Source organism: Mizuhopecten yessoensis, unplaced genomic scaffold (assembly GCF_002113885.1).
Source record: "Mizuhopecten yessoensis strain PY_sf001 unplaced genomic scaffold, ASM211388v2 scaffold715881, whole genome shotgun sequence".
In the NCBI taxonomy this organism is placed as follows: Eukaryota; Metazoa; Mollusca; class Bivalvia; order Pectinida; family Pectinidae; genus Mizuhopecten; species Mizuhopecten yessoensis.
Genome location: NW_018479838.1, coordinates 1 through 64,803, shown reverse-complemented (window position 1 = coordinate 64,803; position 64,803 = coordinate 1). Strand labels below are relative to the sequence as shown.

At 35.8% G+C, this 64,803-nt stretch overlaps 3 protein-coding genes across 3 annotated transcripts; 2 read left to right on the top strand and 1 right to left on the bottom strand.

The window, feature by feature from the left end:
* The first annotated feature begins 29,401 nt into the window (after positions 1-29,401).
* On the top strand, positions 29,402-30,443 carry LOC110441341 (acid-sensing ion channel 1-like). Its single transcript, XM_021484455.1, has 3 exons — positions 29,402-29,490; positions 29,768-29,849; positions 30,273-30,443. The coding sequence occupies exons 1-3, from the start codon at positions 29,402-29,404 to the stop codon at positions 30,441-30,443; spliced, it is 342 nt and encodes a 113-aa protein (XP_021340130.1).
* Positions 30,444-32,935: 2,492 nt separating this feature from the next.
* On the bottom strand, positions 32,936-38,670 carry LOC110441340. The gene is made up of 2 exons (XM_021484454.1): positions 38,268-38,670; positions 32,936-34,110 (listed from the first exon to the last, which is right to left on the bottom strand). Exon 2 carries the CDS (start codon positions 33,999-34,001, stop codon positions 33,408-33,410), a length of 594 nt encoding a protein of 197 aa, XP_021340129.1. The 5' UTR covers positions 34,002-34,110; positions 38,268-38,670; the 3' UTR covers positions 32,936-33,407.
* Positions 38,671-53,815: 15,145 nt separating this feature from the next.
* On the top strand, positions 53,816-63,199 carry LOC110441339 (RNA 3'-terminal phosphate cyclase-like; the record flags this gene model as incomplete). Its single annotated transcript, XM_021484453.1, has 8 exons — positions 53,816-53,994; positions 58,158-58,258; positions 59,029-59,172; positions 59,578-59,701; positions 60,395-60,453; positions 61,636-61,777; positions 62,650-62,774; positions 63,141-63,199. Coding segments are annotated over exons 1-8 (895 nt in total), but the record flags the coding sequence as incomplete, so codon positions are not given.
* Between the last annotated feature and the right edge of the window lie 1,604 nt (positions 63,200-64,803).

The following is a 64,803-nucleotide window of genomic DNA, read 5'->3' as shown; positions in this document are numbered from 1 at the left end:
TATACAGTGTCACAGTACGGCTGTAGCTCTGATCTATTGGTACTAAGGGTGGAAGTTAGACGTTTGGATTATACATGAAGCTTGGTTGAGCAACAAGTGGCAGCGTAAAATGTTATTTATAAAGATTCGTGTGTAGCTTCTGTATCTAATACAACCGAGGTAGATCCGTATTCTTATCATCAATGGGTATTAGGAAAGTTTGTGATATAGAAGAGTGATGAGCTATTATAATTGACAAATGTATAGGGAGAGTTTCTTTGGTTATCACACAAGTCTATTGGTGTTTTTGTAAGCAGTGAATGTAATAGTGTTTATAGACAAGGATTAAGTTATACGATGATTTGTCTACAAACACCACTACAGACTTTGTATCAGTATGGATAGGTGAAAATACGTAGAAGGAGAGGAAGAACGACACAATAGAAGAACAGGTCCTATGTATAGCAGAAACTATAGCAAGTTAAAATACAATATAACGGAACTAAAATCCAGGATGTGTTTTGGATGTTTACGTATTTGTTACTTAATATGGTCATTAGTTTAATATTGACAATGCTTGGTTTTCAACAGGAAGCTATTTTGGTTTCTTTACTATTTATTTTTCTATTTATGTTTCAGTGCTAGTAGAACATTGCTCTAAGGAGAGTATTACCATTGTATGACGGCTCACTTGGTATTCGCTTAGAAACAACAATATACAAACATACGCATATAGTTTCTTATCCTATCAATAGTGGTGTAATAGGATAGTTATCTAATTCTAATCAGTTCTTTTATGTGGCAAAGAAGGTTCTCTCTCTCTCTCTCTCTCTCTCTCTCTCTCTCTCTCTCTCTCTCTCTCCTACATGTTTACACGAATTGAAACATTGACCTTTGTTAATACAGCATTATGTTATTAATAGTCCACATCCACAAGGAGCGTCGTTTTTTGCTTTATTAATCATTAGGGAAATTAAAATTTGCTCTATAGAGCATAATTATAAAGATAACATCCCGAAATCATCTGCATAGTATTAAGTTGTAATAAATTTCATTTCATCGACGACGTAGGCTTTTCGAACATTACGTTTTCAGTAAAATCAGTTACCCGTCGCGGTCGACTAGCGAAAGCAGACTCAATTATCAATTAGTAACGCCAACTTTCACGTGAGTACTTTTACATTCTATTCCAGTGCTGACGTCGCTGGCACCAAGACGCACCACCAGAAGTCATTATTGGTAAGTAGTTCCCTTAACTCTACTAAAACGAACACTTTAATCGCCGAATAACTGTCACTTGATCATGGAAATATCTTTAAAAAAAACCCAGAGCTTGATGCGGTGGTTTTAAAACAGTTTTTCTCTGTAAATTAAAATCCGTGGTAGATTCATTAATATTGTCATTGTTACTACTTAACTAATCTCGCTAGACCTTCGATACATTACACCACCTTTTTATGTTTTCCCGTGTGCTCAAGAGGGTCCATATAAAAGATTTTGTTATGATTACTACTTATTCGATATGGTGTACCACATTCCTTTGTGAACCTTATAATATTTTATTTTAAAGACTAGTTTTAACTGTTAAGTAGGTTCCTTAATGAATTGTGATAAACTTAAACTTAACTTATCAATTTTGCATTTTACTATATGATATAACGAGAAGGGTATTTCATTATGCAAAAAAAATGTGTGTGTGTGTGTGTGTGTGTGTGTGTGTGTGTTTTATATAAATATGGATTATAGCCTGAAACATTTATAGCTTTGTTTATACTATAATTGGACTGCTCATTTGTATATCCCGAATGTGTGCATGTGTAATGTACGGTTATAGGACTTACTTTTGTATTTTTATTTTACACTAATAACAAAAATTCGGCTACCTGAAACCTATTTGTGTACTTGATTTGAAAATCAATTTTAAGACCATATTCGCACAGATAGATTTTTTTTCAAATTGTCATTATAAAATTATTTGACTGTCTTAAGATTTATATTCAAATCATGTTGGTGTGTACTCTACATAACAGTCATCCTCGAAATTCCAGAGGTTACGTTCGCTTACGTTCTCTGCACCCCTGGAATATGTCACGACAAAATCGCAGGCACGCATGCGCAGTTAGTGAATTGATTGGTTCCAGGTAAAAAAAACACCACCACCTGACCGATTGCTAGGCAGATACTAGCCTTTTAGAGGAGAGGCACCGGGTAGTTCTGTTGATAAACGTCAAGCTATTCCAACACCAGATGGCGTATACAAAGCTTTCGACGTCATCATGACATATTCCAAGGTAGCAGGGACTTTAAGTGAGTGTAACCCCTAAGGTAGCAAAGGTATATAACAGTTATCATTGTACAAAGTCTTCTTTATAAATTATTTAATATAAAAATGATCAATTTGATCGTTTTTAACACATATAGATAATAAATACCCGCGTTACCATTCCCATACGAAATGTCAGTGTTTACTTATTTCTTGTTACCGCTGATTTTACAAACCATGTGGTTGGGATAAATATGACAGTCGAGAAGTTTGAATGAAAAGATGTTTTGAAGACAAACCAGCTGTGAACTCAATTATTCAGTTGAATGAATTTATTAAGTCTTCTTCAAAAATTACTTTGTCGTCTTTGTGATGAAAACAATACATCAAATGCAGGTTTTATCTATCTAAATTGCAGATGCTATCTCAGAAAGACTCAACCGAATTGCTACAGGTATTGTCAGGTATCTAAGGAGCTAAATAACTCTTTTAAGGAAACAAATGACATCTTAATATCAATACAGTTCAGCTTATCGTTAATGTTAAAGGACAGTTTGGTTATAGCGAACATCTTAATAACAAAAAAGATCTGCTCTTAAATAATAGCTATGTTTCATTTTTCACCACAAAATGATTACAAGACCTTTTATATGTTTTTGTTTTTATTTAAACATATTTTATTGCACACTGACAAATGGATCAGAAACAAGTTCTTGTAACTTGGTGTAGCGTCTTCATGTTACAGGATACATTAACATCACGTGGTATACAAATCATATATATACAGAAACGAAATAGTTGAGGACAGAACAAGATATACATTGTTGGTCATTATCATAGTAATGTTACTCCAGACATCCTACTGGGAACACATTTATGGTCTTATTGTAGGGTTACTTTTCTTTTGTGATTTCTGTACCTTAACATTTGTGCAACGATAATCTGACATAACAAAGTGGTTTACTATTACATCGATGGGGCGTATGAATAAACTGTTTAGAAACAAGAAAAAATGCCCTTTGAATATTATGGCGGAAATCGACGGTAAGGAGATGGCAAGTGACACTTCTGGCATTTTAACACGGTTTGTATGTTGATCAATAGGGTATACCTACACTGACAAGGATGCACTCTTTTTAGTGGCCTCCTTCCTACGATACGATACTTCTCGCTCCGATAAATACATAGCAATTCATGAAAACTGACTATTTCGTTTTTAAGTTCTTGCCAATTCAATATTTATATACAAATGATACTGTACCCTGTATACTTTATCATTTCTGATGAACATGGTGGGCATTAATACTTGATTACCTGCCGATATAAACTTTTTTTTTTGTGGCAGCCTTTTTACATTTAATTTCGTTATCACTATTAACCAAGTGAACAATATATGCCTGGGTTAACTAGTCTCTGAAGTCTCAGTGGGAAAGTCGAGAGAGAAACAAGTCCTAAAACCACACGTTTATCACTGCAGTGGTAAGTAGTGATAATATCAACACGTATATAGCTAAGTTAACTGAACTTATCAAACAATACAGATATACACTTTCATCACATAACTTCAAAGGATATGAACAAATCAATTTTTAAAACTCAAATGGCGTTGCTCACCACGCTCAGTTTGGCAAAAGTGATGGACTCATCCGAAAGTCAACTAACATGCGATTTTCTACCTAGAGTATTCATTTTCATCAGACTTTACCATCTTTATGGAAAGCAAACTAATTTTTCAATTATTTTTCTCGTAACGACCCAGCGATGAATGTGTTATCAACGATAATTACTCTTTTGCTACAAACTAATTAATTCATGAGAAATTTGCATACTCTACTCTGCTAGACTGAATTAACTATTCCAATGTTAAGTGATGTATATATTCCATGAATACAGATAGGACTGTTGAGTCTATCTTATGACTGTTTGGTTTTCGCAATTATGTGACAGCAAACGGGATCATGTTCAAAACGAGATAAGTCTATGGGACAGTCTAACGTTTTCTTACTTCATGTGACAGTCAGTTGTTACACGTACCTCATGTGACAATCAGTGGTTACACGTACATCATGTGACAGTCAGTTGTTACACGTACCGTATGTGACAGTCAGTGGTTACAGGTACATCTTGTGACAGTCAGTGAATATCATGTGACAGTCAGTGGGTAACGAACGTCATGTAACATTCAGTGGTTACAGGTACAGCATGTGACAGTCAGTGGTTACACGTACATCCTGTGACAGTCAGTGGTTACAGATACATCATGTGACAGTCAGTGGGTAACGAACGTCCTGTGACATTCAGTGGTTACAGGTACAGCATGTGACAGTCAGTGGTTACACGAACATCATGTGACAGTCAGTGGTTACAGATACATCATGGGACAGTCAGTGGGTAACGAACGTCATGTGACAGTCAGTGGTTACAGGGACCTTATGTGATATTCATTAGGTACTTGTATATCATGTGACAGTCAGTGGGTAACGAACGTCCTGTGACATTCAGTGGTTACAGGTACAGCATGGGACAGTCAGTGGTTACACGTACATCATGTGACAGTCAGTGGTTACAGATACATCATGTGACAGTCAGTGGGTAACGAACGTCATGTGACAGTCAGTGGTTACAGGTACCTTATGTGATATTCATTAGGTACTTGTATATCATGTGACAGTCAGTGGGTAACGAACGTCATGTAACATTCAGTGGTTACAGGTACAGCATGTGACAGTCAGTGGTTACACAACATCATGTGACAGTCAGTGGGTACAGGTACATCATATGACAGTCAGTGGGTACACGTACCTCATGTGACAGTCAGTGAGTAACGTACATCATGTGACAGTCAGTGGTTACATGTACATCATATGACAGTCAGTGGGTAACGAACGTCATGTGACAGTCAGTGGTTACAGGTACCTTATGTGATATTCATTAGGTACTTGTATAGCATGTGACAGTCAGTGGGTATCGAACGTCATGTGACATTCAGTGGTTACAGGTAAAGCATGTGACAGTCAGTGAATAACGTACATCATGTGACAGTCAGTGGGTACAGGTACCTTATGTGATATTCATTAGGTACTTGTATAGCATGTGACAGTCAGTGGGTATCGAACGTCATGTGACATTCAGTGGTTACCGGTACAGCATGTTACAGTCAGTGAGTACACGTACCTTATGTGACAGTTAGTGGTTACATGTACATCATATGACAGTCAGTGGGTAACGAACGCCATGTGACAGTCAGTGGTTACAGGTACCTTATGTGATATTCATTAGGTATTTGTATATCATGTGACAGTCAGTGGGTAACGAACGTCATGTGACATTCAGTGGTTACAGGTATATTATGTGACAGTCAGTGGGTACAAGTACATCATGTGAGAGTCAGTTGTTACAGGTACATCATGTGACAGTCAGTGGTTACAGGTATATTATGTGACAGTCAGTGGGTACAAGTACATCATGTGAGAGTCAGTTGTTACAGGTACATCATGTGACAGTCAGTGGTTACAGGTATATTAAGTGACAGTCAGTGGGTACACGTACATCATGTGAGAGTCAGTTGTTACACGTACCTTATGTGACAGTCAGTGGTTACAGGTACATCTTGTGACAGTCAGTGAGTAACGCATATTATGTGACAGTCAGTGGGTACACGTACATCATGAGACAGTCAGTGATTACACGTACGTCATGTGACAGTCAGTGATTACACGTACGTCATGTGACAGTCAGTGATTACACGTTCGTCATGTGACAGTCAGTGATTACAAGAACGTCATGGGACAGTCAGTGATTACACGTATGTCATGTGACAGTCAGTGATTACAAGAACGTCATGGGACAGTCAGTGATTACACGTTCGTCATGTGACAGTCAGTGATGACACGTACGTCATGTGACAGTAAGTGGTTACAGGTATATTATGTGATAGTCAGTGGGTACACGTACAGCATGTGACAGTCAGTGAATAACGTACATCCTGTGACAGTCAGTGGGTACAAGCACATAATGTGACAGTCAGTGGTTACACGTATATTATGTGACAGTCAATGGGTACACGTACAGGTATATTATGTGACAGTCAGTGGGTTCACGTACATCATGTGAGAGGCAGTTGTTACACGTACCTTATGTTACAGTCAGTGGTTACAGGTATATTGGTACTTGTATATCATGTGACAGTCCGTGGTTACACGTACATCATTTGACAGGCAGTGAATAACGTACATCATGTGACCGTCAGTGGGTAAACGTACATCATGTGACAGTCTGTGGTTACAGGTACATCATGTTACAGTCAGTGGTTACAGGTACATCATGTGACAGTCAGTGGTTACAGATATATTATGTGACAGTCAGTGGGTACACGTACATCATGAGACAGTCAGTGATTACAAGTACGTCATGTGACAGTCAGTGATTACACGTACGTCATGTGACAGTCAGTGGTTACAGGTACATCATGTGACAGTCAGTGGTTACAGATATATTATGTGACAGTCAGTGGGTACACGTACATCATGAGACAGTCACAGATACATCATGTGACAGTCAGTGGGTAACGTACATCATGTGACAGTCAGTGGGTATACGTACCTTATGTGACAGTCAGTGGTTACAGGAACGTCATGTGACAGTCAGTGAGTAACGTACATCATGTGACAGTCAGTGGGTATACGTACCTTATGTGACAGTCAGTGGTTACAGGTACGTCATGTGACAGTCAGTGAGTAACGTACATCTTGTGACAGTCAGTTGGAAACGTACATCATGTGACAGTCAATGGGCACACGTACATCTTGTGACAGTCAGTTGGTAACGTACATCATGTGACAGTCAGTGGGTGCACGTACATCATGTGACAGTCAGTCAGTGGTTACAGGTACATCATGTTATAGTCAGTGGGTACACGTAAATCTTGTGAAAGTCAGTGAGTAACGTACATCATGTGACAGTCAGTCAGTGGTTACAGGTACATCATGTTATAGTCAGTGGGTACACGTAAATCTTGTGACAGTCAGTGAGTAACGTACATCATGTGACAGTCAGTGGTTACAGGTACATCTTGTGACAGTCAGTGGGTACACGTACCTCATGTGACAGTCAGTGGGTAACGAACGTCACGTGACAGTCAGTGGTTACACGTACATCATGTGACAGTCAGTGGGTACACGTACATCTTGTGATAGTCAGGTGGTAGCGAACGTCATGTGTCGGTCAGTGGTTACACATACATCATGTGACAGTCAGTGGTTACAGGTATATTATGTGACAGTCAGTGGGTACACGTACATCTTGTGATAGTCAGGTGGTAACGAACGTGATGTGTCGGTCAGTGGTTACACATACATCATGTGACAGTCAGTGGTTACAGATACATCATGTGACAGTCAGTGGGTACACGTACATCTTGTGATAGTCAGGTGGTAACGAACGTCATGTGTCGGTCAGTGGTTACACATACATCATGTGACAGTCAGTGGTTACAGGTACATCATGTGACAGTCAGTTGTTACAGGTACATCATGTTACAGTCAGTGGGTACACGCACATCGCATGTTACAGTCAGTGAGTACACGTACCTTATGTGACAGTGAGTGGTTACACGTACATCATGTGGCAGTCAGTGAGTAACGTATATCATGTGACAGTCAGTTGTTACAGGTACATCATGTTACAGTCAGTGGGTACACGCACATCTTGTGATAGACAGGTGGTAACGAAAGTCACGTGACAGTCAGTGGGTACACGCACATCATGTGACAGTCAGTGGTTACAGGTATATTATGTGACAGTCAATGGGTACACGTACATCATGTGAGAGTCAGTTGTTACAGGTACATCATGTGACAGTCAGTGGTTACAGGTATATTATGTGACAGTCAGTGGGTACACGTACATCATGTGACAGTCAGTGAGTAACGTACATCATGTGACAGTCAGTCAGTGGTTACATATACATCATGTTATAGTCAGTGGGTACACGTAAATCTTGTGACAGTCAGTGAGTAACGTACATCATGTGACAGTCAGTGGTTACACGTACATCTTGTGATAGTCTGGTGGTCACGAACGTCATGTGACTGTCAGTGGGTACACGTACCTCATGTGACAGTCAGTGAGTAACGTACATCATGTGACAGTCAGTCAGTGGTTACATATACATCATGTTATAGTCAGTGGGTACACGTAAATCTTGTGACAGTCAGTAAGTAACGTACATCATGTGACAGTCAGTGGGTACACGTACATCTTGTGATAGCCAGGTGGTAACGAACGTCATGTGTCGGTCCACGGTTACACATACATCATGTGACGCACATCATGTGACAGTCAGTGGTTACAGGTATATTATGTGACAGTCAGTGGGTACACGTACATCATGTGACATTCAGTGGTTACACGTACATCATGTGACAGTCAGTGAGTAACGTAAATCATGTGACAGTCAGTCAGTGGTTACATATACATCATGTTATAGTCAGTGGGTACACGTAAATCTTGTGACAGTCAGTAAGTAACGTACATCATGTGACAGTCAGTGGGTACACGTACATCTTGTGATAGTCAGGTGGTAACGAACGTCATGTGTCGGTCCACGGTTACACATACATCATGTGACAGTCAGTGGTTACAGGTACATCATGTGACAGTCAGTGGTTACAGGTGCATCATGTGACAGTCAGTGGGTACACGTACCTCATGTGAGAGTCATTGGGTAACGAACGTCATGTGACAGTGTTACACGTACATCATGTGACAGTCAGTGGGTACACGTACCTCATGTGACAGTCATTGGGTAACGAACGTCATGTGCCAGTCTGTTAGTAACGTACGTCATGTGACAGTCAGTGGTTACAGGTACATCATGTGACAGTATACGTGTAACCACTGATTGTCACATGACGTACCTGTAACCACTATGATGTAATTAAACCCATACATAAGTTATGTTTAAGTTCTTTATTAACTTTGAGTCTTGCGACTCATCAGTGTAACACATATATATAATATATATGTGTTACACTGATGAGACGCAAGACTCAAAGTTAATAAAGAACTTAAACATAACTTATGTATGGGTTTAATTACATCATGTAACAGCTCATGGTTGTATATATGTACGTATATCATGTAACAGCATGGAATTGTACATAACTCATGTATGGGTGTACTGACATCATGTAAAACCTTTGATTGTACATAATTTATGTATGGGTTTAATTACATCATGTAACAGCCCATGATTGTATACAACTTTCCTATGGGTTTATTGACATCATGTAACAGCTCATGGTTGTATATATGTACGTATATCATGTAACATCATGGAATTGTACATAACTCATGTATGGGTGTACTGACATCATGTAACAGCTCATGGTTGTATATATGTACGTATATCATGAAACAGCATGGAATTGTACATAACTCATGTATGGGTGTACTGACATCATGTAACAGCCCATGATTGTATACAACTTTCCTATGGGTTTATTGACATCATGTAACAGCTCATGGTTGTATATATGTACGTATATCATGTAACAGCATGGAATTGTACATAACTCATGTATGGGTGTACTGACATCATGTAACATCCTAGGAGTAACGTACATCAGGTGACAGTCAGTCAGTGGTTACAGATATATTATAGGACAGTCAGTGGGTAGACGTACCTCATGTGACAGGCGTTGGGTAACGAACGTAACGTGACAGTCAGTGGTTCCAGGTACATCATGTGACAGTAAATGGGCACACGTACATCATGTCACAGTCAGTGAGTAATGTACATCATGTGACAGGCAGTGGGTAACGAACGTCGTGTGACAGTCAGTGGTTAGAGGTACATCATGTGACAGGCAGTGGGTAACGAACGTCGTGTGACAGTCAGTGAGGGACATACATCCTGTGACAGTCAGTGGTGACACGCACATCATGAGACAGTCAGTGGGTAACGAACGTCACGCGACAGTCAGTGGTTACAGTTACATCATGGGACAGTCAGTGGTTACGTTACACGTACCGTATGTGTAACAACATGTGACAGTCAGTTGGTAACGTAAACCAAGTGACAGTCAGTGGGCACACGTACATCATGTCACAGTCAGTGAGTAACGTACGTCATGGGACAGTCAGTGGTTACCCGTACCTTATGTGACAGTCACATGATGTGCGTGTACCCACTACTGACTGTCACATGCTATACAAGTACCTAATGAATATCACATAAGGTACCTGTACCCACTGACTGTAACATGATGTACCTGTAACAACTGACTCTCACATGATGTACTTGTTCCCATTGACTTTCATGAATTTCTATCGATGGACAGTTGTCAATTAAAAATTGCATCTCACAGTCATTTACATATAATGAAAACAATAATGGAGACAAAATTTCCCCTTGAAACAATCCGTTTACACAATTGAAGTAGTCAGATAATGAACCATTATACTTAACACAACATTTTACGTTATTATACAAAGACCTTATTAACACTAAACATAAATTATGTACAATCAAAGGTTTTACATGATGTCAGTAACCCCATACATAAGTTATGTATGGGTTTAATTACATCATGTAACAGCCCATGATTGTATACAACTTTCCTATGGGTTTATTGACATCATGTAACATCCTAGGAGTAACGTACATCATGTTACAGTCAGTGAGGACACGCACCTTATGTGACAGTCACATGATGTGCGTGTACCCACTGACTATAACAGTATGTATATGTAACCACTGACTGACTGTCACATGGCGTACGTTACTAACAGACTGTCACATGACGTACTTTACTAACAGACTGGCACATGGCGTTCGTTACCCAACGCCTGTCACATGAGGTACGTGTAACCACTCACTTATATATATATATATCATGTATATGTGTTACACTGATGAGTCGCAAGACTCAAAGTTAATAAAGAACTTAAACATAACTTATGTATGGGTTTACTGACATCATGTAACAGCTCATGGTTGTATATATGTACGTATATCATGTAACAGCATGGAATTGTACATAACTCATGTATGGGTGTACTGACATCATGTAAAACCTTTGATTGTACATAATTTATGTATGGGTTTACTGACATCATGTAACAGCCATTGCTTGTATACAACTTTCGGATGGGTTTACTGACATCATGTAACAGCCCATGATTGTATACAACTTTCCTATGGGTTTACTGACATCATGTAACAGCCTATGATTGTACATAACTTATGTCTGAGTTTACTGACATCATGTGACAGCCTATTATTGTACATAACTTATGTCTGAGTTTACTGACATCATGTGACAGCCCATAATTGTATACGACTTTCGTATGGGTTTACTGACATCATGTGACAGCCCATAATTGTATACGACTTTCGTATGGGTTTACTGACATCATGTGACAGCCCATAATTGTATACGACTTTCGTATGGGTTTACTGACATCATGTGACAGCCCATAATTGTATACGACTTTCGTATGGGTTTACTGACATCATGTGACAGCCCATAATTGTATACGACTTTCGTATGGGTTTACTGACATCATGTAACAGCCCATGATTATACATAACTTATGTCTGAGTTTACTGACATCATGTGACAGCCTATTATTGTACATAACTTTTGTATGGGTTTACTGACATCATGTAACAGCCCATAATTGTATACGAATTTCGTATGGGTTTACTGACATCATGTAACAGCCCATGATTATACATAACTTATGTATGGGTTTACTTACATCATGTAACAAATTAAACTTTATCGTGAACTGAATGCATACATCCCCCTTACATTGAATCTACTTCTTTTTGGAGATATAACAATTTCGGAACAAGAAAACAAAATTATATTCATGAATACTCAGCAATATATACAAGACTCGAACTGATTTTAACACCCTCCACCCCTCAAAGTCGACGTCTTTATTGATACACGTATCTTACTAATACTAATAGATTGACAACACGAGTTGCAACATACAAATATACGTATATATATATATAAATATAATGAAGTCGTGTGTTTGGTCTTTCTCTGTGCGGACGGACTAGTTGAAACGGAAATACCAGCAAGAGCGGAGTGAACAGGAGGAAGTTATAATAGCACGGGATGTGATGAACATTGATCAGAAGAAAGTTGTGAACAGCGAATAGTATAACTAGTCCGTTCGCATGGAGAAGGAACAACCACGTGGTCTGATATATATTTTCTTAAATTTACAGTCTTGTTGCAGTACTTATCTAGTACTCTTAAAAAATCTGACCCTCTAACCCCTTCTTCCCTCTCTCTCTCCTCCCCTCTCACCATCCCCCTATCTCTCTCTCTCTTCCTTTATCTACATGTGCATGTTTATATTTGTGCGCATGCGTGTGGTTCGGTGCGTGAATGTGTGGGTGTATGTATGTCACTGATTAATTAATTTATAATACATAGCTTATTTACGTAGTTCTGCCATCATGAAATTTTGTTAAAAAATATATTATTGTACAGGAAAAGGGCTTGATATAAGTTGTTAAACTTGTGCCCAATTCCATTTCTATGTAAAAAAGGCAGTAAAATATGTTTAAAATATTTTATTTTTTTTTATATTTGAGGTGACCAAGTCATGGCAAATGTACCACACAATGATATCTCTTAATGACTTCATAACGTGATAATGAAATGACGCCAGAGATTACGTAATGACGTCAAACTGGAGACAGTTGTAAAGTCATAAAAGTGTTATTTTAGACTGTAAGAATGACCTGAAACCAACACAAACATGTCACCTCTACGTTCTTATATTCGAAGGTATTTTCATCTAAGTGCCATACATTTTTTTTAATAATCAACTTTCCAATAACAACACTTCGTTCAATTCATCGTCTTCAAGAAAATAAGCTTAAACTCTAGAAAGCAATATGAGAAGCATCTTTATTAATAATTACACTCTTATCTATCCATATTGGTGAAGAAATGTATTTTTTAGTCTGCTTCTCATTTCCAGTTGCCAGATACGACTCATTCTTTATTATCAACATGGCCAACGGCAATGGAGACTCGCTCAAAAGTGTTCTGAAAGATCTAGGAGAAAACACATCTGTTCACGGCATTCCGAAGATCCTGACTTCCAAGAACAAGTTGCTGAAGATATTTTGGTTGATCGTCTTCTTGGGAACATTCGGGTATCTATGTTTTCAAATGCACGCGCTGTTTACAGATTACTACTCGTATCCAATAGAAACAACGGTTTCCCTCAAATTCAGTGCTATCCAGTTTCCAGCGGTTACATTTTGCAACATGAACCCTATGAGGAAATCCATGCTGAAGTTCGCTCCCGATTCACTTCAGAATTCTCTCAAACAACAGGTACGATGATTTTTTTTCAGACATTGCATTACTTTCTGAGAGTTTTGTGGAGGTTCATGCTGACTTTCCTTTTGTTTTGGTGTCTCCCCAGTCCCTCCTTTTATCGACTTTGAATGCAGTCCTTTGTTTCTTAACGTTGTGATAAATACATAAGTTCTTTTGTTTTTGTTTATAGATAAGAAATATCATATAATTACGTATGCTTCATACGATTCAGGAAATGTTTACCCTCCGGAGAAAATGGTTTCGGCTCAAACTTCTAGTGGTGCTTACTATATCTTTTCCTTCTAATTTGAGTACCACATATATTTCTGCCGTCGTTTTGGTATCGAATTACGATCCAGTCTGACGCTACAGTCATACTTGCTCGTGCGAACAACTATATTAAGAGACTTGTGTTAAGAAACTCCATTTTAAAGTTCTCCATTGTAGTTATGTCATGGTGAACTGAACATGTAATAAGAGACCGTCCATGTTAAGTAGCCACTAGTTCGACTTCCTAAGGACGGTCTTTAAATATGTATGTATATATATTTCAGGCCCAATCCTCGCCAGAAGGAGAAAATACGGAAGAGGATGACGACTATGTGTATAACTACGACTATAATTATGTCAATAGTGAATATCAGGAAAAGGTTGACAACTACTTCTCCGACCCTAACCCACTACAAGAGGAATATCTTAGATTACAAAACCCAAACGGACCGAAGAGCAAATGGCAGGATCGCATTGATAAATTCAAGACAGAATACAAGAAACTTGCAAAGTAAGCGTTGATATGATCGACATAGTTTGGTTAATTTCATTTTTATTCATGATGCTAAATGAATAGGATTGAACAACAGGCAACGCCTTTATTAGTTCTCCCCTGCATGTATTTGCATGAACAGTATTATAGTTTGAAGTGAAAAACAAAATTGAAAAGATACAATTTATATACAAAACAGATATCAATGTGCAAATCAAAGGTGAAGGGGAGATAACTTAAACTAGTTTTAGAAATCCCAGGTCAATCTGTGCTGGATCCTGACCTCACCTGGGTAATGAGCGAAAATATGTTCGTCTTCCTTCACTAGATCTTTTCTGGGAATACAAGACAAAGTGACCCGTAAATCGTTGACTATAAGGTTAAAACATCTATAGCAGTCAGAGACTACATGTATTATAACTAACCTATGCTAATCTTGTAGGGTATATTCACACTGTAATGCAGTAAAAAAACAACTATATAATTATACATTAGACAGTTATTTCTTGTTACTTACTACTAGGTACAAGTCTTTGTTGATTTATGGGACAAGCATACCATATTCACAGTATGTTCATTATTTAAGGTTTACTGATATTGACAGCCAGTTACATATTACTCTGCATTTTCTGTAGTATACTATATTTATAGTAGTAATACATAGTAACTTATTTACATGTTATAACATTTAGAGTAGTAATACATTGCAACTTATTTACATGTTATGACATTTATAGTAGTAATACATTGTAACTTATTTACATGTTATGCTATTTATAGTAGTAATACATTGTAACTTATTTACATGTTATGCTATTTATAGTAGTAATACATTGTAACTTATTTACATGTTATGCTATTTATAGTAGTAATACATTGTAACTTATTTACATGTTATGCTATTTATAGTAGTAATACATTGTAACTTATTTACATGTTATGCTATTTATAGTAGTAATACATTGTAACTTATTTACATGTTATGCTATTTATAGTAGTAATACATTGTAACTTATTTACATGTTATGCTATTTATAGTAGTAATACATTGTAACTTATTTACATGTTATGCTATTTATAGTAGTAATACATTGTAACTTATTTACATGTTATGCTATTTATAGTAGTAATACATTGTAACTTATTTACATGTTATGCTATTTATAGTAGTAATACATTGTAACTTATTTACATGTTATGCTATTTAGAGTAGTAATACATTGTAACTTATTTACATGTTATGCTATTTATAGTAGTAATACATTGTAACTTATTTACATGTTATGCTATTTATAGTAGTAATACATTGTAACTTATTTACATGTTATGGCATTTAGAGTAGTAATACATTGTAACTTATTTACATGTTAGGATATTTAGAGTAGTAATACATTGTAACTTATTTACATGTTAGGATATCTAGAGTAGTAATACATTGTAACTTATTTACATGTTATGATATTTAGAGTAGTAATACATTGTAACTTATTTACATGTTATGACATTTAGAGTAGTAATACATTGTAACTTATTTACATGTTATGACATTTAGAGTAGTAATACATAGTAACTTATTTACATGTTATGACATTTAGAGTAGTAATACATTGTAACTTATTTACATGTTATGACATTTAGAGTAGTAATACATTGTAACTTATTTACATGTTATGACATTTAGAGTAGTAATACATTGTAACTTATTTACATGTTATGACATTTAGAGTAGTAATACATTGTAACTTATTTACATGTTATGACATTTAGAGTAGTAATACATTGTAACTTATTTACATGTTATGACATTTAGAGTAGTAATACATTGTAACTTATTTACATGTTATGACATTTAGAGTAGTAATACATTGTAACTTATTTACATGTTATGACATTTAGAGTAGTAATACATTGTAACTTATTTACATGTTATGACATTTAGAGTAGTAATACATTGTAACTTATTTACATGTTATGACATTTAGAGTAGTAATACATTGTAACTTATTTACATGTTATGACATTTAGAGTAGTAATACATTGTAACTTATTTACATGTTATGACATTTAGAGTAGTAATACATTGTAACTTATTTACATGTTATGACATTTAGAGTAGTAATACATTGTAACTTATTTACATGTTATGACATTTAGAGTAGTAATACATTGTAACTTATTTACATGTTATGACATTTAGAGTAGTAATACATTGTAACTTATTTACATGTTATGACATTTAGAGTAGTAATACATTGTAACTTATTTACATGTTATGACATTTAGAGTAGTAATACATTGTAACTTATTTACATGTTATGACATTTAGAGTAGTAATACATTGTAACTTATTTACATGTTATGACATTTAGAGTAGTAATACATTGTAACTTATTTACATGTTATGACATTTAGAGTAGTAATACATTGTAACTTATTTACATGTTATGACATTTAGAGTAGTAATACATTGTAACTTATTTACATGTTATGACATTTAGAGTAGTAATACATTGTAACTTATTTACATGTTATGACATTTAGAGTAGTAATACATTGTAACTTATTTACATGTTATGACATTTAGAGTAGTAATACATTGTAACTTATTTACATGTTATGACATTTAGAGTAGTAATACATTGTAACTTATTTACATGTTATGACATTTAGAGTAGTAATACATTGTAACTTATTTACATGTTATGACATTTAGAGTAGTAATACATTGTAACTTATTTACATGTTATGACATTTAGAGTAGTAATACATTGTAACTTATTTACATGTTATGACATTTAGAGTAGTAATACATTGTAACTTATTTACATGTTATGACATTTAGAGTAGTAATACATTGTAACTTATTTACATGTTATGACATTTAGAGTAGTAATACATTGTAACTTATTTACATGTTATGACATTTAGAGTAGTAATACATTGTAACTTATTTACATGTTATGACATTTAGAGTAGTAATACATTGTAACTTATTTACATGTTATGACATTTAGAGTAGTAATACATTGTAACTTATTTACATGTTATGACATTTAGAGTAGTAATACATTGTAACTTATTTACATGTTATGACATTTAGAGTAGTAATACATTGTAACTTATTTACATGTTATGACATTTAGAGTAGTAATACATTGTAACTTATTTACATGTTATGACATTTAGAGTAGTAATACATTGTAACTTATTTACATGTTATGACATTTAGAGTAGTAATACATTGTAACTTATTTACATGTTATGACATTTAGAGTAGTAATACATTGTAACTTATTTACATGTTATGACATTTAGAGTAGTAATACATTGTAACTTATTTACATGTTATGACATTTAGAGTAGTAATACATTGTAACTTATTTACATGTTATGACATTTAGAGTAGTAATACATTGTAACTTATTTACATGTTATGACATTTAGAGTAGTAATACATTGTAACTTATTTACATGTTATGACATTTAGAGTAGTAATACATTGTAACTTATTTACATGTTATGACATTTAGAGTAGTAATACATTGTAACTTATTTACATGTTATGACATTTAGAGTAGTAATACATTGTAACTTATTTACATGTTATGACATTTAGAGTAGTAATACATTGTAACTTATTTACATGTTATGACATTTAGAGTAGTAATACATTGTAACTTATTTACATGTTATGACATTTAGAGTAGTAATACATTGTAACTTATTTACATGTTATGACATTTAGAGTTGTAATACATTGTAACTTATTTTCATGTTATGACATTTAGAGTAGTAATACATTGTAACTTATTTACATGTTATGACATTTAGAGTTGTAATACATATTTAGAGTAGTAATACATTGCAACTTATTTACATGGTATGCTATTTATAGTTGTAATGCTTGGTAACTTATTTACATGTTATAACATTTATAGTAGCAATACATTGTAACTTATTTAGATGTTATGACATTTAGAGTAGTAATTCATTGTAACTTATTTTCATGTTATGAGATTTAGAGTAGTAATACATTGCATTTTATTTACATGTTAGGATATCTAGAGTAGTAATACATTGTAACTTATTTACATGGTATGATATTTAGAGTTGTAATACATAGTAACCTATTTACATGTTATGACATTCAGAGTAGTAATACATTGTAACTTATTTACATGTTATGACCTTTAGAGTAGTTATGCATTGTAACTTATTTACATGTTATGACATTTAGAGTAGTTATGCATCGTAACTTATTTACATGTTATGACATTTATAGTAGTAATACATTGTAACTTATTTACATGATATGACATTTAGGGAAGTTATGCATTGTAACTTATTTACATGTTTTGACATTTAGAGTTGTAATACATTGTAACTTATTTACATGTTATGACATTTAGAGTAGTTATGCATTGTAACTTATTTACTTGTTATGACATTTAGAGTTGTAATACATTGTAACTTATTTACATGTTATGACATTTAGAGTAGTTATGCATCGTAACTTATTTACATGTTATGACATTTATAGTAGTAATGCATTGTAACTTATTTACATATTATGACATTTATAGTAGTAATACATTGTAACTTATTTACATGATATGACATTTAGGGAAGTTATGCATTGTAACTTATTTACATGTTATGACATTTAGAGTAGTTATGCATCGTAACTTATTTACATGTTATGACATTTATAGTAGTAATGCATTGTAACTTATTTACATATTATGACATTTATAGTAGTAATACATTGTAACTTATTTACATAGTAGTAATACATAGTAACTTATTTACATGTTATGACATTCAGAGTAGGAATACATTGTAACTTATTTACATGGTATGCTATTTATAGTTGTAATGCTTGGTAACTTATTTACATGTTATGACATTTATAGTAGTAATGCATTGTAACTTATTTACATATTATGACATTTATAGTAGTAATACATTGTAACTTATTTACATGATATGACATTTAGGGAAGTTATGCATTGTAACTTATTTACATGTTATGACATTTAGTGTAGTAATACATTGTAACTTATTTACATGGTATGCTATTTATAGTAGTAATGCTTGGTAACTTATTTACATGTTAGGTTATCTAGAGTAGTAATACATTGTAACTTATTTACATGTTATGACATTTAGAGTAGTTATGCATTGTAACTTATTTACATGTTATGACATTTAGAGTTGTAATACATTGTAACTTATTTACATGTTAGGATATTTATATAAACCGTTTTGAGTTTGCGTTAAAGGTTGTAGCACTTTCTAGGATATCCTTATTAGTTTCTTGATCACGTTGCTGACAACATTTAAGTATAGTACGCAGTGTATAGTGTGTGTGACTATCACTGAGTAGGGACGCTGAGATGAGTAGGGACGCTGATAATGATTGTCTGTGATTTTTGGCACATGCAAAAAGGTAATGGCGACTTGTTTCTGTGTATAACCTCATTCACATGCAGCAGATTCTAATATATGGTCATTATAGAGATCAAAATTTAAGTTGCTAGCATTAGTCTTAATTTGACATACACATGTGTAGTATCATATGATTCTTTCTTTCACCAAAGTGTTTTAGCACTGGATGAGTATCATTAGCTGGTATGTTACTAGTTTTGTTAAATAGTTTCCTAAATTGTCTAATTGATTATAAAGTCGAAAAGTTGAAGGAAAGTTACTTTTGAAGTAGCTCTCAGTTCGGCATTTCTGTTTAATCTGAACTGATATTTCACATTTGTTAAAACATTTAGAAAATGATCAACTATGGCATGAAAGTAATGTGGTGATATGTTCTAATACTTTATACTTTGAAATTAGTTTATTTTAGCTCATATTCGCTAAGGTTTCCCATCCCAGTTGTTTGTATAGTTTAGGTGTGTGGTACCTATACGAAGCTCTGTCACTATTATAGCAGCACCTAGTTGGACTGATTATAATAAGATTTTTGATTGCTCGCTGACACTGTCCCAAACAACATTTGCATACTCTAAAATTGGTCTGATATAAGATATTTACATTTGGTAAACTTCTATCAAGTGAGGTTTTAAGGCTTCTTGAATTATTAATTCTTTTATATGCTGTATCATAAATACTTTGGATATGTTGACCCTGTTGACCATCTTCATTAATAGTAAGACCTTGGTTTTCGTCGTCTACTCCATATAAGGAAGATATACTGTAGTTCACAATTTTCTCACTATTATCAATGCAAACGTAAACGCTGACATTTATTTATCAACAAGGTACGTTCTATAGACGTGCAGCGATGATAAAGGAGAAACAAGTATTAAACCAGAGTAGATTAAGACAGGTGATACATACCATAAAATGAAATATAAATCAGAAAATATTTATAGTAACGATGATTGAAAGTTAAGTCTGTAATACATTTTAATTAGAAGCGGATTGTATAGCAAACTGCGATAATACGGAAACGTTTTATCATCGCAATATAACTTTTCAAAAAGACAGTTTCGTTTCTCTGTTTGAAAACAGACGATTCTATAATTTGAAAATAAATCTGACCTATAGAATAAAATTACAACGCTTCGGATGGTATTGTATATATAAGATGGAAAAAACTATAGGATTGGTGTAATATTAATTGGATTGTTATGCTTATCAAAAGCTAATAAATTGATATATAAATATATCGTACTGTCTCGATGTTATTTAAGTGTACAACAAGGTAACAATGATAATGATGCTCTAAATCAGATTTTTTGTATGTGAATAGTTAAGGTTTGACGAGTGTGTTTGTTTCTAATTGACTGTTTTATATTCCCAGTTCAGATAAAACATTTTTCGGTCACCAACTAAGCGACATGCTGGTGTCTTGTGCGTTCAACAAACGGCGATGTAATTCAAGGTAAACATTTCTCCTTTAGAAATTGTTCAATACAAAATGTTGACTAATATATCACGTTCGAAGGGTAACTGCCAAAGAGGAATCGATCTGGGACTAAGAATTGTTAAACGTCATTGTAATTGAATTCCACCTCTATTATCTTTTTTACCATGCTTTTGGATGTGTTAGACACATTTTATCCAGCATTTGACTTAAGATACTATGACATGTTTCGGTTGTGGTTGACTAATCGCTTTCTTTATCTTTTAGTTTCGCTATTTATTGGAGTGAGGGGTAGTCTTTTTTTTTACCTGACGATACCACGGTTTTTGTTATAATTCTCAGCGTCGTCACACAATACACAAATTCAATACACACCCTGTAGATGTAACTTTTTCACGGTATTCATTTTGTTGCGATTTCTTTTTTTAGTCGGCAAAATAAACATTTCGGGTTTTTTTGACGTACCAAATATTTTATTTGCCCAGTAATTATTTTTTCATAAATATTTATATATATACTACTTGTAAGTATTGATATATATACACGTATTTAAATATTTTGACTAGGCTGCCCGGGTTCGGGAGCCCCGGGGTCACTTCCCCGAATAGTATGGAAGCCTCACACAGGAGAGCTCTTATTCATAATTCATCATTCATCAATCACTCTCTTTCTGTCTGAATTTAGGCTAGGCTATCTAATTTTAATGAGTAATATTTGTAAAAAATAAATAAAAAAAAGATAGGGAGGGTATGGGAAATAAACATTTGCAAAAAGAGTACAGGACTGGAACACAAACATACATTGTACTTCCCCTGCAAGTGGGGGATCGGGAAAAGAATACTACACCTGCTGTTACCCACTGCATGTATCGTAGGAGGTGACTAATGTGGGAAACCCCTGCAGAATGAGGATTTGCTTTGATGTCCTCTATTTGGGGACACAAAAGCAACCAAAATAAATCTGTCGCGCCCAATGAATATTTGGAATCTTTATCTTTCTTTCTACTTCTAACTACCTTTTATTTCAAACACCTCACTTTGGCTTGAAGGTTTAGCGTTCGTCCAGGTGAGGAAGGCAATGGGGTTTATCCCCGGGCTGGGACATACCAAAGTCCTTAAAAATGGTAGTGTTATTCCCTGCTTAACGTTCAGCATTATGGGGAATGTCAACAACTGGTTCAGCCGGTGTCAATATAATGTGACCGGGCGGAACGCTGTGATTGGTGCCTTCGGCATGGCATTTCAATGAGATAGCACTATAAAAGTTGTCATCAGATCCGCGCTATCACAAGGAGGCAAGCACACCAACATACCCGTCTCCTGCATACACACACGCAAACAACTATACACCACACACATATAGGCACGTCCTTAAATGACCTTAGCTGTTAATAGGACGTCAAACAAAATTATACCAAACTAAACCAAACCAAACAATCTCATATACGACATAATATTATAAACAAGGATAAGCTGGGAAAATAAACAGAGCACTTGTATACATGATTACGTATTACATATGTTCATCTATACTTGACAATAAAGGACCGTGACAACAGCTTTTATTGTAAAAAATAAACGTTGGAGCGCACCTGAAACAAAAATAATTAAGGAAAACGACTTAAACCTATATAAAAGCGTAGGTGGCTTAACCGGGTGTGTATGCTGGTAAAATTTTCTTTGTGGCATTCATCATGATAATCTCTCGACAAATCTATTTGAGTAGCATTTATCGGGTACTTTATATTCTTCAATTCCATAGCTTATTTGCGACCAGATCACGATGATTACTCTTTATATTGTTGATGAAAACAAAGTTAAAATTGTACTAAAACGAACCTTGAATGAAACGGAAACCATTGTGCATTAGAAATCTGTCTAACCTAATGTACATGTATATTTCAACATGTGCAATCCGGGCAAACATGTTAGAAATATCTAGCTCCTTTGGTATTCATGTTTCATATAATAATACCTTCCTTTCCAGTTATTTCCACCATTCTATCAATTCGGATTACGGGAACTGCTACACTCTCACATCGGAAAACTTCGTTGCGCGCAAAGCTGGTCAGGCTTACGGTACAGTCATGCCTAGCTATTTTGAACAATTGTTTTACTAAGCCATAGTTTAATAGTTTAACTATGTACTATTAAATTTTGCTATGTTGTTTTTCTTTTTGTTCATTCTGTTATATAATGTTGACATAGTTGAGGTTAAGGGATCAGAACAGACATCTTGCAAGAATTTATCTAATACGAAGGTATGTTTACATAAAGTTTAATACTATAAGCAGAATAAGTAGAGTATTTGTCAAAGATCTATTTGAAGCTATGTTAAGAAAAAAATGTTTCTTCTTTTTCTCAGTACTAAATAAACGCTTTTAGAATGAAATGTTCCGATAATATAACAATGTGAAAATTATTCCAGTTTTTTTGTATTATTGCTCGTTACCAAGTTGTTCAATGTTAAGAAATTAAGAATCATATTAGCAACATCTGCTTATTTTCTTATATTGATAAAATGAATAATATGTAATGCTATATCCTTTTGTATTAACACTCATTAGGAGTCGTTTAATTGTGGATATTCAGTTACACGCTGGTTTATATTAACAACACTAACTCATACTTAACCCAGAAATAACCTCCAACAGGTCTACACCTGATTTTAAACCTGGAGGTATCAGAGTACATCGCATCCTTGTCCTCGGCATACGGCATCAAGTTGGTGATCCACCAGCCAAGGACCAAATCCCATCCGTCTGTGGAAGGACTAACTCTCAGCTCCGGACAGGAAACCACCATGTCACTAAGAACGGTAACTCTCAGAACATGACGCTCATATGAGAGATAGCTGAAAATTAGTAATTTTTTTTGATTCTAATAAATATTTTGCAAAATTCATATTCTTTAACAACACCAGAAATATCTCGATTGCTCCTTGAGAGTTACGTTGAAGTAGCATAAAAAGATACTATAGGATCCTGTTAAACAAATTCATATTTATATTAAAGAGATATGTTACCTTTGTATGACTGGAATTTACATTTTCACCTAATTATTCTAAGTTAATTAATGGATGGTCGCTTTGAAACGTAATCAATTACACATTGACAACACGCAAAATTTTGCTATCAAGTTTTAATGATTTTTTAAAATAAGAAAATCCGAAGCGTAAAATAAGACACATACTTAATTTTACTTGAAATAATTTCATTTTGTTGTCCAATCCGATTCAGTATTATGAGTACTGCCATATTTTTTGTCTAAATATGTCTTAGTACGTGTTTTAATTTAGGTAGTTTGATGCAACTCGGCCTGTTGTTTTTAAACCTGGTATGAAAATATGACAAACAGCAGATTTGTTTTTAATTTGAACAATACAAGTACATATTAAACGAAGAATTGCAAAATAAAGATAATCTAGGAATTCGCATTAGGCGCATCAGTATCTTAACAACCAGACATCAAAGATTTGCATCCCACGAATTTGCTTTGTTGTTCCAGGTCGAGGTTCATCGCCTCGGAGGTAACTATGGTATATGTAAGGATTCCTTACTTCAGGACACTGGGCGAATGTATACGCAGACGGTATGTAATCAAGTAACCAAATCCTGGAAATATCTGACAAATTTTACGTATGATATAAGATTCTGTTCTTATATGACTGAAAAGAAGTTAATTTACCATTGATAGTTCCTTACCTACTAAATTTAACACCGCGAGTTATAGATCACGTGCTTATATATATATACATATAGCTAATGGGTTCTTGGTGATTTTAAACAGTTAAGTACGATAGGTGAAGTATGTTTACAGAAAACGTTATTAAAGCGAATGCAGGTTGACGAGAAGTATGGTTATCAAAAAATGATACAGGTTAAAGTCAAGTATGATCATGATATATATAATAGTTATTGAGAGATAAGTCAAGTGTTCGCTAAATAATACTTTCATAGGACTCAAGGTTCTCTCCAGACATCACTAGATGGATACTTGACACGGGTAGTAGCTCTTGGCAAGACAACATGTTGCTTCATCTTCTGTGTAAAAGGAAGAAGTTCAGCTGTCCTCGCGATTGTAAAACGGTTTTAGAGTACTCAAACCCTATCTGTAACTTACCGAATAAATGCATAAGACTGCATTTAAAGAGACTGTGTTACACATTAAGGTAATTGATTGATGCTACGAAATTAGTTTCAAGTTCTTCCAAATGGTTTGTGTACCCGTGGTCCTACTGTTCTTAATCTTTACTCATAAATGGTATATGAAGGATCATGTAAAAGTTTACATGTGAGGTTAACAATAACAACGTTATTTATAATCCTTTGCACATTTATAATTGATGGAAATAATAGGTTTTTTGTGTGTTTTCTTCTTCTTCTTCTTCTTTGTTTTTTTAACATTTGTCTAATACGAATTACCTTACCAAAACTTGTTAAATGTAGTCTCGGGATCAAACCTTTGTGTCGTCTTTTTGAAATATAACCAGGTGACCAATCTTTTGTCGTCTTTGTGAAATATGATCTCGGGATCAAACGTTTGTGTCGTCTTTGTGAAATATTACCAGGTGACCAATCTTTTGTCGTCTTTGTGAAATATAATCTCGGGATCAAAACTTGTGTGTCGTCTTTGTGAAATATTACCAGGTGACCAATCTTTTGTTTTCCTTGCAGTCGTGTATAAACTTATGCGTCCAGCTGAATGTAATAAAGCAGTGCAAGTGTGTGCCTGGCTCTGTTGAGGACGCTTTAGACAAGCCGGAACACAATAATCTTTCTTACTGTGAGGGTGAAGATTTTGAAAGTGTGTACTTTTTTTTTGTTTACCTCCATATCATTATTTTATTTTTGAAATGTTTTCATGTCGTAGAAGAATAAAGCTAATTGATTCAAAGGTAATTTGCGAAATCTAGATTGTATATTCCGGAGCTACATTGTATATTCCGCTACATATGTAGCTATATATAGCTACATTTGATATATATTCTGTAGGTGAGCCGTGAAGTTATACCACGAAGAATGCGATATCTAAGTCATATGATCATATCATTGAATAGCAAAAATTGTATAAAAATGCATTAGAATTGCATTTCTAAATAACGAAAGAGGCATAAGATGTGCCGGGAAAAGTGAATGCTAAATGCTGAATCGTGTATATTACTAAACCAGCAGTTAAAAGGATTTTGCTGTGAACAGAACTTTATCTAGATCTCGCATATATAGTGATTCCGATATTTGAAATATTTCACTAATATCCCAACAAAACTGTGTATGTGGTTGTAATTGCGAAAACCGTACGACATCGACGTATCCTTGTCGCGATAAGAAAACACGTCTCATCGCCTGGTAAAGGCGGGGTTTGATAAGCCGCAAATGCACAATTTGGACATTGGACTTTGAAACAGAACACCAGTTATCCAGGACGAAATGAATGCTAACCACGATTAAGTTTGTGACGAGATATCGGTTTACCGTTTTCGTTTATTCCGGTCGAATATTAAAACTTTAATGCATATTTGTAGCACTTTATTTAAAATATAAAAACCAATGTCTAATTGGACATTCATTTGGACTATTACGAATGTCCAATATCATGCGGGATGTTCAATAGGCTAACTTAGGCTGTGAAGGAGAAACCTCAATATTAACAATATTAATTATGAGCAGTTTTCCTTGTTAAGTTTTAAGCGGAACTGTTCAAAACGTTTAATGTATTTTCTAGTGTGTATAGATGATAAGAAACATAGTTTAATACATGTTGTTAAAGGGGCATCACGCTGAAGTAACTTTTTATGTCTTTTTTTCAAATACTACATAAACATATCAAGTGAGACTCCTTCTGGAAAATAACGATCGGATTTGGCTGAAATAGATTCATAAAAATGATTAATTCAAGTGGTCAAACTGGACATTTGGAACGGACTATGAATATGGGGATAGCGAGGTAACATAAGTGGAAGTGCATACAATACATACATTCATTACAAAAAACCGCCTTTTCACATGATGTCCCTTTAACAAGGTGTTGCATGCTGATTTATAACTGTAGAAATGGTATGTCAGTTTGGGATAGAGAAAAGGCAGCTAGAAGGAACACTGAACTGTGACTGTCCAACCTCGTGTCAGTGAGTATCATTCTGTAGATTACCATAATTTGTGTGTGATATTTTGGCTCAAGACTACTCATAAGCGAGTATAAATCTGTGTATTACCCATCTTTATGTTCGCATAAAACACTTTATCAATCAGTATAATTAAGTAGATTGCATGTATTTTGCGTAAAGAGTTCTCGTCAGTGAGTATAACTATATTTCAGTTATTATTTGTGCGATATTTATTGTCGCGTAAATTAACGCTGTGGATCCCTGTTATACTGCATGACTCTTGCTTTGATAAATGATTCATGACAAGAAAACCAGACATTCAGGAAAAAACAATAAAGACGAAACGAACAAGTGTATTGAATTCGATCGAGCTATAGTTATATCCAAAATGAGTTTAATGGGGGATCACTCAATGACGAAAAAACCCAATAGTACAATTATCCAGTGTTTACCTTGTAGTGGGATAGGGATCCTCAGGTTTTGACCATGAAGTCAAAAGTCACAGGAATTGCTATTTATCAAACGTGATATAAAGCTTTCACAAATTATTGTTAACCGTTTTATTGTGACTTATACCCATTAGTGACTGAAACACCCCTGTAGACTCCGGAAAAATAGATTCACTGTCTCCAACTGGGTGCTATTGAAAAGGGGGACTATTGTGGGGCTCCCTGCAGAATCATGTGTTTTTCTGTATCTTCTGTTAAGTGCTGCTCCATTGCAATACGTATGCCTCCCAAGAACGTTAAATCCATAGTTAACAAACGTTTTTAAATCATGTAAAAATCTAAAGTTTAGGACGTTCGGTACTCTTATCCATGATTCGTAGAGTTACGTCTTCTTAACCTGCTTTCTAAAATATCATAATTTTTGTTTCTTTTTTTTTCACAGTGAAATTCTGTACACAAAAACACTATCATCCAGGACTTGGCCTCACGATGAGTATTTGGTAAGCACATATCCCTCTGTATATCAATACCTTTTATTTAGCATGCTACATTTGGTAATAAATATTTTCTTTAATTCTTCATGTAAATCGCTTTATTTCAACATGATTGGGAAAGGCATTGTTTTGAGTTACAGTCATTTAAGTAAGCTTTCTATTTGTCAATACGTTATCGTCTAAATATCGACCATAAATAATATTTTTGTCTATATGTCAATATAGCCATTGTAAACGTTTACTTCCATATGTCGACATAAACATTGTTATTGCTAACCTTTAAATGTTTTTATCGATAACGTCTATATGTCGACATTGACGTTGTTATCGCTAAAGTCTATATGTCGACATTGTTATCGCTAAAGTATATATGTCGACATAGACGTTGTTATCGCCAAAGTCTATGTGTCGCCATAGACATTGTTATCGCTAACGTCTATAAGTCGGCTTAGACATTGTTATCGCTAAAGTCTATATGTCGACATAGACATTGTTATCGCTAAAGTCTGTGTTTCGCCATAGACATTGTTATAGCTAAAGTCTATATGTCGACATAGACATTGTTATCGCTCAAGTCTATGTGTCACCATAGACATTGTTATCGCTAAAGTCTATATGTCGACTCTTATGTTGCCAAACACGAGGCTTTGCCGAGTGTTTGGCAACTTAAGAATATTTCCTCGAGGGTTGAGATTCCTCTATCTTACCCACAAAGGGGTGAATGATTCTTTTTCTCTTACCCTGTTCTCCCAATGTGTATCATAGACACAATGTACTGATAACGGTACAAGCTAAATTCAGGGTTGACGTGACGTTGATGGATTGTTGACGTGACGTTATTGTATTGTTGAAGTGACGTCATACCATTGTTATTAATAGGGGAATCCCTCCGTCTCAACCCTAGGGTGAGACAAGGAAATCTCACACCGGTAAATGTGCGGATACACCTGAGAAATTGTTATCGCTAACGTCTATGTGTCGCCATAGACATTGTTATCGCTAACGTCTATATTTCGACATAGACATTGTTAACGTTTCTGTATATAGACATATATCCGGTTGTTTTACGTTTACGTTTGTGTGTTTGTCGTTTCAGCGCCAGTTCCTCATGGTAAAAGTGTGTGCTAAGAACCTAACGTCGGCTGTACAGGCTTGTGCAGAGTACAAGGAGAATGCTAAAAACTTTAGCGTGGAAAGGTAAAGCATGCCATCATTCGATAACAATTTCTGTTATCTATCATAGGCTTTCGACATCTATATGCATCATAGCATTAGGAGCGTATAACATTATCAATCAAATACAAACTGAAAACAGCTAGATTTTATATTCTATGTCCAATATTTCGCTTTCAAATGCGAATACAAGGGGAATATATACGTTGTTAACCAGGTGAACGTGCTATCTGACATTCTTTCTTATACTTAAGTAAATATTTAAATGAAAATTATACATGTGTTATATCTTTGTCCATAGTGTCATCGACAACTTTTTGGGCGTCAACATTTACTTTGAAGATGTCAACTACGAGGTGATCACAGAGTCTGCCAAGTATGACGTAAGTTCCGGTCATAGTATATTATGACGATACTCTCTTAAGTGTGACGTAAGTTCCGGTCATAGTATATTATTACGATACTCTCTAAAGTGTGACGTAAGTTCCGGTATTAGTATATTATTACGATACACTCTAAAGTGTGACGTAAGTTCCGGTCATAGTATATAATTACGATACTCTCTAAAGTGTGACGTATGTTCCGGTCATAGTATATTATTAAGATACTCTCTAAAGTGTGACGTAAGTTCTGGTCATAGTAAATTATTACGATACTCTCTAAAGTGAAAATCAAAACGTGTTATAATAATCGTTAGCAACAGATAATGAATTAAATGAATGAACGAATTGTGTGATGTATTTGAATAACACCATGTGATTTATATAAATAGGCAGCAAGTCCATTAACACTCAATGTATTTTCAGGAGTTCCAGTTGCTGTCCAATATTGGAGGCACTCTTGGTTTGTTTGTTGGAGCGTCTGTTCTGAGTTTTGTGGAGATCATTCAAATGCTACTCGAAGTAGTTGCCTACATCTGTAAGAGTCGGAGTAAGAAGAACAAAGTTCAAGAGTTGAAGGTCGACGAGAAGGCTTAAAACTAGTAACAACTGGACCCCGCTAACCCGGAAATGAACTGTTCGTGTGTATAAAACAAGATATCAAACTTCAAAATTTCTCACTTCCGGATAAAAAAGGATTCAGGAAATCGATCTGTTTTTAGATTATCGTCCGAGGTTAATGTGTTTAATGTGAAGCCTTATATTGTATTTATTTAAAAGGCAATATTTGCCTATGTTATGATATTTAAATGCTATATATATGCAGCAGAAATCTCTGAAAACATTATGGTACAGACCTGACTTTAAAGATTATTGGACCTATCGGCACTTTGCTTCAAGGTTATAAGCTAATTTTATCTATATAAACTAACTATATCCTTTTTATTTCAATTAATGATCATGTAGGATTATAACGATGTTTATGCATTCGACGAACGCAGATATATAACGTTCAATGGGACATCTGATCTAAACACAAATAAAATTTAGTAACCGACAACAACCCGCCCCGTCCCCGCCCCTCCCTCCACCCTCCCTATGAACAAATGTGCTTCAAAATGTATTTACATTGTCAGTTGTAGTTTAGTCATCCTTTAATCATTCCTCGATACGAACTGGATAATCACATTGCTTCTCCAGCTGTACGAGCTTAGTGCGCCTTTTTATAGCAATAGTGGCGGCGAGTTCCAACATTTTATTATCTTATTTTTATCATTAGAAGCGCACTCATTAATCAATGTATCTAACACCAAGGTGGTTGTTAGTGATGTAAATAATGATTGACTGTTTCATGTAATAACACGACATTGTATGTGTTGCCTGTTATTTTTGCTGGAGTCACTTCACTTAAAATCTTAAAACCATTTCTTATGCAAATTTTAAATACGTCATTGGTTATCAATTCTTAACACCATTCATTGTTGTTTCTAAGTCAATTATCCGGACCTCGCTTTGAGGACGTACCATATGTATCCTTTATTTATAAATGCACACATTCATTTATATTCGACTGAGGATATTTTCGCTTGTAGTTTTGTCTTAAAGCTAAAGCTAAAAAGTGATCTCCTTTTTCATTTAAACAATTTCGCATGTTGGAACATTGGTACGACAACAGAAAGTCAGTAGAGATAGTTATACAGTTACGTGTATCGTCTATTTCAGATCAATATATTATACTTTCTCGTACAGTATCAATGTTTTTCAGATTTTGTATTTGTGCTAGTATACATTTCATCCAATTTTTGTGGTATTTGATTACATTTAGTCAAATAATGATTTGATATTTAATGAGCATTGATGTATTCAACCTTTTTCATCATTCACCCTTTTAACAAAGTATGTTATATAATAATAAGTTGTATAACACAAATATGGATGTTTTTAAAAATAATTATGTATACAATATAACAATAGGTAGTTAGACTTCAGTTTACACTGTACAATGTACGCTGTAGATAAAGTTTCGGTGCCAAGTGTTAGTTTTGTCGACCGTTGTTTAGTGATTTTCGTCCGTCGTCCATCACAGTTGCGTCCTTGCATGTTTTTCTTGCACATATTTAAAACAGCCTGTCTATAATATGGACTTGTAATATATAGTATGTAACACAGATGTACATCACATTTTGTGTCGATATGTTATATATTCGAGTGAATATTTCGTATTTGCAATGCATAACAATTACATTTCATTCCATTTTAATAGGAAACGCAATATGTTGTACTCATTTGTTTCAATTTTACGTGGCGTCAGGAACGGCTAAAACTAACCTCCAGTCTAAGTATCTTATTGATTATTTTATATCACCGCCACACCTTCTTCACTCACAATCGACGACTGGTCTTACTATATTTATCCTCTTTTATACATGAATAGAGCTCCTTAAGTTATAACAGGACTCTATAAATTATTTTCTGATTTATTTTCGAGAACTTGGCTAGGCGAATTTAACAATATGAGGAAAGAATGTTTCTATCACACTCTCAAGAGCTGGAAAGCGCAACTCTATAGAGGACACGTGTGGCAGGTTCTGCTTCTCTCTGTTAAATACACTGCACGAGCTGCATGCCAGAACTAAACTCAGTAGGAAACACTCCCCGAATGGATTGTATACACTCGATGTTAACAGCCCTTAACTTACTAAACAAAAGTGATTTTATTTTCTGGACACTTACTATGATGATATTTATCACGCATGTTTTAAACTGTGTTTTAAATTTAATATCACTATTTCCTGAACACAAAATTGATCAGTATTTTCCTATGTTGATTTTGGATGTCCACGTAAAGGTTCTATTGATTTCAAATCCATGTTGATAACGGTATCTACAGAGTCGAGTCTTGTCTATGAAGGTAGTAGTCATTCCTTGAACGTTAACAAAACCCTTCCATTCGTTTCCCTCTCCTTTAAGGCAATATGTCACTTTTGAAAGATAGAAACCGCTATTGTTCGTTTTTCATTATCAACACTTTAGTCAAACAATTTGCACCTGTCACATGTTTTATGCAGTCTATTCTGCTAACTAAAAGAAAACAAATCCCCCCCCCCCCCCCCTGTGCATTTACATTCATGTTGACGCACAGGTACATCCTATACTTGAAATTTAGAAGTAGAATCCACCTGTTTCCAAGCATAAACTATTCCATACCACTGTAAAGCTACAACATCCCGTCTGAATAGAGGTTTTAAGCGTACAAATATGCAATAAGACTTCCAATACACCATTCTCTTCATGTCACCTTTAATTTACAATAAAAAGAGGAAGGCGTGGTAATAAAACTTAAATGATAACTCAATGGGAACTCACCTTTATTATTAAATATTTGAAAGATAAACTAAATGTTTAACCAATTGCTAAAGGTGTTATAACCAAGCTTTTAAGCGATAACACTGATTAAAATGCTATTCAATAATATGTGTGTTATACCCAGTTGTACAAAAATATATGTCATCTTAACATTTTAAGTATTACGAAAAGCAAGCAAGCCACGAGAATCCTACATCACATAGTTAGTTCCCGTACTAGTTGGGGTGGAGGGCGAGGGACCTCAGCTCGACGTAAACCGATTTGAGAATCGTCATGTGATTTACCAAGAGCTTTTGGCGGACCAAGGTTTTTAAAACGGTCATTTTGATTTTCAATATAGATGTCTTCGCCGTCCCTGTGGATGACGCTGAACAACAGAGTAGTCCGTGCTGGTTTCCTCGTGACAGTGTTTGAATGATTATTCACTTGGTTCTTTTTGATTGGCTGCCGAGGAGCTTGCTTCAAGTTACATTGGTTATAGCTGTACTTCATCGTTGTTTTTGTTTCAGATTTGTTTGAAAGCTGTGATAATCTAGTTTCAAATTTCTTTGTGTAACGTTTAAACTCCACTACAAACAATTTTTCTCCTAGCTCGTACGCTCGGATTTGTTTCTCACATTCTCGTGTGAGGTCTTGGTGGTGTCGGTAAAGATGCCCATGACGTGCTTGATTTCTCATAGATTCATACTTGACATTACTAGTAATATCAAACTCCACTGCCGGGGCAGCCCTTTGGACGCCATCTTTGCCTTTTCGACCGGAACTGAGTTGTTTGGGTTTCTGCATCATATTTACACTAATAAGCACCCCACCTTGACATTTTGTATTGTCAGCGCTGTTGTTAATTGTTTATATGATGTGCTGTTACCAGCTCCATAAATGTTAATTGGCTTCCTGTCTGAAAAAAGAGAAAGTTTAGTTAACCATCGTAATATCATACTAATATATATTAAACATCTGCTACAACGTTTTTCTAACCGACTTTTTTTTATAAATTTTAACAAAATCAACAACAGTTAAATAGTTTTAAATTAGGATAAAAAAATAGGAAATGTGCTTTGTTGAAAGGCTATTCATCTGGATCAATACTCAGGTAGGCTATTGTTTTTCGACAAACGTTCTTACAATTTCCAAACACCGTTCAAGATGTGCTGAGTGGAGAAGTGTTTCACGGCCAGAAACCGGAACTTAATACCGTAAAATGTAGTTTGATTATCAACATAGCTGTACAATTAGACTAGCCAATATACATTGCAATGAGTTAGTTACAGATTTCCTAAGCATATTGCTATTGCTAGTAGAAAACGCCTTACGAAAAGGAGAGATAAATTAAAAATAATGTCTGTAAGTGTGTTATGCTAATGAAGTAAATTAGCTTTATATGATGAATGTTAAGCTTTATATAAAGTTAATGATATGTATCCAGTAAAATATCAAAACATACATAAAGTTACAACAGAGATATATCTAACCCTTAACCGATACAAAAAGACAATAAAATATGACACAAAAACAGTAGTAACAGCATGTTATGCCTCTTACAGTCTTAATGAAAGGATGGCGATCACCAGCGATCTATTCATCTAAGACAGTAAACTAACTAAATCATATTTAATAGCATAGGAAAATGTTCTCCTGTTATTTTTTTTATATTGCATTCCAATTTTTATAGTGTGAAAATCAAATGCATCACTGGACAAACATTCCCTGTATTGGAACCTGTTGCGTCTATACTAATACATATAACAATACGACGATTGAGTCATTTTACCTCCAAGCATTAACAGGTATTTTCATGTATTTCTCATGTTACTTTGTATCTATAATGTGTATATAATTACATCAAACATGCATATAAAAACACCCGATGAATAGACCAAAAACGATTTTGATAGAAAGTCAATCTTTATAAACATATTATATTTTATAGGCATGCTATTTATATAGACCGATGCTGCCGTATGCTTGCTTACTCAATTTTAATTTTCATCTGTTTACGCAAATAAGTTGTATAATGAACTTTAATATCTGAACATAAACGTTTGTTCAGTCACAATTTTATGAATATATTTCGGAAATCTCCAAGGAAGACGAGGTGTAAATCAATAACTAGTTCCCTATGAACCATTATTATATATATTCTAATATCTTGAAATAAACAACAAAATTGTTTCTTGTATTGAGAAATTTGACAATAAATAACAAATTGAGAATTACCTTCCATATAAAGGACTTGTGATTTATTGATTTCTATTTACTAATGTGTTTTATATTGATCTGATGACGGCGGGAAGTCACAACGTTAAACGCCCAGTCGATTCACATCGACAATCTGTTTAATCGATTATGTGATTTTTTGATATTCAGATTTATTTATGACGCTTTTCTCGGCTAAGATCATTATCAAACATAAGAGAGGTTCGCTGTCCTCACTACGATACGGTAGGTTGTTTGCCTGTGTAGTTGGCTTACTCCTGTAAACAGGTATGTCACAAAACAAACAGGCCACTCCAGCCTGATAACACAAGCCTCTCCACATGTCACTTCTTATCACGGAGTTGTATAAGGTGCGTCCAATGACGCCATCACATTAAGTAGTTAGTCAGGTTATAATTTTCTATTAAAGTATGAACATTACTAAAGGGATTCTAAACATATTGCCAGTACGAATTGGTTTATGACCATGATCATTCTATCCCGAAAAGCTTAATGGACAGAGTTTATTTTCTTATTAACTCCTAATAAAACTTAACTTTATGCCAAGTTGACTCGTAAGAATGTAAGAATGCGGGACCGTAAAATGACAAACATCACAGTTGTTTCAGGGCGAAGTGCGAAGAAGATGTTCAGGTGGAAGAAATTACGATTACACGGAGAAATATCTTTCCATGTCCGACCGGGGAATGGAACCCCGGCGGAACCCCGGCCGAAAGGCGAGTGTGCTATCCACTGCACAACCCAACCATTGGTTGTCGTCAGTCCATCACCTTTTTATTTGAACGACTTCTTACCTGGGATGAAGTGCTATGAACTTTCCTCATTAAAATGACCTTGACCTTGACCTACTATCAAGGTCACAGGGGTCAAATATGTAAAAACTTTCAAAAAGCAATATCATAAAAACCATTTAGACTAGAGTCATGATACTTGAGTATGTTATGTAGACCAGCAGTGCAAATTGGTTTTTTTTAATTACAGTAATGAGGTCAAAGGTCAACTTTAAGTGCTAGTCGGGGGCCAAACGTCTACATTGTTTAACAATCTTCTTCTCAAGTTCCACAAGGCCCAGAGTCATGATATTTGGCCAGTATGTACCTGGGATAGAGTGCTATAAAGTTTCCTCTTTAAAATGACCTTGACCTACTTTCACAGGAGTCAAATATGTCAAAACCTTAACAACAATATTAATAGCAATATCATAAGAAGCATTTAGTCTAGAGTCATGATACTTGGGTATGTTATGAAGACCAGCTGTAATCGTTTTCTTATTACAGTATTAGGTCAAAGGTAGACGTGGGTAAACTTTAAAATTAAGATTTTAAATTTCAAACAACAATATCATAAGAAGCGTTTAGGAGATGTTCAAATGTCTTGTGTTCTAGTTACCAAATTTGGTCTGAAGTTACCTTTATGTCAGTTTTATGTAACAAAAAAAACAGCTGAGCGATACAGGCCCTCTGAGCCTCTTGTTGAAAAGAGCGAACAATACACCTGTAGCTGTCATCAATGAGACTGAAAAATGGTTTCCCCGCAAAAAATCGTCCAGCAAGCAGAAATGAGGCAGCTGAATGTCTATTAATATATTTAGCTCCAAGTACCATTACTTATGATAAATAATATATCACAGCGTCAAAAAAGAAAGACCTTGTGTAGCGTGACGTTATATGATTGGTAGGCTTTCACTCTTAATGTTGTTTAAAGTTACTAGGTCAACTTTCCCATTTCAGCAGACTATTTAAATCGTGAGGCACATTCACTGGTGTGACGCACATCATTGTAGAGTTTATACAGTCTTGTGTACAGAACCTTACGCCTAGATCAAATTTTAATTAGTGTTTAAATGACAAATGTATTAAAAACAGCTTAAACAAATATTGAATGCTTGTTAATAGAATGTCAACTGTCCCATTTAACTCATTAATTTCCTGGTACACAGAATGAAATGCTGCTACCCTACTCATTATTCCTGGTAACAAAAGGATATTAAAAGCAAATCGTCTTGATTGTGTGTAAGGAACGGATTCGCCTGGTACAATTTACACCTCTGAGGGAAGCACACATTGACACCGTCAGCAGTATCGGGTATCGTGCTACAATACTGGGCCTTCCCTAGGTCTTAGGAAATGAGCCATATCCTTGTTTCACATTTTAAAAAGAATGCCACTATATTACTGATATTGATAATGTATATAAAGTGCTACTCTTTCTGCCTAATTCGGAAAAGAATGGCCTCACTGGGTGTCTAAGTTTTGCATTTTTGGAAGCAAATTAACATGAAAATGCGCACAGAAATGGCTTGTATATCTCACTGATGTTAAGAGCCTGTTGTTTTATAATAACGAGACGGACGACACAGCATATTTCACTATTGCGGTACTATAAAACACCCTCAGATGGCTCCATTACAAGTCTACGCAGTTCATTTGAAATTTTAATCCATACAATATTTCTGGTAATAAAATTGTCAAAAAAGCACCCATGAAACATACTGACAAAGGCAATGATCATTCCACAGAAGTAAACAATAAGAAGACAATGGATATTATATGTTTGGCCAGTTACTTCGTATACTGTGAGACATGTGTTTTCTTGATGATTAAATATCGCAAATGCTCATTTAAACTAAACTTCATTGACAAAGGAACATAAAGAGGTCTTTTTGTAGTCTTCATCAAACAGCAAACTCAAGTTTGTGACTCATTATCGTATGTATACATATGTAGTACATTATATAAACGTATCTTGCATATTAAATAAACTTGTAACCTATACAAATAAGCAAAATAGTGTTGATCATCTGCATATCAATAACATTGTGTCCGAACACCTACTTACCTGATCAGTACAGCATGTCCACCGTTTGTGAAGCTTCCAGTGTTTAAGATCGCAACCAATACAGATGTCATTCACACGGAAATAAATCAATTTCAATGTGTTAATATCAGCCTCATTTTCTGTTCCTTTTATCAGATAGTCCGCCGAACTGTATGTAGAATCGACCCGGGTTGTCGTCAGTCCATTAGGCCTGCATATCACACACAGAAATCAGTTTGTACAACCTGTGGTCCTCCTAACAAACCCTCTCGGCTGTCACCAACAAAATCATTGAAATTGTTGACGACCACACAGCACCGAGATGTCTCTGTAAGAGATTGATTTAAAGCAAGTCTATATTCACATCCAATGTCAATATTGACTTGGGTATTCATAAGGCCTGTATACTCCAAACAAAACTAAGTTCTCCATTATTTAACTTCTACACAAACACCCGTCAATGTATGCACTGGACCGTTTGTAAGTTCACAATGGTGTACGAATATAACCTGCAATGAAAAGAACGAACGAAATTAGTTTTTAATTAGATGATATTTCCATTAAAAAGTTTAATTAAAGCTGTGTGTTTCCGATTAATAAGGTCTTGTGGTTGTACATAAGTAGGCATAAGTACAGGTATGTTACTAAGATTTTAGTGTCGTACTGTAAGCTAGTACAGTTCTAAGTATAGGTAGACATTCGTATTTATGTCAAGGAAAGAGACCTCCATATAAATTAGATATTAGGAGCAATAGAAATTACATAACAATTAAACCTCAGCAAACTTAAAAAAAACACTGATTACTGTCAACAAATTATATCATTACTAGCAATTAGTAAAAAATAAATACTTCTTTTGCTTTTTTGCGTGGATATAGCTTCTGAATTCTGCTGCTTCTAATATTACTGCTACTACTGTTGTTACTGGTACTGTTTAATGCTGATGTAACTTTTACTGTTGCTATTGTTGCTGTCACTACTTGTACTGATGTTGATGTTACTTCTGCTACTGTTGTTACTGGGACTGTTTAATAATGATGTAACTTTTACTGTTGCTATTGTTGCTGTCACTACTTGTACTGATGTTGATGTTACTTCTGCTACTGTTGTCACTGGTACTGTTTAATACTGATGTAACTTTTTCTGGTGCTATTGTTGCTGTCACTACTTGTACGGATGTTGATGTTACTTCTGCTACTGTTGTCACTGGTACTGTTTAATACTGATGTAACTTTTTCTGGTGCTATTGTTGCTGTCACTACTTGTACGGATGTTGATGTTACTTCTACTACTGTTGTTACTGGTACTGTTTAATACTGATGTTACTACTACTACTGCTGTTACTGTTACTACAGCTTTTACTGCTACTGTTATAACTACTAATACTGGTAATACTGTAACTACAGCTGCTATTGCTAATGGTATTACTACTACTACTACTGCTGTTACTATAACTACAGCTGTTATTGCTACTGTTATTACTACTACTACTGTTGCTACTGTTACTGTTACTACAGCTTTTACTGCTACTGTTATAACTACTAATACTGCTAATACTGTAACTACAGCTGTAACTGCTACTGTTATAACTACTACTATTGCTGTTACTGTAACTACAGCTGTTACTTCTACTGTTACTTCTACTACTACTACTACTACTACTACTACTACTACTACTACTACTACTACTACTACTACTACTACTACTACTACTACTACTAATACTGTTGTTACCGTAACTAGAGCTGTTATTGCTACTGCTATTACTACTACTACTGCTGTTACTTTAACTACAGCTGTTACTGTTACTGCTATTACTACTACTGCTGCTGTTACTGTAACTACAGCTGTAACTGCTACTGTTATAACTTCTACTACTGCTGTTACTGTAACTTCAGCCGCTATTGCTACTGTTACTACTACTACTACTACTACTACTACTACTACTACTACTACTACTACTACTACTGCTGTTACTGTAACTACAACTGTTACTGCGACTGCTATTACTACTACTACTGCTGTTACTGTAACTACAGCTGCTATTGCTAATGGTATTACTACTACTACTACTGCTGTTACTATAACTACAGCTGTTATTGCTACTGTTGTTACTACTACTACTGCTGTTACTGTAACTACAACTGTTATTACTGCTGTTATTACTACTACTACTGCTGTTACTGTAACTACAACTGTTACTGCTACTGTTGCTACTACTGTTATAACTACTACTACTGCTGTTACTGTAACTACAGCTGTAACTGCTACTGTTATAACTACTACTACCGCTGTTACTGTAACTACAACTGTTACTGCTACTGTTACTACTACTGTTGCTACTACTACTACTACTACTTTAAGATACCGCTGAGTGTTTTTCTAATATTCATTGAGCAATTCCAGTGAAGCTGTATAATCTATAACGCTGACAATATCAATAAATCATTTCCACATCACACACCCCTATATCTGCTCGGGGATGTACACAATATCACTCTACTGATTAAGTTGCAGTGAAAAATATGAGAAGTAAAATTAAAACCACGATAAGTAGGCTGTTCCTTGTAGGGCTTTGAATGAATAACAAATTTGATCAACAATGATAATTTATTTTTAAAGTTTGTTCAGTAACTTTTAAATCAACAACACGCAAAAGCAATAATTCATAAAGATTCCGAGACTGCTGGGTATTTATGCAGTGTAACTGAACTTTAAATAATGCTGCACTGATTCTTCATGGTACGGAAGCTGCAAATGTAACACTACCACGAAAATCTCCTGTTCACAGTAGTACTATTGGATACGTGGGAAGTTGGAGAAAATAATATGTGACCATTAGATTCTTCTAAAGTAGCCTTTTTTTTTCATTTTCATATTTTAGAATAATAAATAGAGGATATTTGATGGTGGCGTCAGTAATAACAAATATATTTCACGAGTGTGGCTAATATTTTGATATTTTACACAAGTGCGCAGCACGAGTGAAAAATTTAAAAATATTAGCCACACGAGTGAAATATATTTGTTATTACTTGAGACACCATAAAATTTTCTATTTATTACATTTTTGAAGCATAAAACATGAAAAAAATAATGCACCTCAAAAAAGGGTGGGAATCAATTAGCGCCGTATCCTAATGACGTCACACTTGACAACAAGGCTGCGCGCCATTTTGAATGGGATACTCAACGCAATTCCGCCTTTTTTTGCTGTTTTCTGGTATTATTGCTTATAAAAATGTTATCAATTCTATCTTTATGTAAATACTTAAGTGTGTGTACCAAACATTTACCATAACAACCACTTATTCTACCGTCGCTTCATTTGAATCTGAACAAAAAATCGCTGCCTTTGAATGCAGCGAATAGAAGATACCGTTATGATTGGTCAATATCAAAAAGTGATATTTTCACACTGTGAACATATCACTTTTGATATTTGTCACAGAGTGAAAGATATCAGTTTTATCAAGTTGATAGAATCCAATATTTCACTGGCAAAAATGTAATAATTATCATTATTACAGGCTTAATACCCATCAAGACCAGAGAGGTCACAATGATTAATTAATTTCAAGGAATTAACATAACGGGAGGGAGTGTTTTTTTGTGTTATTTTTGTAACAAAAGATAGCATCTTTGGTTTGGACTCTGCTTTTCTTAGAGGATCTAAATATAACATCAATGTGCATTTCATTACGATAACATGTTTATGGTTTAATTTCAAGATGAGCATATTTAGAGGACCTGACAGAATGTCAGATGTTTAAACAAATGTTCATTTATTTATGTAAACCAATTCACATAATGACTTTGATTCTTCACTGTGTCTCACCAGGCATGTATAAAGTTGCATCAATTTGCGGGGCAGTGGTGGCTAAGTGGTTAAGGCGTCTGACGTTCTGCTACCACTAGCCCACCACCACTGGGTCGCGGGTTCGAGGCCTATATAGTCAAATGTCTTGGTCAATCAACAGAAGGGTCGTTATTTGTGGATGACTTCTTGATCTGTTACAGATCTAAGAACATGCACACGATAGAACGACAACTTCAACAGAGTTTAAACAAACTACAAAATTGGGCAGACGAAAACGGCTTCAAATTCTCTAAATCCAAAACTGTGTGCATGCATTTCTGTCAAAAACGAAAAGCACACAATGACCCAAATCTAACACTCGATGGCACTAGAATTCCTGTTGTTGAACAGACTAAATTTCTCGGCCTCATTTTTGATTCGAAACTCTCTTTCATACCACATATAAAGTATCTGAAGGATAAGTGTTCCAAGGCGTTAAACATTATACGAGTCCTTTCTCATACTGATTGGGGAGCGGATCGTGAAATGCTTTTGCGCCTATACAGATCACTTATTCGAACAAAACTGGATTATGGTTCTATGGTATACGGGTCAGCGCGCAGTTCGTACCTTCAGATGCTAGATCCAATCCATAACCAAGGGCTACGTCTTGCCCTGGGAGCTTTTCGAACAACACCTGTAAAAAGCCTGTACGTGGAAGCAAATGAACCATCCCTTTATGACAGAAGAATAAAACTTTCATTACAATTTGCAACTCAATTAAAATCAAACCCTAAAAATCCTGCTTTCAACCAAGTATTCAACCCCAAATACCAAAACATATTTACGCAAAACCAAAAACTTCTGCCAACATTTGGTATCCGAATTTTGAATTTCCTGCAAGAACTCAACATAAAATTGACGGACATAGCTGAATTTAACATATCTGATGTTCCTCCGTGGACCATTCAAACCCCCGATTTTAACTTTACATTACATGAGCGAGGGAAATCAAGTGTTATGCCCGAAGAACACAAATCCTCCTTTCGGGAATGCATTTCGAATTACCCTTCTCATACACAACTTTACACCGATGGCTCCAAAGAAGGTGAGAAAGTGGCAGCAGCCTGCTGTACTGCCAATACTTGCACTTCAGTCCGACTACCAGACGGCGCCTCCATCTTTTCTGCTGAAGCATGCGCCATTGGTTTGGCCCTCGACCATATCGATGAACACCGCATTAAAAAGGCAATTATTTGTTCAGACTCTCTATCTGTCCTACAGAGTTTACAGTTACGAGATCCTAAAAACACAATCGTACAAAACCTTGCTCTTCGAATATCTCGTATATTAAAAAAGTCTAAAATAACTTTACTATGGATTCCGAGCCATGTCGGAATAAAAGGCAACGAATTTGCTGACAGGGAAGCAAAAAATGCATTGAATCTCGAACAAACAAATATCAAACTACCATACACAGATTTTAAACCTACTATTCGTACAGCCATTCTAAATGAATGGCAGAAACGCTGGTCTCTGGAGACCAACAACAAACTTTTTAAGATACAACCGAAACTTAAAACATCTATTCCCAGTCGGAAAAATCGTAGAGAGGAAGTTGTACTAAAAAACAGTATGTTTTGAAGCCAAGTATCAAAAAAAGCTAAAAAAAACGTATGAAAAAACCTCAAAGTTAACACCTAAGTACACCTACAATAATTGGAAACTAGACGAGTTTTCCATTTATCGGGTGGATTGTAATATTCCGTTGCTTACTGCAAAATACTATGAGGAAGAAGAAGAAGAGAAGCGTTTAAAGGATTCACATCCACTGCTTAGATACCGCTTTGAAGTTGAATTGATTTTTAACTTAAATGAATATAACATATTATCAAAAAATTTTCATTGTGACATCAATATTCAATATTTATTGTCAAGACGTTTATACATCAATTGAAAGGAAAGGTTAATTACGGATGTAATATCGAATAAGAAAATATTTAAATACTATTGCAATAAGCCTTTAAAGGATCACTATTCATAATGCCTTTGTTCATATTTCCCCCTAAATGTATAGCTTTTGAGCTCGATTTACCGTGTGTTCACAAATTGGTATTATCTTGGTTTTTTCCTATATCACTTTGCAATTGTCACCACTAGTGGCCATGACCCTGAGGATAATCTACACCCAGTAGCATTTACTTTATGCGTACATAGAGGAACACTGAATTGATGTTGTCTCAATTGGAATCCGGAAAAGAAACGACTCCCTTAGGTACAATACTAACTTTGTCAAAAGCTCTGATAGACAATTTTATTGATTAACAATCCGACGCGTTCATACGTTTTAAACCTTACAAAACTTATCTGAAGGAATTGTGTGGCGAGTTAGACACGTCAGGGCTATCATTTGGTTACATATTAAAATGTGGAATTAAAATATATACAACTATGGTCCAACCGCATATGCAGTCAGAAGTGATCTAAATAGTGTCCATAAGCAAACCTAAGAAAGACTTTTATGAAGGGTCTTATGAATAAAGAGATTACTATTATCAATTGAAATATGAATTTCTGTTGAATTGTGCGGAAAACGCGTCAAACAAAAGGTCAAACGAGAGCATGCTGAATTGGACTCACTTTCATAGCAGGCGAAACAGTTTTTCCCGTTTGCAAACCAAAAAGATAAGGAAAGAAGTCTCCCAGTTTTTGAAAGACGTGCTTCCGTATAACAATCTTACCGAATACCCATTCATGAAAGATAACGATCCTCCTAGTTTGTATTGAGTTCATAAACTTCACTAGAATTGATGTAAGTTTATCGCTGGCTCTGTTAGATGCTCAACCAAGTCATTCTTCTTTGTACCATTAGCTCAGGGTAACGGTCGTAATGTGACACTGTGTAGTCCAGACGTGGAATTGTGGATTTTGATGAATAAAAAATATCCAAAAGATCTTTTGATCAATCTTTAACATCCTCCCTTCCAAAACAGTTTCTTCTGTTAGCACTTTTGACTTCTCCACTCCTTGCACTAACACACCTCATACCAAAGTGAAGGAACGTCTTTGTTCTCTTATGAGAGGGTTCTTTCCAAGAATGTATGGATGTTAATTATTTTGGACCATCTTCTTTTTTTAAATACACACCATAAAAGCCAAGATGAAGCATGCTGAAATTAAAATCGTGAGAACAATTGAGTTTCTGGTTGACAATATCTTTGTTGAGTTGAGTGGCAAGATTTTTCTGTAATTCGTAGGCACTCCTTCGTGGAAAATGACTGTAATCTTTTACTGAACCACACGTTTATGTTTCCATATGGGGCTGAATTTATTGAAGAGAATATCAGGAGTGGTAACAAAAACCTTTCCAAGACCTCCAATTTAATCTTTCATTTATATCGTCGATGTAATATATATAACAAATATTTTATTAACCACGTCGATCGTCGATACCCTCCTAAACTCGAAAACAAAACAAAAACATTAAATTCTTCTAACACCACTTTCCTCGATCTATGCTTACAACATGACCAACAGGAATGCTGACTACAAAACAGAACGATAGGTGGCACGATTTAGACCATGCTATGAGTGTGTGACGTCAGTTGGATTTGACTAAGACCTACATGAAGGGTGTTGTCCACGAAGCAGAAGACACAAACCCACAACACCTGGTCTGTTTCTCCTTGTTCTTTGTTTAAGTGGTCTCCATGCAAATGTTGCCTTTGTTCATATTTTACCCTGGACTTATCAATACGGAGCTGAAATTAAAGTTTTGTTCAAAGTACGTTTTGCTGTTTTTGGTGATTTGTATACCTTCTGATAATAGTTGTTGTTGCATTTTCAAAATTACCGAAAACTCAGTTTGTCTATAAAGCTAATCGATATCAGTCTTCAGAAACTAAAGTCTTTAAACTTCCCTATGATGTGAAAATGTTTTTTAGTAAAAAAAGTTTTCTGTTAGGGAGATTATACGGGCTCCATGCTACATTTAATATACAATGGTTTTTTTTTCCATATCATTCGAAGAACAATTCAGTAGCTTTCTAGTGGTTGACTGCGGACATTTTGACTATCAAATGCATTGTTACCTTATTGCCATAAACTACTACATTGTTCAAATGAGCATTAACAGTTAAAATATATAGAGGTTCCCCAACGAGGGATGGTTGGTTATCATGTTTAACTAACTCAAGTTAATTAGTTTTCAAATGCTATAAAGACGCAAAGATAAACCATCACTAGTTTGGAGACCTGTTTCTCCCACAACATTCAGATATCATAACTAGAAAACCATATGTGTCTCTTGGGAACTCGGGAAACAATTGCTATGGACTATGACGTCGCAAAGCAGTGATACTTGACGGTTGACAAATGACTAGTTGGTAACCAAAAATGTTTACCAACTCCTAGCAGGTTAATCGAACGAGTCTGGAGTGAGGAAATCTATAGTGACTGTGGTAGAAAAAATAATCTATATCTTACTTGTTTTCAGTTTTTTAGAATATTGCAGTATTTTAATTTCTGGTAGGACTATAACAGAAATATAGATATTTTCAATTTTTCATGAAAATTGTTTTCTTTGATATATTCCCAAAATAAAGATATATGAATAATTATGATGTCCTGTGGCCATTGGAACATCTGACTGAAGGTTATGATAAAGTCACCCAACCTAATAATGATGAAAAAGATAAATGAAGGGAGTATGACGAAACTATGTTATTAAGGTCATTGTGCATGAGAGCTGTTAAAGGTAATAGTGATGTTTGTTTTAGATTAAATCTGTCGTTTATACTAATGTCATAGGAATAGTGACCTAACAATGCATATTGTTTTAGTAGAGGTTTACTTTATCAGCATTCCTAGGTTCTACACTTAATACATAGGATGCTAACTAATTTCTTTAAGACTTGAACAAACTACGTTCCTATAATAATAACTTCACTTGTTCTCGCTAACATTTGCTTTGGTCACTTCTCTTGATATTTACTTAACTTAGCAAAGTCTTATATACTGTAGTTAAGCTTCATTTTAAATCGTCCATAACGCAAATCATATGACAACTCTGAATATAAAATTTGCTCTTGGAGAAAAAATAACTAATTATGTGAGAGAAAGTCGAACTATGTGAACAGTGATCAAACAAGTTCGGTGTGTAGATAACACTTGTGAACGGATTCAACGGATTAAAATAAATCTCAGAGTGTACCACTTCAAAACCCTTAAGTTTCAAGAGGGTCGTCTACCTGAAAGGTTTGGATATATAGAGAAGGGCAGCAACACAATGATGACCTCAAGTATGTCGCCGAAACGAAATGTCAATGTGTATACCTTCTATTCCTATCAACCAAACCCCGACCTGGGTATAAATATACTAACTTCTAAATAAATCACACTCTTTAATTCTAAAAACCATGCACCCTATAATATTCCCCAACCACTGATGTTTAAAAAATACCCGAAACCACACTCCCTATAATAAACCAACTATACACTAAACAATTCTTCTAATCACTGACCTCGAATGATAGTTCAAACTACGCTCTCTATAGTGATTAAAATCGTGCAAAAATACTTTTTTAACAGCGGATAAAACTTTATATGTCATCAAAAGAAAATGTCATAAATGATCATTCTTCATCATCAAAAGTGCCAAATTCTGTTCTGATTTTAAATACCACTTCCATACGACGTCCCCTAGAAACTTCAAAACGCGTACTCAAAATAGTGTAAATATCACCAAACAATACTTCAAACCACTCTTACTGCAACACTTCGGATCATGCACTCTACAGTAACTTTACCATAAAATCTACAGTACAAAGTCTGCACAATCAATCATTCAAACAACTCAGTTTAACAAACTATTTTTTTTTTTATACGAACTAAAAATCGATAAAACTACTTGAAAAGTACAAGGACAATACGACCATATGTCCCGGAAGGGTAAGCGTTTTTTGCTTTGTCGACGACACTCGCTTTGTAAATATAGGTTTTGTTTTGTTTTGTTTTGTTTACCGTCCTATTAACGGCTACGGTCGTTTATGCCTAAGTCACATTTGCTCTACGGCTAGGATACGGCGGCCGTAGATCTCTGAAATCGAGAGATACCTGCGGCGACCGCAGATTATCTGAGGTGGCCTCACGGTCGCCGTAGGGCGTATCCCTATCTTTTACAGGCCGTAGGGGTCGCCGCAGGATTATAACGCGGAGTTATAACCTTTTTCAATTCTACGTTCGCCGTAGCAATTAGGCACGCGTAGCCATGCCGTAAATCTGTTCCACGGCGACCATACGTCCGTCGTACTGTGGCATTGCGTTTGCCGTGCGGCTAATTGACTATTTTGAACCCCTAAAAAATAGTGGCGGCCGCAGGAATACCACGGGCACCCCAAGGCAGCCTTAAGGCGGCCCTATGGTGCCCGTACGGTGGCCTTGCGGTATGTGACACACACTGCAGGCAACGCAAGGCCGACGCACGGCTTCCGTACGCCGGCCGCACGCCATCCGTACGGCCCCCGTGGCAATCTGCGCCATGCGTGGGGCGGGTATATATACCAGTTTTCATATCTGTCATATAGATTGTAGACAATGTTAAGATGGCGATGAGTGTTCCACGACGGCTGAGGCTGGACTACCTACGGATGCAGCTGAGGCAGGTACATCGAGAGCGAGACTACCTGATTGCAGCCCTTATACTCGAGGAGCAGCGGCAGGCCCGACAACACACAAGAACAAGAAGGACGATGTGGGTGAAGCCCTGGCTCTTGCGGCGTGTCACCCTGGGTCACTACGACAACCTAATGCAGGAGCTTATGCGTGAATCAAGGGGTGANAATGCCATCGACGGCAAACACATCAAGATCAAGAAGCAAGGGAAGTCAGGCAGCGCCTACTTCAGCTACAAGGGATTCTTTTCAATAGTCCTGATGGGGCTTGTTGACGCAGACTATCGCTTCCTGTGGGTGCATGTGGGTGCGGAAGGAGCTGCCTCTGATGCAGGGATTTTCAACCGTTCTTCCCTTGAGCCCGACCTCCGTGAAGGGAGACTTGGTTTCCCTCCCCCAGAGCCCCTCCCCAACGACGACCACGACGTGCCATACTTTTTCGTCGGCGATGATGCGTTCCCCATGCGAACATACCTTGTGAAGCCCTTCTCTCAAAGGAACCTCACGCACGACGAACGGATCTACGATTACAGGTGTTCCCGTGCCCGGAGGGTGGTTGAGAATGCTTTCGGCATCCTTGCCAACCGTTTCCGGTGTCTCCTCACCACCCCCATGACCACCACCGAGACATCCACCAAGATCACCAAGGCATGTTTGACACTTCACAACCTAATGCGGATCCGCTTTCCAAACCTGCAGAATGCCGACCTTGACGTGGAGCTAGCGGACGGTGTGATTGTCCCAGGGGCATGGAGGGATGCAGGCTACCTCGCTACGTGCCCCCAGGGAGAACCGGGCCGGCAAAGAGCTCCGAATACACCTCAAACACTATTATAACAGTGATGCCGGCAGCGTGCCATGGCAGGAGGCAGCTCTAAACTGGTGAAATGTTATAATTGGACCATCAAGTGAACTTTAGAGCCATGACATGTGACCTTATAAGAACCTGTGAAGTAAATGGACCATGTGATTCTACTTGTAAAATAAAGTAATGAAAAGTTGCACCCACTTTGTCTGCTTTATCTTTTTATCCCACATTAAACAAAGAAACAGACAGCAATAAATGAACGAGAAATTAAAAAAAAACCAGAAATTTGGCACTTAATACTTTCAAAGGAAAACTTTCATTTCTAAATAAAGGGAGAATTTTCTTTGAAAGTATTAAGTGCCAAATGTCTGGTTCTTTTTTTTTTTTTTAACTTTCTGTTTATTTATTGTGATGCCTCCCTTCACTCTATTACTTTATTGTGGTTCGTTTTTTTTTTACGTTATTTCATATTTTCGAAGGTATAAAATTAATTTTATTAGGGAAGAATAGAGACTAATATATAAATCAAGTTTCAAGGCCATACCAAGGGACCACTTTATTAAATGTCACACCATATCTTGTATTATCATACACATACGACACATACTGGAGCATAGTAATAAACACAGTAATAAAAGTTGTCTGCCACAGAGTCAAATTAGTCCCGGAAAACAGTAAATGGTACCCTGCCACATACAAGTAGTTAAAATAGTCTTGGAACACAGTAATAAAAGTAACTCTGCCACACCGTAAAGGTACTCCTGGAACATAGTGAAAGTACTCCTGGCATATAGTCAATGTACTCCTGGTACATAGTCAAAGTATTCCTGGTACAGAGTTAAAGTACTCCTGGCAAATAGTCAATCTACTCCTGGTACATCGTTGTCAAACTTGACTGTGTCAGACTCTGACTCAGGGGACGCTTTGGCTGTCTTGTCTGCGGGAGGTGACGACTAGGCCCTCCTTAGTAAGCCGAGCGCTGACTGATCCCCGCTGGTGCCATAGATACCAAAGCTACCCGCACTGAATCCAGAGAGGCTTACTCGGTCCCCTAATGCAGGGGTGCAGAGGGCCGGGAGCAATTCTTGGTCGCCGTGATCCTTGTTGGCTATTTGGTAGGAAGAGGCGATTATGTTGCTGGTGCCGACGGGAGTAGGAGCAGAGGTGGGGCGGGTAGTCTGGTGCTGCTGCGGCTGCTGCTCCTGTGTGGACTGGTTCTGCAAACACAAGAAATATGAACATTAAAATAAAGGTTCTCTATAAATGTTATACATAGAATGGTAAATTAAGCGGTTTATTTCTTTATAATAACCTACCAGCAACTGCGTGAAGGTTGGCTGCCGCATATAACCTGGCTGTTGCATCTCCTGTTGTTGGTAGTGGAACTGGGGTTGGCCCTGAAACTTCTGCGAAGGGTGCTGAAACTGGCCCTGTGCCGGGAACTGGAAGGCCGCGGGCTGGAGCGGGAACATAGCAGGTGGAACTGGTGTTGGAGCCGGATACTGCTGACCACTCGTGCGTTGCCCCTCATCCGTTGGCTGATAGCGCTGGGACAGAGCCAGGGTTTCCGTCTGGAACTGACGGAACTTCTCCAGTTGCGCACCACCGTCTGGAGCCAACTGCCCCACGCCTCTTGCTCGTCTGGTTGTCTGGTTGCAGACTCTTCCAACTGAAAGAAAACACAAAAAGGGAAATATTGAAGCATGTTTCATTACAAATTTCTAAAGACGTAAGACATATGACACATGACATTTCAAAGTAGAGTTTAGGTTATCATGAAATAGGTTCTCGTTTACCTTTCTCTCCGTTTCCCGGTCCCTTCTCCGGTTATCCAGCAGCATCTCTGTCAGGATCTCCCCGACATCGGGCGTACTCTTTGTGCCCTTCTTCTTCCTGCTAATGCTGGTGCTGGTGCTGGTGCTGGTGCCAGTCCTGTTTCTCTTGGAAGCGCTGTCTTGGCTTTTAGCACTGCTGTCCCTCATCCGACCTTCAGTCCCTCTGTCCTCGTCCTCATTTTCGGGTGCCACAAAGTCCTCCCGCACCTTCACATCGTCATCGTCCTCGTCATCGTCAGGAACCTATAAGCATCAGCATGAATTGTTTTTTTATGTGACAAATGAAAGAAGGCAAAGGTGAATATTATGTAAATGCAACACTCTAGATGTTCTGTCAAGGACTGACAAGAAGAAGATGCACATTAAAATAGCGGTTCTCCATAAATGTGATGTCAGAGACTGACAATATAAAGGCAAAGAAGAGGATCATTTGCACACAAACAAATTTAATGCCAATGCTTACTCTTCCCAATTCCTGTCCCTGGGTCCGCGGCTGAATGACCTCATCCAGAAAAGCCAAGTTCCGCAGATTCCACTCCTGTCGGACGGTCAACCTACAGGACGCTTGGCCCGACTTCTCCGCAGATCCGGTCCGGTTCTTAAGCTTGCCATAGGCACTACGAAGGTTCTTGAACCTTCTCTTGATCTTATCCACTGCAAACAATAAACAAAAAAATCCCATTAGAAGGTGTCAGAGGAAAGTGAATATTATGAATGTACACAATTCAAGAATTGTTCATATGACATTGAAATGCAATACAAATCAGTAATCAAGAATTACAGAAATGAGGACATGGTCAAAGTACTGATAGTGCCAACTATGTACCAGGATTACTTTCACTACTCACCAGTCCACTTTATCTCCTTAGCCAGCTCCGCCAGTTCCGCCTCCTTCAGCTTGGTGTTGCGGTACTTCTCATGTCTCAGATTGTAGAAGTATGGATGGGCCTCAAGGAACTCCACAATACGCTGGAGAGCTGGAGACTCATCCTCATCCTCTGCATCAGGATCATGGTCCTGCTCAGATTGTATCTCTGCCCCTTCTTCTTCCTCCCTGGATGGCTGCTCCTCCGGCTCATCAGAGACTCGATTGGTCTTTTTCTTAGCATGCCCATCTTTCCCCTTCTCCTTTGCTAATCTCTTCTTAGGAGGCATGGTTTGAAACTGTGAAATTTGGTGATGAAATGTTTTCTTTTGAAATGTCCTGATGTGTGTGGCAAACCCCTCCTTATATACTCCAGGTGCGTAGTGGTAGCGGTCTGTGAGCAGTCAATATTTATCGTGAAAGTCATGATATTCGTAGCAAGCTCTTGAATACCGAATCCACTGCGACATGTTAACACCCTGGGTTGGGGAAAGTTTCCATGAAAAAGGAAATTCTCCATAGGACAAAAGAACTCGTCCGGCTTAACGTACAGTAAGACGTCCCTGTTGATTATATTGTAAGTATAACACGAGGATAGCGGACAAACCTCAAGCTCAGAAGGGTATACATGATCGACATTGTCAATAAATGTCTTGTTATTCAATACTAGAACATCTCAATATATGAGTGTTAAATTGAAGGACTTGGTCAGGATTTTGTGTCCATACTTGATAAAGCACATCAATAAAATCAGCCTCGTGTGAAAAACAAAAATAAGTCGGACGGAAGAAGGGCACAGTTTGTTCCCACAGGAACGTTCTTACGATTTACATCTCAGGTTTTTTAATTTTGGTCTTGTGCTTTTTACAAAGTATTCATCTAAATCATATAAAACCATATATATTTATATTGTCTTTTTATTTTTTTGGAAAAGGGGGCTCTTATAAAAAGGGAATGAAGGAGATCCTTCAGTTCAGTACAGTCTTAGCTTTGCATTATGGGTGCCATTTAAATCGCAATACACTAAACATTGCAGCCAAACAATACTTCGAACAAGTAATCCATAATAATACTTCTAACTAGCTATCCACTACAAAATTTCCAATAAGTGATCAATTAAAGTACTTCCAACCAGTAATCAATTAAAATACTTTCAACTAGTTCTCCATTATAAAACTTCCAATAAATAATCTATTAAAATACTTTCACTTAGAAATCCAATCCAATACTTTCAACTAGTAACCCATTAAAATACTTCAAACTACAAATCCTTTACAATACTTCCAACTAGTTATTCATTAAGAATACTTCCAACTAGTAATCCATAACAACACTTCCAACAAGCAATCCATTACAATATTTCCACTTAGAAATCCAAAACAATACTTTCAATAATTAATCCATAAACATACTCGCAACTTGAAATCTATAGTAATCCATTGCAATGAGAGGGAGAGAGATTTAAAAATAAAAATCCTGAATTTCGGTCCGGATCTGTCATGATACTCGGAACAGATTTCACCGGTTTCGTTTTATTACTTATACATTTCATCTTAATCATATATGCGTTTGCACTAAAGACGTGTTATAACCATATGGTTTTAAGCGGGTGTTTTACGTCGATTTTTAATGTTGGTGCTGACCGGTGCAATATCTGTAATATTTTCGACCCGTTTTCGCACTAGGTTCCTGATAACTGTTGTATTAAACAGAATGGCATCGAACAATGTTGGATCACCGGTTGAAATTGACGGTTCTATGCTGGAAGGAGTAAGTATAAGTCCTATGGTAAATGGAGTAAACACAGTTAAAACCAGCAGGTAAATAAGTTTAATATTACATAGTTCGGTAGGATATTTACAGGCCATACGTAGATGGCTGTGGATAACGTGAATGATATCTTGTCAAACAAATTACATGTATCTGAAATTGTATTCGTAAGTTCATTGATATAGCAACAGGGAAAATAATAACCTCTCTATAATCTATATATAAACTGATTAATACACGAATTACCTGATTGTATTTGATTATGTTGAAAGAATGACGGTTTTTATGCTTTTAATTTAAAACAGCTTTATGTGTCTTTCTTTCACTTTCTTCTCTATTTCAGCAATATTTTTACTGTCAACAGAGTAATTGAAGAACTATTATGTATAATGAGGGGTTGCACCCAAATTAACCTGTTCAACTCAATGTCTTGGCTGTCTATAACATGTATTTAAGTAGAAACAACACAAAACAAAACATAGGTCACGGATCGTAGGCCTCTTGTCCCTGAGATTTGAAAGTGTACTTTGTGTAACATCAGAAGAAACTCTTTCCCTGCAGGTAGAGTAGTGACTGATAATGAGCATCCACTACCACTAAGTGCAATATTTTTTAGTATAAACTATATTTGTGTTACTTTCTTTCAAGATTGTATTGGTTAGGGACCTTTGAATAACTAGTTCTGTTATCTTGCTCAGTCAACCCTGCATAGACAATGCAAGAATACAACAGAGAAAGAGAGCTACAGTGCAGAAATATGATGTATCTGTAAGGTTCCGGATAAAATTCATAAATTGAATATCACCTCCGGGGAGGAGGAGTGGAGTAAAAGCAACTACGGAATTGGTCGACCGTAGTTGCGCTGATGGAGGATTCTTTTAGAGCGTTCCAATCGGTTAGTGTACGTGGGAAGAAGGATTGTCTGTAGTTTTCAGTGTTGCACGATATCTGTTGTAGATTCTGACTGTTGTTTCGTCGTGTGTTGGTACGGCTGGCTGTGATGTAGTCGTCAGCGGGTATGGCTACTAGCCCATTGATGATCTTAAACAACAGTACTAGTCTGTGGTCACGACATCTGTCTTTCAGTGGTTCAAGTTCTAGTCTGTTTAGCATGGATGTTACACTGCTTTCTCTTTGGTAATCTGACAGAATGAATCTTGCTGCACACCTTTGTACTTTCTCTATGGTATATATATGTCCTTGTCTATGTAAGGGTCCCAGATGGTGGAACTATACTCCAATACAGATCGAATTAGGGACTTGAACGCACACAATTTCAGATCCGTCGGACATTTCTTCAGATTTCTCCGAAGGAATCCCAGTGTGGAGTTGGAAAGTTTGGTGATTTGTGATGACCATTTCATGGTGTTGCTGAAGATGATGTCGAGGTATGGTTGTCAGTTACCTCTTCTAGTATGGTATCACCGAGAGTGTAGCGAGAGGCTGATGGAGACTTTGAGCGATGGATCCTCATGATGTAACATTTGCTGGTGTTAAAGGACATGTCCCACGCTGATACCCATCATTCCAATGATTTTAAATCTTCTTGATGGAGACAACTGCTAGAATAAAACAAAGACAAAGCAAGAACATGGCAGTGACAGGGCATAGCTAATATTGCTTCCTTACCATCGTTTTCTCATGTTCTTACTCCCTCAGTTGTAGTCTTGCATTCTGGCATAAAGAAGGATAAGCGCTATGATAAATATGACATCTATCACAGGCTCTGGGGTCATTTCAGAGGTTTCAGAGGTGTCTCATGAAAATGATGAGAAAATAGCTACTATAGGCCCATTATATTTTTCACCTAGTTGTCAAATAAGTTATAAGGTAACTTAGTCTGGATGTCTTATTTTTGTACATATATTAAAAAAACAAAGACTGTAATGCTTTTGACATCTGTTGCATCCATCTTTTATATGCATGTGCATCTAGGGAGCGAATTTAGTTTGCCCTAAAACTGTCAACAAAAGTTGTATTATTTAAACTGATGTAAATTGGGTTTATTTTTTTTTATTACACATGTTTAGGCAGTATGTAATGTATAAACAAGAGGCCCAATGGGCCTGCATCGCTCACCTGGTATTAATCTCACACTTGTAATCTTAATAGTGGACTAAAATACAGCTACAGGCAGAATATCAGTGTTTGATTCACAAGAACCTATTAAAAGATTTAACCATGAAGCCTGTGTCCTTGAATGTCGAACAAGGACATCAGGTTGAAAGTGGGTCAAGGTCATTCATTTGAACAAACTTGGTAGTCCTTCATCCCAGCATGCTACAGGCCAAATATCAGTACCCGTGGCTTTTTGGTTATTGAGAAGAAATCGTTTGAAGATTTTAAGACATCTGACCCCAGTGACCTTGATAGTGGGTCAAGGTCATTCCTCCCAGCATGCTGCAGGTCCACTATCAGTACCCTGGGCCTTTTGGTTATTAAGAAGAAGTGGTTTGAAGATTTTAAAACATTTGACCCCTGTGACCTTCAAAGTTGGTCAATGCCATTCATTTGAACAAACTTGGTAGCCCTTCAGCACAGAATGCTACTGGCCAAATAGCATCATCCTAGGGTTTTCGGTTATTGAGAAGAAGTTGTTTAAAGGTTTTAAACATATTTGACCCCTGTGACCTTGAATATATATATAAGTCATTAATTTGAACAAACTTTGTAGCCCTTTATCCTAGCATGTTACTGGCCAACTATCATTATCCTAGGTCTCTTAGTTATTCAGAAGATGTTGTTTAAAGACTTTTTAAGACAATTGACCCCTGTGACCTTGAAAATAGATGAAGGTCATTCATTTCAATAAACTTGAAAGCCCTTCATCACAGCATGCTACAGGCCTAATATCAGTACCCTGGGCCTTTTGGTTATTGAGAAGAAGTGGTTTGAAGATTTTAAGACATTTGACCCCTGGGACCTTCAAAGTTGGTCAAGGTCATTCATTTGAACAAACTTAGTAGCCCTTCATCACAGCATGCTACTGGCCAAATAGCATCATCCTAGGGTTTTCTGTTATTGAGAAGAAGCTGTTTAAAGGTTTTTAACATATTTGACCCCTGTGACCTTGAATATATATATAAGTCATTAATTTGAACAAACTTTGTAGCCCTTTATCCTAGCATGTTACTGGCCAACTATCATTATCCTAGGTCTCTTAGTTATTCAGAAGATGTTGTTTAAAGACTTTTTAAGACAATTGACCCCTGTGACCTTGAAAATAGATGAAGGTCATTCATTTCAATAAACTTGAAAGCCCTTCATCACAGCATGCTACAGGCCTAATATCAGTACCCTGGGCCTTTTGGTTATTGAGAAGAAGTGGTTTGAAGATTTTAAGACATTTGACCCCTGGGACCTTCAAAGTTGGTCAAGGTCATTCATTTGAACAAACTTAGTAGCCCTTCATCACAGCATGCTACTGGCCAAATAGCATCATCCTAGGGTTTTCTGTTATTGAGAAGAAGCTGTTTAAATGTTTTTAAAATATTTGACCCCTGTGACCTTGAATATATATAAAAGTCATTCATTTGAACAAACTTTGTAGCCCTTTATCCTAGCATGATACTGTCCAAATATCATTATCCTAGGCCTCTCAGTTATTGAGGAGAAATTGTTTAAAGATTTTTTAAGACAATTGATCCCTGTGACCTTGAAAATAGATGAAGGTCATTCATTTGAACAAACTTGGTAGCCCTTCATCCGAGCATGCAACTGGCCAAATATCATCATCCTGCGACTCTTGGTTATTCAGAAGAAGTTGTTTAAAGTTTTTAACATATTTGACCCCTGTGACCTTGAAAATAGGTAAAGGTCATTTATTTTAATAAACTTGGTAGCCCTTCATCCCAGTTTGCTTCTGGCCAAATATCAGTATCACAGGCCTTTTCGTTATTGAGAAGAAGTTGTTTAAAGTAAAATATTGACGCCGGACGCCGCACCATGGCATAAGCTCACTTGGCCCTTCGGGCCAGGTGAGCTAATAATATGATTGTAATCATTTCAATTGATTTTAAGAAACAAATATTCAGTTAAATGTACTTTGAATTTCATTTGGATAGAACTTGGAAAGAACTATTTGTTATGTTTTAGATATGATTAATGAAAATAGGTGATGTTGTTAAATGTGAAAGTAAATAACTGCTTTATTTCATATACAGGGAGGTCAAATTTTGAGAAATGCTGCGGCTTTGAGTTGTGTGCGTTGCTGTCCCATTAGAGTGTATAACATCAGAGCAGGACGGAACAAGCCAGGACTTAGGTGAATGTCTTATGCATTATTCTAGCTTGATCATTGTGTTTTATTTGCATGCTTCATGTTTCATGATTACCATACTTTTTATACGCCCGTCAAATTTGACGGGAGTATTATGGTATGGCATCGCCCGTCCGTCCGGCGTAAACTTTTGTTTGTCCGGCAATCTCCTCCTACATTTTTCGACCGATCTCTTTGAAACTTGGTATACATTTTAATCATGATATGAAGCTGTGTCTCCCTTAAAAAGAATTTTGATTTAACAATTTTTCCAAAAGTTATTGCCCTTTTTTCATTTCAGTATTTGATTTCTTGTCCGGAGATCTCCACCTACATTTTTTGACGAATTTCTTTGAAACTAAGTAGGCTAAATAATCATGATATGTTGTTGTGTTTCCTTGAAAAGAATTATGATTTAACAATTTTTCCAAAAGTTTTTGCCCTTTGTTTATTTCAGTATTTGATTTTTGTCCGGCAATCTCCTCCTACATTGTTCAACGGATCTCTTTGAAACTTGGTATACATTATAATCATGATATGAAGTTGTGTCTCCCTTAAAAAAAGAATATATTCAACGATTTTTGCAAAAGGTATTGTCCTATTTGTTAAATAATTTTGCATTGAAAACATTAATTAATATGAAAAACATTCCTAATGTGCTGGACAAGTTTCCCTTGTTTCTAGAGAAACTTGCAATTGTTTACTCTCATTTTGATGCCTCCAAAATATTTTATCATAAGGCTTTACACTTTTTTTTGAAATTTGCATAATAACAGGCCTCAACACTTGACTGGCCTCACACTGATAAACAAAGTATGTGGAGGTCACTTAATTGGAGGAGATGTCTCCTCACAGGAAATAGTGTTCCATCCTGGCAGAGTGAAGTCGGGCGATTACATGGCCGATCCTGGTACTGCTGGGTAAGGTGATCTCTATCACGGAATTAGATTAGATATTTAAGTCTGTGTCTCTATGTAATTTGATGTCATTGGATATTAATCAAAACACAAATATTGTTTTAGTCTTGGTAGTTTGCCTGTCTGATGCAAAGAATCAATCCTCTATTTTTGTGAAATGTCTTGTTAATGCAATCAGATTTATAAAATAAACTGAAATGCTAACAAAGTTTTGTTTAATAAGAGTCTGCTACTACATAAACTTGAATTAATACTTTTACGTTCAATTTGTTTGTCAGATTATCATTTCAGGGCAAAACAAAAATTATTATTAGAAAAAAATACTTAATGCAAAAACATATAACTCAGTATTTAGAAAGATAAATTCCCACTAAGAAAGAAGTAAGAATAATTGGCTGTGTTTTGTAGGAGCATCTGCCTGTTGATGCAGGCTGCTCTACCCTGTCTGCTGTATGGTCCTGGTGAGTCTCACCTAACTCTGAGGGGTGGTACCAATGCTGACATGGCACCACAGGTGGATTACTACAACTATGTAAGTCACATAATACTACAACTATGTAAGTCACATAATACTACAACTATGTAAGTCACATAAAACTACAACTATGTAAGTCACATAAAACTAAAACTATGTAATTCAAATAATACTACAACTATGTAATTCAAATAATACTACAACTATGTATTTCAAATTATACTACAACTATGTATGTCACATAAAACTTAAACTATGTAAGTCACATAAAACTAAAACTATATAATTCAAATAATACAACAACTATGTAAGTCACATAATACTAAAACTATGTAATTCAAATTATACTACAACTATGTAAGTCACATAATACTAAAACTATGTAATTCAAAATATACTAAAACTGTGTAATTCAAATTATACTACAACTATGTAAGTCACATAATAATAAAACTATGTAAGTCACATAATACTAAAACTATGTAAATCAAATTATACTACAATTATGTAAGTCACATAATACTAAAACTATGTAAGTCACATAATACTAAAACTATGTAAGTCACAATATTCTACAATTTTAGAAGTCACAAGATTCATGTACAACAACTTAGTAATTCACACAAAACTAAAACTATGTAATTCAAATTATACTACAACTATGTAAGTCACATAATTCATTGGGAAGAGAATTTTCACTGAGATCAGAGTAAGTTAGAGACAATAATGCATTCATTTCATTGTTTTCAGATATTTCAACCTATTGTTGCTCAATTTGGGATGAAGATAGATATCAACATCAAGAGAAGGTAATATTTAATCCCATATTCTGTTAGTGACTTTTAGTGAGGTCATCATTAGTCATGTAAGAGTTGTGCCTCTTCCTTTGAATCTTTGAAGGGAAAGTGTTCATTCACTGGGTGTGTAAAACCATATTTCAGCATAGTAATATTATTTTTTTACAAATGTGTTAATAGTGCTTTTGATTGTCCATATTTAGTCAAGCAAATGTGTTTTTTAGTCCCTGGTCGTAATCTACGATCAATTCGTTTTAACCAGTTTTACTGCCAGATAAGTAGAATAAACATTAGAAAGTATAGTATTTTAAACAGGATTCAAAGTCATTTTAACTATCTTGTTTTTGCACCAGACTGTGATATGTTTTGTTCCTCTCTCGCCGAGTTCAAAGTACGGTTAAAGAATATTTGCTATCACTAATTCCTTTTGTTTTTCATATGAGTATCTTTTAGTCTGTGTTACATGCATAACTGACTGTGATAGTTTATACTTGTGTTGTATTGTTGTTATCCATTCTGTTAGTGGACCCTTGGGTCTGTTGAATTGGAAATAAATAAATAAATAAATAAAAAAAAAAAAAAAGCCGATCACAAAGAAAATACTCAACCATCTTTAAATATATCCAAACCTTAATACTCCATGATTATTTATTGCCTTATTTATCAAGATTATAATAACATGGGTTCAGGGTTTTCTTCGTTTTAGAACGAAAAGTTTAAAGTTCCTCACGTTTGATATGTTTCCATTGTTGGGCAATTTTATATCTTACTAAATGTTATCTTTATATATGTCGAATACCATGTATTTCTCAAACTATTCATCTGCACCCTATAAGTTAGCAGGGTTTTACTGTAATAACAATATGCCAACTCATAGTTATTTGTTCAAGATTGTTTGACTTGCTGGATTGTTTAACTTAGATATCCATATTATTGATATCGTTTTATGAAACATGTATCTGTGTTCAGTTAAATGTAAATGTAAAACACTCGTTTACTGAATATATTATTATCCACAAATTTGTTATTCATGATAGATTTAAATATGATAATCTATGGTAATTTTTCTTAACCAATAATATTTTCCTATTTAATTTTAGTTCATCAGTATTTTTTTCTAAGTAAAATGTCATTCTAATATATCATCATACCTGTACTTTTGTTTATAAAAGATTTGTTTTCTCTGACCTTCAGGGGTTACTTTCCTAAAGGTGGAGGGGAAGTGGAGATCACATCATATCCAGTGAAATATCTAAAGCCAGTGACAATGATGGATGTCGGAAAGGTGGTGAAGATCTATGGCCGGGCGTTTGTGGCCGGTGATCTCCCTATAAAGGTATCTGAATTTTTGTTTGATGTCCTCCTAATATGTCTTAACCAAAGTTTTTTCTGGGTTTTTAGAGGAGTTACGGCACTTTGCCTTACCTTCCCAGTAGAAAATGACATGGTTATTATCATCTATAGCAGGTAGGGGAGTGAGGAGGCCAGACAGGATTAGATTTGCTTAATTTCTGTATTTTATTACAGAGCAAATCTTGGAGCCAAAACGTACATGTATATGTCCAGTTGATCTTTTGAAGTAAATTTTATTTGGTCACCTCAGATTGTTTGTCCATAAACAGTTTACTTATAAAACCTAGCCAATCAATTTCAGTAAGATTTAACAGAAAGCTCACAGGGCTAAAAACCAACCCAAAATTGTGAATGCTAAAATCAGAGAGGGGGTTAAATTTATTTCCATTTTGGGTAAACTTTGTATTTTGTAAGAAATAATGCAAGCTTATTCCTTCCATTGATTTTTCCTTGAATGGCAATATGATTATATGAAAATTCAGACAAAAGAGATGAAATTAACCTAATGAAAATAACAACTATTTCTCAAATATCCCAATGCGTAGGGGTTGTATGTAGTCCTATAATAATCCTCATTTTATAGCTGATACACTGGAGATAGGAGAAGACTTGTAGATGTGTATAGGTGTTGTCTGATTTCAAACAGTAAAGACTTGTAGATGTGTATAGGTGTTTTCTGATTTCAAACAGTAACCACCTATGCTGGTTAATCCCAAACATCATTTTGTCAGCAAATCCACAACTGCCGTATTTGATCCAGATATACTGGTTTGTATGCCTAAATATTCTACGTCATGCCTCGAAAACAAAACACAGGTACATTTACAACTCAAGTGATATGTACTTTCCCTCAAGGTTGCGACAATAATGGAGAAATGTGCAAAGACTGTTATACGTGAAGACTATACCGACATACCAGTAAACATTGAAGTGGTGAAGGAACCCCGCCATATGGCTATTGGTACTGGTACTGGCATCATGTAAGTCTCCGGCTTTCTTGTTTCTAAACAGTAAGTACTTACAGTACAGTATGGATCTTGTTACATTAATATCATGTGTTATCAAAATTTGTAAAGGATTTGATATTTTTTGAGATTGAATATGATTATTTAAATGATTTTTTTCACATGATGTTTTTTTTTTTTTTACTTTGGACAATGTCTGCTTTTTTCCCCAAATCATATATAGAAGCATTTTTACAGAAATAAATTGAGTTGGAAGTGAGAAGTTCTGGTAGCATTTCATGGCAACATATATATCAAAAACTTTCTACAGATTGCTTAAAATGGATGAATTTTACATTATATGTAGTATCATAAACTGTATTCATCTTTTGAATCTGACAGAATAGTCGCGGAAACCTCAACAGGATGTTTACTGGCAGGCTCAGCGTTAGGAAAGAAAGGTAGGACTCCACAAATCTATTACGTACCTGCAGGTAATCGTAACATACTGTAAGAGTACTTATTTTAGTGGACATAATTTAAAGCATAATATCAAGTTTCAATTGGCATGCTTACAATATATCCAATAGCTAATTACATGTTTATACAAAATCTACAATTAGCACAATCATAGTTTAGCTCGATGCTTAAAGTGCAAAAAGCACTAAAATGAGATACCGCTTAAATTTGTATGTTTACAGTAGTGCTACAGACAGTTTCCAGGCCGTGAAATACAGCTATTTCAATTTAACATTGGTAATACAAGATTTAGAACTAACCTAGTGGACAGAACTCCTTTAGAGCTAGAACACATTGGTTAGTATGCACTCTACTAATCCATTGTTTCAATTGAAACAAAAATGTGTATCTAATAAGGTAGTGCCATTTTACACTGTAGTAAAACATGCTATTATTATTCTGCCTTTAATTTCATTTTACATGCCATTGTTTATTAGTTCAAGTTTTGGGAAGCGAATTGAATATGTGTGTAAGATAATGTTGAATGAGATTTGCATGAAATAGAATAAGAATGTAGGAACAGAGGTAGGTTAGGTATAAATAACACCAGACATTTACAGACAGATGGCACTCATTGTGTGATGGTAACCTGTGTCGAATGTACCTGGTGCTGCAGATAGCTGATGTTTGTTGTATTGTAACGCTCGCTCCTGGTATAGGAGGCATCGTGTTTGTCTTGGGATGGAATTGTGGTGCGATAGAGAACAGACACAAGAAATAACGTTCACATATTAATTAACTCCAGCATATAAAGTTCATAGTAATCCAATCACGGTTCACAACACGTTCATTTATCTCCCGTACTCCATATGTTTCCCTTACAGTCCATTCACACAACATCCACTTTCTGTCTCCATTCTACAATATCACTAAAACACTAAAACTAGCTAAACTACATGTATCCTACTCCTAATAAAATGTAACTCTGCCAATAGTACTGCGCACTTTTCATTATATATGACCCCAGTATTTAAAGGTGCTAAAATTAGCTCACACAACCATTTGTCAACGTGGTGATGAGGTGATGCTGTGCACGTGGACATTATTGATTTCTTCTAAACCTTGACCAGTACTACTATATATCATTATTGTCTGTATTCTACGAGTCATTACAGTATTATCATTGACTGTGACATCTCCAGGATACCTTTGTATTATCATTGACTGTGACATCTCCAGGATATCTTTGTATTATCACTTATTGTGACATCTACAGGATACCTTTGTATTATCATTTGCTGTGACATCTCCAGTAAACCTTTGTATCACACTTATTGTGACATCTCCTGGGCACCTTTGTATTATCACTCATTGTGACATCTCCAGTAAACCTTTGTTTTATCACTTATTGTGACATCTCCTGGGCACCTTTGTATTATCATTTGCTGTGACATATCCAGTATACCTTTGTATTATCGCTTATTGTGCCATCTCCAGGAAGCCTTTGTACTATCACTCATTGTGACATCTCCAGTAAACCTTTGTAGTTTCACTCATCGTAACATCCCCAGTAAATCTTTGTAGTATCACTCATTGTGACATCTCC

What these genes read in the sequence shown, in the direction of transcription:
- LOC110441341 (XM_021484455.1), top strand. Translation starts at nt 29,402, where the DNA reads ATGGTAAAAGTGTGTGCTAAGAACCTAACGTCGGCTGTACAGGCTTGT. An exon ending in AAAAACTTTAGCGTGGAAAG is followed by an intron (nt 29,491 to 29,767) that starts GTAAAGCATGCC and finishes CTTTGTCCATAG; the next exon opens with TGTCATCGACAACTTTTTGG. An exon ending in CAGAGTCTGCCAAGTATGAC is followed by an intron (nt 29,850 to 30,272) that starts GTAAGTTCCGGT and finishes ATGTATTTTCAG; the next exon opens with GAGTTCCAGTTGCTGTCCAA.
- LOC110441340 (XM_021484454.1), bottom strand. Translation starts at nt 34,001, where the DNA reads ATGATGCAGAAACCCAAACAACTCAGTTCCGGTCGAAAAGGCAAAGAT.